The sequence below is a fragment of the Coregonus lavaretus genome (genome assembly GCF_964263955.1).
Source record: "Coregonus lavaretus genome assembly, chromosome: 3".
NCBI lineage: Eukaryota > Metazoa > Chordata > Actinopteri > Salmoniformes > Salmonidae > Coregonus > Coregonus lavaretus.
Genome location: NC_139990.1, coordinates 34,203,016 through 34,275,104, shown reverse-complemented (window position 1 = coordinate 34,275,104; position 72,089 = coordinate 34,203,016). Strand labels below are relative to the sequence as shown.

The 72,089-nt window shown below is 44.1% G+C and overlaps 2 protein-coding genes and 1 long non-coding RNA gene across 3 annotated transcripts; 1 reads left to right on the top strand and 2 right to left on the bottom strand.

Annotated features, from left to right (window-relative positions):
• Positions 1-23,169: 23,169 nt before the first annotated feature.
• On the bottom strand, positions 23,170-29,253 carry LOC311115667 (NADH dehydrogenase [ubiquinone] flavoprotein 1, mitochondrial-like). The gene is made up of 11 exons (XM_084157328.1): positions 29,189-29,253; positions 28,314-28,432; positions 28,116-28,198; positions 27,732-27,902; positions 27,307-27,490; positions 26,899-27,088; positions 26,437-26,649; positions 25,927-26,093; positions 25,593-25,674; positions 25,306-25,451; positions 23,170-23,409 (listed from the first exon to the last, which is right to left on the bottom strand). The coding sequence occupies exons 2-11, from the start codon at positions 28,422-28,424 to the stop codon at positions 23,332-23,334; spliced, it is 1,425 nt and encodes a 474-aa protein (XP_084013454.1). The 5' UTR covers positions 28,425-28,432; positions 29,189-29,253; the 3' UTR covers positions 23,170-23,331.
• A 16,244-nt stretch (positions 29,254-45,497) lies between these two features.
• LOC311107121 (potassium/sodium hyperpolarization-activated cyclic nucleotide-gated channel 2-like) lies at positions 45,498-47,123 on the bottom strand (the record flags this gene model as incomplete). The annotated part of the gene is made up of 3 exons (XM_084149606.1): positions 45,498-46,106; positions 46,446-46,686; positions 46,947-47,123. 3 exons carry the CDS (start codon positions 47,121-47,123, stop codon positions 45,913-45,915), a joined length of 612 nt encoding a protein of 203 aa, XP_084005732.1. The 3' UTR covers positions 45,498-45,912.
• Positions 47,124-48,438: 1,315 nt separating this feature from the next.
• On the top strand, positions 48,439-62,690 carry LOC311126912. The gene is made up of 3 exons (XR_014613070.1): positions 48,439-48,792; positions 50,300-50,484; positions 62,559-62,690. It is a non-coding gene; the product is annotated as an uncharacterized lncRNA (long non-coding RNA).
• Positions 62,691-72,089: the final 9,399 nt, after the last annotated feature.

Here is a 72,089-nt window from a genome sequence, read left to right as displayed (position 1 = left end):
CCACGGAAGCAATCAATCAATCAGATTCCAAACTCTCCACCATGGCCAAGACCAAAGAGCTCTCCAAGGATGTCAGGGACAAGATTGTAGACCTACACAAGGCTGGAATGGGCTACAAGACCATCGCCAAGCATCTTGGTGAGAAGGTGACAACAGTTGGTGTGATTATTCGCAAATGGAAGAAACACAAAATAACTGTAAATCTCCCTCGGCCTGGGGCTCCATGCAAGATCTCACCTCGTGGAGTTGCAATGATCATGAGAACGGTGAGGAATCAGCCCAGAACAACACAGGAGGATCTTGTCAATGATCTCAAGGCAGCTGGGACCATAGTCACCAAGAAAACAATTGGTAACACACTACGCCGTGAAGGACTGAAATCCTGCAGCGCCCGCAAGGTCCCCCTGCTCAAGAAAGCACATATACAGGCCCGTCTGAAGTTTGCCAATGAACATCTGAATGATTCAGAGGAGAACTGGGTGAAAGTGTTGTGGTCAGATGAGACCAAAATCGAGCTCTTTGGCATCAACTCAACTCGCCGTGTTTGGAGGAGGAGGAATGCTGCCTATAACCCCAAGAACACCATCCCCACCGTCAAACATGGAGGTGGAAACATTATGCTTTGGGGGTGTTTTTCTGCTAAGGGGACAGGACAACTTTACCGCATCAAAGGGACGATGGACGGTGCCATGTACCGTCAAATCTTGGGTGAGAACCTCCTTCCCTCAGCCAGGGCATTGAAAATGGGTCGTGGATGGGTATTCCAGCATGACAATGACCCAAAACACACGGCCAAGGCAACAAAGGAGTGGCTCAAGAAGATGCACATTAAGGTCCTGGAGTGGCCTAGCCAGTCTCCAGACCTTAATCCCATAGAAAATCTGTGGAGGGAGCTGAAGGTTCGAGTTGCCAAATGTCAGCCTCGAAACCTTAATGACTTGGAGAAAATCTGCAAAGAGGAGTGGGACAAAATCCCTCCTGAGATGTGTGCAAACCTGGTGGCCAACTACAAGAAACGTCTGACCTCTGTGATTGCCAACAAGGGTTTTGCCACCAAGTACAAAGTCATGTTTTGCAGAGGGGTCATATACTTATTTCCCTCATTAAAATACAAATCAATTTATAACATTTTTGACATGCGTTTTTCTGTTTTTCTTTGTTGTTGTTATTCTGTCTCTCTCTGTTCAAATAAACCTACCATTAAAATTATAGACTGATCATGTCTTTGTCAGTGGGCAAACGTACAAAATCAGCAGGGGATCAAATACTTTTTTCCCTCACTGTACATACATAAGTCTGCAAATGCGAGGATGCATGGAATGCTTTATAATAAAGGTGCATTTTTATGGTGAAAATTAGCTTCCCCAAACTTAAAACTGCCTATGTTAAAATAACTGCCCACATTTACTTTTCCTCAGCTAACAAGATGAGCAACGAACAGCAAAATCACTAGCCTATGTCAATCTACTATCCCCCATAGTAGAAAAGTTGACCTATTCTATTGGTCAGCTTGTCGTTCTGTGCGAGAAAGAAATAGCCTATTCCAAACAGACTCTTGGACCGTTGAAGGACGATAGATCCCAAATTCATACAACCAGTAGGCCTAGGCTACATCCAAAAAACGTTAAAAAGCAATGAGGCTCATGCAACAGATCAGAACGTTTAGCATAAAATGCTGATAAACTATTATTTCTTCACATTATAAGCGCAGCAATGCACACAAGGCAGTAGGCTACACGCAAATGTTCATTCCAGAATGCACATAGTGGGAAAACACCATTGTGAGTGGTTTCATGCGACAGAGATTAAAATATCTGTTAGAAAGAGGGAAGATCTAAATATGCAACAACTAGCATTGGTAGCTAATATGACTTGGATTGTGCCTTTGGCTACTGGACAATGAAAGAAAGTTGATTTGAAAACCAATAGAACATGAGAGAAAAAGGCTACTGGTTTCAATGGCATATGGATGACTATAAAATAATTGCCTGCACGTTTTGCTACTTTGAAGCAAGGTAAGACATGCATCATAATATGTAGTAAAACGTTCAGGTTTCACACAATTAAGTATATATTTTCAAAATGCATACTGCCTCCAGCACATTGCAAAGTGGTGTGTGGCAAGCTGAAGCCTGCCTAGTTGTCTATGCACTTGAATGGTGAATGGGAAGCGTGCTTCAATTACCAGTTGAGAAATAAAAATAGTAGCTCTTTTTAATCGTGGCCATCGTTCTTTTACAGGCGATTGCCTTTAGAATTGCACAATGATTGGGCATATTAAAGCATGTTTCAATCCAGCAGCAACAAAGTTGTTTGAGCGCTCACACTACATCGACTGGTATTTCAATCAATGAATAGGCTCAAATGCATAATTTAGCAATAGATTATAATTTTTTTCCCGGACAATTGGCCGGCAATTTTACTTATCGGCTTTTCATATCAAGAAATTGGCCTCACAGGTCCTCAACTGGCAGCTTCATTAAATAGTACCGGCAAAACACCAGTCTCAACGTCAACAGTGAAGAGGCGACTCCGGGATGCTGACCTTCTAGGCAGCCTTGTTCTGAGCCAATTGCAATTTGTCCCTTTTTTTGTGGCACCTGACCACACGATTGAACAGTAGTCCAGGTGCGACAAACCTAGGGCCTGTAGGACCTGCCTTGTTGATTGCACCTACACTGCTCGTGCACGTCAACGAGCATCTGCGTAGCCAGGCGCTAAAATAGAATGTGTTCTATTTGTGACGCTTGACGCACTACAAGTCCCGCCTCTCCCATCTCCTCATTGGTTTTTAGGAGCATATACCCACGTGATTGATTGCGTGTCCTGATCGCGTCTGGTGTTGGTGGACAAAATCAACATGTGCGCGAGCGGTGTGGTCAGCTTGTTACTGAATCTGATTTGCTGAACCTCTCTTGCGCTCATAATTCCGCGATGGCAAAGCGTGCCAGCCTTCCCAGCTAGCATGTTAAATCATCATTCATTAAGTTCCTGAATCATTTGATCCACAGCGCATTTTTGTTAACTTGGTTGTAGCTGGCTAGTTATTGAAACACATACAAAGGTTGACATTTTCTAGCTATTAGTTGCTAATTAACATGGGCATTGTTTTGCCAATTAACATTAAGGGCGTGTTCGTAAATTACCTCTGGCTATCTACTCCCATTTCAGAGCACTCTCGTCTGTGTGTGCCAAAACGCAGAATAATTTATGAATTTATGAACGCTCGTTGAATATGGCCGGTGTCGGCAAAAAAAGCGTAATTAAATTATTGCCAGCAGCACAGTCATCAACGCTCTTGTTAACATGAAAACAGCCTAACCAGCTCTGCTAGAGCGAATAAAATGGGGTGTGGTTAGCATGTTACATGCTGACTAGACAGGGTGCGCATGTTGATTTTGTCCACCCACACCAGACTCGATCAGGACACGCAGGTTAAAATATCAAAACGAACTCTGAACCAGCTATATTAATTTGGGGACAGGTCGAAAAGCATTAACATTTGTCAATTTAGCTTGCTGTTGCTAGCTAATTTGTCCTGGGATATAAACATTGGGTTGTTATTTTACCTGAAATACACAAGGTCCTCTACTCCGACAATTAATCCACAGATAAAAGGGTAAACAGAGTTTGTTTCTAGTAATCTCTACGCCTTCAGGCTTCTTCTTCTTTGGACTTAAATGGCGGTTGGCAACCAACTTTAAGGTGCATTACCACCACCGACTGCAGTGTGGACCTCAGTTCATCTTTCAATTACCCAGGTGGGTATATGCTCCTAAAAACCAATGAGGAGATGGGAGAAGCGGGACTTGCAGCACATCAAACATCACAACTAGAACCAAGTTCTGTTTTAGATGCTCATTGATGTATGTGTACATTTATTTAGTTTGTAAATTCAATCTGGAGTGCCAGAGTGCGCTCTGGGCGTTCATAAAGTATTCTGTGCTCTGGCACACTCAGACGAGAGTGCTCTGAAATCGGAGTAGATAGCCAGAGTTAATTTACGAACGCACCCTTAATGTTAATTGGCAACTAATAGCTAGCAAACGTGAACCTTTGTGTATGTGTTTTAATAACCAGCCAGCTACAACCAGGCAAGTTAACAAACACTCGCTATATGTTTTACAGAACAGTAAAGAAAAAGGCAATGACAACAAACCAGAAACACGGCAAATATAAGCAAAGTAGCTAAAACTTTAGCCAGGCAATGCAGACAAAACAAACGGGAGTGGGGAAAAATAAGGTAGCAGACATTTTCCGAGACCATGCTAAAATAGTATTATAATGTTGTATTAGGTGTTTTTTAAATAATTTGGGATTGAACATGAAAAGCCAAGGTAAAAATGTATATGTAGCTAACTGGCTACAGCCGTTGCTTTCCTTTGAAAGCGTTATGATGCGCTGTTGTAAAGTACTTCCGGGTCACGGATTTTTGGAATCCTTCAGAATAAAGTATTTCTATCAGATATTATGTCATTTATGTTTATTTTTCATATTGGACATACATATTGTGTATGGTGCAATATATTATAGGAGTACACACAAAATAAATATTGTTGACCATTTAGCTGATTGGCCTTTAAGGGCCGCAGAATGAGCAGTGACACTCCTTGGGTTGTACACTGTGTATTTGGAAACTAGAGGTGCTCCTGAGTAAAATGGACACCCCTTTTACTGCGACACAATGTACAGGAAATTGTGTACTACAGTGCAGTATGTCCAATATGGAAACGTATTGAACATCGTGCAATATGAATTGGCTAATTAACAATGGGATTTAAGTGTTTTCTAAAGTTGATTATTATAATATTAGTATTAATATTATTACTATTATTATTAATAGTAGCATTAAATAATGCTTTGTTATTTGTATTTCTGTTGTTACCATGATAGCTATCTAGGAAACATTAATTTTAATGCTGTTAACAATCATGTTAATGCTATAATATTATTTGTGTAATAAATGCGAATTACTTTATTGCTTTTTTCATATTGTTAAACAAAATTCAAAGTCTGTTAACATTTCCTCTTAAAATGTTACGAACTTCGAACATTTGTATTATTTTTCACAATTTTCATTGCGGGACTTTTATTTTGAAGGAACATCGCCGAGGTCAATGGCTTATGCCGCGTTCAAAACAACTGGGAACTCGGAAAAAATACGAGGTCATATCATGACCGTCACTGATCTTCAGCTCTAGAAAGAGGCCGGTGTTCCCGAGTTTGAATTTTTAGTTGGATGACCGTTCAAATCGATTTCTCCTAGTCGGAGCTTGTTTTTTTCCGAGTTCCCTGTTGATTTGAACGCGTCTCATTGTTGGACATAAAAGACTGTAAGAAACACCAGGAAATCAGCTCTCAAGTTATTTTAATTCAATAAATCTGTTCCCAAGTATTCCCACGCATAATAGACACGACATGATCGTACACAAATGTAAGCAAGGTTTGAAATGATTATGTTTAGTCAAACATATCTGTTTGGGATTCTTGCGGTGAATTTGTAGTCTCCGACCTTCCGCTCAAGGAAAAGATCGGCCCGCGGTGAATCTAGTTGATGATCCCTGCCATAGACACTGACCCAGCTCTTTGAAATTGGGCACCCCCGCTCATCTGCCCTGACGGTCCGGAAGAACGGCCTGCAGATGGAGTACAAAGAGGACTACGTCTTCACCTCCGCAAACAGATCCTTGTGTCCAGACCTCCAGTTCTGTTACCAGTAAGTTCATCTTTTTTAAGATCGGTGCCTTTGGAAACTGGGTGATATATTTAGAATTCAGGACAGTCTTGTGTTATGATTATGATCATATCCTGTGTTACAACATTAGTAGTGAATAGGTGTAGGAAATAGTGGACACATCGTTCTGCTACTTTTACATTTTGCACAGATTGTACCACAAAGTGTTCGGGCAGGAGTATGTGGAACAGAATGGGCCTGAGATGCTCACAGCCCTAGAGAGGCAGGTTGAGAAGTATGATTTTAGGTGCAGTGAGCTCTGCGCCAAGATTATTACATCTTCTGGAGGAACCCCTCTCGTAGCTCTGCTTCATTGATTCCTCTGAGAACATGGACAGAGAACTGCAGAGTTTTTCTTCTCCTGACCCACACATGTGCTGGCGGTCTCCCTCTAACATGCTGACCACACCGCTCACGTTACGTGCGCGAGCGTTGCAAAATAAATGTACACATACATGTTATTCAATCATTGCATCCACACTGCTCGTGCGCGTCAACGAGCGTCTGCGTAGCCATACACTAAAATAGAACGTGACCGCGCTCCAAGTTCAGCCTCTCCCATCTCCTCATTGGTTTTTAGGAGCATATACCCACGTGTGTGATTGAAAGCTGAACTGAGGTCCACACTCCAGTCCAGTTGGGTGTGGTAATGCACCTTAAAATTGGTTGCCAACTGCCATATAAAGTCCAAAGAAGAAGAAGAAGCCAGAAGGAGGAGAGATTACTAGAAACCAACTTGGTTTACCCTTTTATCTGTGGATTAATTGTCGGAGTAGAGGACCTTGTGCATTTCAGGTAAAATAACAACCCAATGTTTATATCCCAGGACAAATTAGCTAGCAACAGCAAGCTAGCTAGCTAAATTGCCATAAATGTTTAATCCTTTTCGACCTGTCCCCAAATTAATATAGTTGGTTCAGAGTTCGTTTTGATATTTCAACATGCGTGTCCTGATCGAGTCTGATGTGGATTGACAAAATCAACATGAGCATGATGGCGCACGCCTGGTCTATTCAGCATATTCGGGTTATCCAGAACCACAATCCTTGAGGGTCTTCAACTGTTCAAATCAAATGTTATTGGTCACATACACATTTGTAACAGATGTTATTGCAGGTGTAGCGAAATGCTTGTGTTCCTAGCTCCAACAGTGCAGTAGTATCTAACAATTCACAACAATACACACAAATCTAAAAGTAAAAGAATGGAATTAAGAAATATATAAATATTAGGATGAGCAATGTCGGAGTGGCATTGACTTAAATACAGTAGAATAGAATACAGTAAATACATATGAGATGAGTAAAGCAGTATGTAAACATTATTAAAGTGACTAGTGTTCCATTATTAAAGTGGCTAGTGATTCCATGTCTATGTACAGTGGGGAGAACAAGTATTTGATACACTGCCGATTTTGCAGGTTTTCCTACTTACAAAGCATGTTGAGGTCTGTAATTTTTATCATAGGTACACTTCAACTGGGGCTGTCGCTGGGCAATACGGACTTTCAGCTCCCTCCAAAGATTTTCTATTGGGTTTACGTCTGGAGACTGGATAGGCCACTCCAGGACCTTGAGATGCTTCTTACGGAGCCACTCCTTAGTTGCCCTGGCTGTGTGTTTCGGGTCGTTGTCATGCTGGAAGACCCAGCCACGACCCATCTTCAATGGTCTTACTGAGGGAAGGAGGTTGTTTGCCAAGATTTCGCGATACATGGCCCCATCCATCCTCCCCTCAATACGGTGCAATTGTCCTGTCCCCTTTGCAGAAAAGCATCCCCAAAGAATGATGTTTCCACCTCCATGCTTCACGGTTGGGATGGTGTTCTTGGGGTTGTACTCATCCTTCTTCTTCCTCCAAACACGGCGAGTGGAGTTTAGACCAAAAAGCTCTATTTTTGTCTCATCAGACCACATGACCTTCTCCCATTCCTCCTCTGGATCATCCAGATGGTCATTGGCAAACTTCAGACGGGCCTGGACATGCGCTGGCTTGAGCAGGGGGACCTTGCGTGCGCTGCAGGATTTTAATCCATGACGGCGTAGTGTGTTACTAATGGTTTTCTTTGAGACTGTGGTCCCAGCTCTCTTCAGGTCATTGACCAGGTCCTGTCGTGTAGTTCTAGGCTGATCCCTCACCTTCCTCATGATCATTGATGCCCCACGAGGTGAGATCTTGCATGGAGCCCCAGACCGAGGGTGTTTGACCGTCATCTTGAACTTCTTCCATTTTCTAATAATTGTGCAAACAGTTGTTGCCTTCTCACCAAGCTGCTTGCCTATTGTCATGTAGCCCATCCCAGCCTTGTGCAGGTCTACAATTGTATCCCTGATGTCATTACACAGCTCTCTGGTCTTGGCCATTGTGGAGAGGTTGGAGTCTGTTTGATTGAGTGTGTGGACAGGTGTCTTTTATACAGGTAACGAGTTTAAACAGGTGCAGTTAATACAGGTAATGAGTGGAGAACAGGAGGGCTTCTTAAAGAAAAACGAACAGGTCTGTGAGAGCCGGAATTCTTACTGGTTGGTAGGTGATCAAATACTTATGTCATGCAATAAAATGCAAATTAATTACATAAAAATCATACGATGTGATTTTCTGGATTTTTGTTTTAGATTCCGTCTCTCACAGTTGAAGTGTACCTATGATAAAAATTACAGACCTCTACATGCTTTGTAAGTAGGAAAACCTGCAAAATCGGCAGTGTATCAAATACTTGTTCTCCCCACTGTATATAGGGCAGCAGCCTCTAAGGTGCAGGGTTGAGTAACCGGGTGGTAGCCAGCTAGTGAAGGCTATTTGACAGTGATGTTCTTGGGATAGAAGCTGTTTTTCAGTCTTTCGGTCCCAACTTTGATGCACCTGTAGTGACCTCACCTTCTGGATGATAGCGGGGTGAACAGATTGTGGCTCAGGTGGTTGATGTCCTTGATGATCTTTTTGGCCTTCCTGTGACATCGGATGCTGTAGGTGTCCTGGAGGGCAGGCAGTGTGCCCCCGGTGATGAGTTGGGCAGACCGCACCACCGTCTGGAGAGCCCTGCGGTTGCGGGCGGTGCAGTTGCCGTACCGGGCGGTGCAGTTGCCGTACCAGGCGGTGATACAGCCTGACAGGATGCTCTCAATTCTGCATCTGTAAAAGTTTGTGAGGGGGCCAAGCCAAATTTCTTCAGCCTCCTGAGGTTGAAGAGGCGATGTTGCGCCTTCTTCATCACACTGTCTTTGTGGGTGGACCATTTCAGATTGTCAGTGATGTGTATGCTGAGGAATTTGAAGCTTTTTACCTTCTCCACTGCGGTCCCGTCGATGTGGATAGGGGCGTGCTCCCTCTGCTGTTTCCTAAAGTCCACGATCAGCTCCTTCGTTCTGTTGACGTTGAGGGAGAGGTTATTTTCCTGGCAACTGCCACGACTTCCGCCGAGGCTGCCTCTCCTCCTTGTTCGGGCAGGTTTCGGCGTTCGTCGTCACCGGCTTACTAGCTGCTGCCGATCCATTTATCATCACTCCACTTGTCTTGTCTAATTAATCACACACACCTGGTTCTTATCCCCAATTAGTCATTGTATAAGTGTTCCCTCTGCTTCCTTGTCTGTGTGGGTGATTGTTTGTAGTGAGCTGTGTGTATCTCGGTTGAGCTACCCTTACCTTGTTGTTGCCAGGGTAGATATTTCCCCTGTGCCTGTGTTTTGTTGTCGCATGCTTGCGCAACTGTTTATCGACGAATAAACGCTTTGGATGCGTATTACTCTCCTGCGCCTGACTCCTTCTATCACACGCATCACAGCAACACTCCGCCAGGGCCCTCACCTCCTCCCTGTAGGCTGTCTCGTCATTGTTGGTAATCAGACCTACTAATGTTGTGTCATCTGCAAACTTGATGATTGAGTTGGAGGCGTGCATGGCCACGCAGTCATGGGTGAACAGGGAGTACAGGAGGGGGCTGAGCATGCACCCTTGTTGGGCCCCTGTGTTGAGGATCAGCGAAGTGGAGGTGTTGTTTCCTACCTTCACCACCTGGGGGCGGCCCGTCAGGAAGTCCAGGACCCAGTGGCACAGGGCGTGGTTCAGGCCCAGGACCCCGAGCTTAATGATGCACTAGGAGGGTACTATGGTGTTGAAGGCTGAGCTATAGTCAATGAACAGCATTCTTACGTAGGTATTCCTCTTGTCCAGATGGGATAGGGCAGTGTTCAGTGCGATGGCGATTGCATCGTCTGTGGATCTATTGGGGCGGTAAGCAATTTGAAGTGGGTCTAGGGTGTCCGGTAAGGTAGAGGTGATATGATCCTTAACTAGCCTCTCAAAGCACTTCATGATGACGGAAGTGAGTGCTACAGGGCGATAGTCATTTAGTTCAGTTACCTTTGCTTTCTTGGGTACAGGAACAATGGTGGACATCTTGAAGCAAGTGGGGACAGCAGACTGGGATAGGGAGAGATTGAATATGTTCATAAACACTCTGGTCTGCGCATGCTCTGAGGATGCGGCTAGGGATGCCGTCTGGACCGGCAGTCTTGCGAGGGTTAATACGCTTAAATGTCTTACTCACGTTGGCCACAGAGAGTTTTTCTTGAAGGACATGCTGAGGGAGGACGCCTTTGCAGGGAGAGGTCAGGCTGGTCCTCGCCTCATCATTATAGATTACTGCAAGGCAGAGAGGGGAGGGAGGGTATTTCCAGGGGGCAAACTGAGCCTCTGCACCTTCCACCTACTCCAGGCAGTGTGGAGGTGGCTGTGGAGCAAGGAAAGTGGAGTAGACCTGAGAGACAGCCAGATCCTCTTCACTGTCGTCAAAGACATCATGGATGCCAGGGAAGAGATGGTTGAGCCCCTCTATCAGCAGGCCGAATATAATTTCAGCAAAAGCAAGTTGGTTATTCACTGTGTCTGGGGGTGTTTTATATATTTTGTACAGCGAGCGAGCTGTGGTGGCTGCATTGCATCGTGCTATCTGTGCTGTTTCACTGTCAGATAATCCATCCGTGACTGGTGCTACCTGCTGGAGTTCTTGTCGATGATTGTTCACAACACAACGCCCTAGGCGAGACAAACTGCTGCACCCCTCCTATCCCAGCTAAACTATGTACAGCAGGTGGTCGGCAATAGGTTTTTCTCAGCTAAAAGTCGCAGGAACAGAACATAATAACAGCCCAATTAATAGGCCTATGCTACAAATTAAACACACATTTTAACACATCTGGTTAGTAGGCTATATAATCAGTTCAATGTCAATAACATAGCCTAATATTTTCAATGTGATTACATTGATAAAATCACCAATGTCTCTATTAAATACGTTTATTTTTTTAAAAATTTTTTTGTGTTGATTGGGGAAAAACAGCTTGCAATCAAGAGAAAATGTTGCGCTGAAAAAGTCTCAAAAGAAAGGTGGATAATGAAAATATAAGTTTCAGGGAAGAATGGATAGAGAAATGGGCATTCTTACCATATTTCTCTGTCAAACCAGAGCTTCTTGTTTGCAACGCTGTTTGCAAATAATTAAGTCTTAGACATCCTTATGTTTCCATGCATGGCACTTTCAAAAGTTACCTTTCCACCCAGACAGAGGCTCTTCCCGACGCAGAAAAATATAAGCTTCAACTGCTGGCTACTCGTCCGTTGTATAACCCAACAACACAGGTGCTTCCCTAAAAGCTGCCTGGGTTTAAACAAACATCTTCTCTTTTCAGAAAGAGAAAAGCTCAGTTAATAAGGACAGAATAGCAAAGTCAATTTTTTATCTCCTCTAATATTATATAGGCTGCAGCTCAGCTTCAGAAAGTCATAGAGAGGAATCAATAAATCACCATAAGCATCAGAGTCACGTCTTTCTACCATAAGGCATCATTGATATAGAACGCTTTATATAATCTGGATACTTTTTATGTATTTATTTGAAAATATAAAGCAAACAATAGATATCCGTTTTGCCCTTTTCTTTAACAAAGGGTATGGGATACCCTCACTCAATTCAAGCCCTGGTTTAAACCAAACACACCAAGCCCTTCCCGGAGGTATTTAAGGAGTGCATGCAACAGTATTGGAGGATTTGGCTATACTGACATCTATGAATTGCATAATTGTGTCTGTCAAACAGGTAGGTTTACCACTTATTTTTGGGAATAGGAAGAAATAGGTTCCAATTATTATATGTAATTCTATGATTAGGCCCATAAAAAATGATGGTGCGCGCGTGCACATATAGGAGGTCCCTTACCAGGCAGAAGATCATTTTACTTTAACCCCTGCATCTGAGAGTTACAATGTTGCAATCACTATGCAGCCAACTGCCTATAGTAGGAAACCAAGTTTCTTACTAATAATATGCCACCTGTTATCACACATGGCATGACCCCACAGCTATTAATTACAATAAAAATAACACTTTTATTTAACATATTTAACATATAATTTAATATTCCTGTAGAACTGTAAAAAAGAGTGAGATAATTTGAGCTTTGGAAACAAGTGCTTGCATAAATGCATGGCGGGCCTCGTTTCGCTGGAGCAGTGTAAAATAAGCTTTATGTCAATGACCCAGCCTTAACGAATGTGGTTTATTCATATATCGAATTTGATTGTCCAACATCAGTTTCAGCATTTATTTATTTTGTGGCCTGCCAAGAGTGGCCTCTTTCCTCTGCTGTGGTGCTGCATTGCAGTCAGCGATGTTTTCTCTCGGTAACTGTCCAAGGTCCTGAAATCAAATAATCTGAGACATAGAGAGAGAGATGTAGTCTATTTAAATCCCAAAAAATAAATAAAGTAAACAGGTGATAGATAATTGAGTAATCTTCCAAATTACTTGGTGATAGAATTAATGCGAGTACAGTTGTGGTCAAAAGTTTTGAGAATGACACAAATACTAATTTTCACAAAGTCTGCTGCCTCAGTTTTGATGAAGGCAATTTGCATATACTCCAGAATGTCATGAAGAGTGATCAGATGAATTGCAATTAATTGCAAAGTCCCTCTTTGCCATGAAAATGAACTGAATCCCCAAAAAACATTTCCACTGCATTTCAGCCCTGCCACAAAAGGACCAGCTGCCATCATGTCAGTGATTCTCTCATTAACACAGGTGAGAGTGTTGACGAGGACAAGGCTGGAGATCACTCTGTCATGCAGATTGAGTTAGAATAACAGACTGGAAGCTTTAAAAGGAGGGTGGTGCTTGAAATCATTGTTCTTCCTCTGTTAACCATGGTTACCTGCAAGGAAACACGTGCCATCATCATTGCTTTGCACAAAAAGGGCATCACAGGCAAGGATATTGCTGCTAGTAAGATTGCACCTAAATCAACCATTTATCGGATCATCAAGAACTTCAAGGAGAGAGGTTCATTTGTTGTGAAGAAGACGTCAGGGCGCCCAAGAAAGTCCAGCAAGCGCCAGGACCATCTCCTAAAGTTGATTCAGCTGCGGGATCAGGGCACCACCAGTGCAGAGCTTGCTCAGGAATGGCAGCAGGCAGGTGTGAGTGCATCTGCACGCACAGTGAGGCGAAGACTTTTGGAGGATGACCTGGTGTCAAGAAGGGCAGCAAAGAAGCCACTTCTCTCCAGGACAAACATCAGGGACAGACTGATATTCTTCAAAAGGTACAGGGATTGGACTGCTGAGGACTGGGGTAAAGTAATTTTCTCGGATTAATGCCCTTTCCGATTGTTTGGGGCATCCGGAAAACACCTTGTCCGGAGAAGACTAGGTGAGCGCTACCATCAGTCCTGTGTCATGCCAACAGTAAAGCATCCTGAGACCATTCATGTGTGGGGTTGCTTCTCAGCCAAGGGAGTGGGCTCACTCACAATTTTGCCTAAGAACACAGCCATGAATTAAGAATGGTACCAACACATCCTCCGAGAGCAACTTCTCCCAACCATCCAAGAACAGTTTGGTGATGACTAATGCCTTTTCCAGCATGATGGAGCACCTTGCCATAAGGCAAAAGTGATAACTAAGTGTTTTGGGGAACAAAACATCGACATTTTGGGTCCATGGCCAGGAAACTCCCCAGACCTTAATCCTATTGAGAACTTGTGGTCGATCCTCAAGAGGCGGGTGGACAAACAAAACCCACAAATTCTGACAAACTCCAAGCATTGATTAGGCAAGAATGGGCTGCCATCAGTCAGGATGTGGCCCAGAAGTTAATTGACAGCATGCCAGGGCGGATTGCAGAGGTCTTGAAAAAGAAGGGTCAACACTGCAAATATTGACTCTTTGCATAAACTTAATGTAATTGTCAATAAAAGCCTTTGCCACTTATGGAATGCTTGTAATTATACTTCAGTATACCATAGTAACATCTGACAAAAATATCTCATAACACTGAAGCAGCGAACTTTGTGAAGACCAATACTTGTGTCATTCTCAAAACTTTTGACCACGACTGTATGATCAACGCTTACCTTTTATTCAAAGACAAGTTGACTCGCCTGGCCTTCCTGGCTGCAAAAGCATGCACTGCTTGTTGGAGGTTGATTTTGTAAGACAACTCGTGCTCAATTGATATGGTGGTCAGTCCATTGAGTCTCTCTTGATCCATAGTAGAGCACAGGTAGTTTTTTAATGAGTTTGAGCTTGGAGAATGTGTGCTCTCCACTTGCCACTGCCACTCTCAGGACAACAAATGCATTGGGATACAAGGAGGCCATTTGATGTCTGGATATGTACTCCAGTGCGTTGAGCTCATTACACAGCTCTTTTGCGTCGATGTCCCTGGAATCCCCATACGTAAGGGCCCTCTCCAGTGTTGCGCAGTCCCTGGTAAGTGCTGCAGTGTCCATGTCCTTGATGGTGGGGATGTTGTACAGGATGCTGAAAACACTGCTGTGCTCTTCGAGCTGCGTAAAGCGCTCGTTGATGGACTGGATAGCAGAATCAAGAATCTGATTAAAGAAATGTACTTTGAATTTCTGCTGAGGTTCAGTCACAGGCTCATCCTCTCCCTCGTAGCCAAACAGACTCCTCTTCATCCTGGGACGGACCGTGGGCTGTACTGGGAAACAGGGCTCAATACCCATCTCCTCTGCCAACTCTTTTGCGCTTGCTAATTCGCCAGAGAAAGCTGCATCAGAGCGGTAGTCTTGGAGGAATACCCTGGTTGAGTTCAATTGAGCCACTGCTTGTGAAAGGTTAAAACTCACCGCCTGCAAACTCTTACTGGTGATGTTCGCTTCGAACAAGATGTCATACCAAATGACCACTGCACACATGAAGACAAAGTTGTTCATCTTGGCGGCAATGCTGTTTGCCTCTAACCTTGTTTTAGCACCACAGCTGCCAATTAACTTGGTGTCGGTGGCGATCGACAACAGGGCATCATAAATCTCCCTGAGTTGGTAACACACAGGTTTCACAGCTTCCACCCGGCTCTCCCATCTCGTGGTGCTGAGGGGTTTCACTGTGAGTCCATCTTTTACATGCTCTTTCAGCACGTCCCAGCGGTGTGTAGATCCGGATAAAAATGTATAAATCTCTTGGATGGTGTTACAATACTCAGCTGCCTCCAAGCAACACGATGCTGCATCAGAGAGAATATTCGCCCCGTTGTCATACCCCTGCCCTCTGATGTCCATGATGGTGATGCCATGTTTCTGTTGTCTTGAGATGAGCAAATCGGTCATGCCCGCCCCTGTTGCATCAAGCAGTTCACTAAACTCCAGGAAGTGCTCTCTCATGCAAACTGACCCATCATCCTCGGTTGAAACAAAACGCAACACCATGGTCATCTGCTCTGTTTTGCTCTTGTCTGGTGTGCAGTCCAAAATTATAGAAAAATATTTGGCTGCTTTTAGCTCACTGCACACTGTCTGCTGGATCTCTTGTGCCAGCATTTCAATGATTTCATTCTGGATTATTTTACTGAGGTAGTGCACATGTGTTTCTTTGGACTGTACTCTCCTTACATGCTCCTTCATGATTCCATTAAACATGCCCAGAATTTCCACAAACTTCAGAAAGTTCCCATTATTTGGCTCGTTGTCTGGGGCGCCGGCAGTGTAGTAGCTGATCAGGGGCGCCGGAGGGTGGCAGCCAATTGCCAAAATGCCGCCCCAAATTCAAGTTAGGCGGCCGCCTAATCTTGCCTAATGGGAGGGCCGGCCCTGGTTACAGTGGTGCCGTGAAAGTTATTTTTGATCATCCTTCCCTGGATTTCCATTCCAGAAGTTTGCAGTGGTTGCCATTGGAGAATCAGATACGTTTGCTAGTGCAGTCTGGCCTGTACTGCATTTGCCACAGGAGGGCACTAGTGCCTCATTCTTCTCATTACTGAAGTGTTTTGATGGTAATGGTTTACATGCATAAGGGGGGGGGTTTATCTGTGGTAAACCGAGCAGATGAGGTCATGGGTAGGCTTATGGGAAGGACCCGAGATGATGTTAAAGTGGGCATACGCAGCAACCCCTCTGTTGATTTATCTAGAGGCCCAAGTCCTATGTTTGACATACTGAAACAACATTTTAGTGATACTGCTTTCTCAAGCATGCCCGTCGCTGACTTTTTTGCCATGTTACCTTTGATGGGTGAACAGCCATTTGAGTATTGGTTCAGACTGAACAGGGCTATGGAGGTTGCTGAGGACTATTTGAAGAGACAGAATAAGAGTGTTGAAGACCCATCTTGTGTTCATCAGATTTTGCTCTGACGCTGAAGTGTCGCTTATCTTTAAGTGCAAGCCATTACAGCAGATGTTCACGAGAGGCTGGACGAGTACAGGAGGGAGCGGAGGTACTCATCTAAGGTGGCCCCAGCCATCACAACATTGAAGCAAGAGGGTAGTGCTGTCATGCCTCCCACCATGTCTGCTGTTAGACCCGCCACTGTACCACCTAACCCGGTGCCTTTCCCAGCCCAGGCTACTCGGGGCTCCGCTGAGCCGATGGACCGTAACCTTGCAATGCTGGAGCGTGTGCTGGAGCAGAGGTCACAACAGTCTAACAGTCTGTTCCAAAAAAGGAATAGGAACAAAGTGAGGTCTTATGGGCCATGTGAAGTGTGTGGGGAGGCTGGACACTACTCATTTTCACTGCAGGGCCAATCACCTCTGCTTTCTCTGTCATGCTCGCTCTCAGTGCCCCAAGGCCACAGCTCTGAGCCCAGCTGGTGGAGTACCCAAAGTAACCACTACTCAACTCCTGGAAAACTAGTAGGGCCTGCATGTAGGAGGGGCAAGTGTTGGGCCTTCTGTGGAGTCCCCATCGTTGAGAGGTGTTGATTTGGAGTCTGCATATACGAGTGTTGTGATGAAATGGACACGGAGAAGAGTATCACAATGCAGAACACACAGAGACTTTCCCCTTATGATGATTTATTTTCTGCCAATGTGTTAATAGGAGGCGAAATAGAAGTGAGAGCTATGCTTGACAGTGGGTCGATGGCCTGTACCCTGAGCTCTAGTGTCTTACCTGAGCTCTTGCATACAGGAGTGTTGAGAGGCTCTTCATTGAGTCCTACAGAGGTGGTTTTGGTTGGTTGTGGTGGGTCAAAGATGAGTCCTTTGGGAGTATGTGAGCTGGAGATGGAGGTGTACGGCTGTAGAGTTGCCGTGCCTACACTGGTGGTTGAGGGCCAGATTGATGACCTCATCTTAGGCAGTAATCTCCTAAAGCACTTATTTCACCAGCTGAAGACAACTGGAGACTTCTGGAAGAGGGTGTCCACTCCTGAGAGTGACAGTGGTGAAGAAAGCAAGCTAATCAGCATGATGGTTAACGTGGGGAGACAGTGATGTACCTGACAAAGTTGGAACTGTGAGACTAAAGGGGGCTGTGACTCTGGAGCCTATGCAGGAGCACTTATTCTGGGGCAGACTACAAAACACTCAGCTGGCAGTGCTGTCTTTATCGAGTCCGGCAGTTCAAGGTCAACACTAAGAACAGCCCTGGTAGGCAGAACTGTAGCTCTGTTGCGGGGGGATGTTAAAGTGATAAACCCTTCTTGGAAGACAGTGACATTGAGACCCCACTCTAGCCGATGTCTTTCCCTGTATGGCTTTAGAGGACTTTGAATGTTCGCGCGTGACTGATAATTCACCAGCGGCTTTGCAGTAACATGTACAGAGAATGACTGACATACTTCACTGAGCGCCAAGATGACCTGACTATGACTGACGGTTCCAGCCGACATGATGATACTGACGGACCTGACAGTTCAAGCAGTCCGGGTGTTTTACATGAGTTGGCTGATATTGACGTTGAATCCTGTCAAGTGTCTCTTGCTGGTAAGGAGAAGCTTATCCAGTTCATAGCTGAATACCAGTCCATCTTTTCCAGGCATAAATTGGATTGTGGAAAAGCTACTTTGCCATACCGACGCCTTTCACCTAATCCGTATGAGAAGCTCAAGCAAGCATTGAATGAGAACGTGAAATCATAAGGAAGTCCAGTGAGTTTGCCTCACCCCTTGTCCTTGTCTGGAGACCTGAGAGACTGTTCTGACTTTCGTTGGCTCAATGCTCGCACCATCAAAGACGCTCACCCACTCCCTCACTAGGCTGACGCGCTGACTGCTATAGGTGGAAATGCCTTTTTCGTGACGATGGACCTTACCTCTGGCTACTACAATGTGGAGATGCATGAGGATGACCAGAGATTCACAGCCTTTACATTGCAATTTGGATTGTATGAATACAACTGTATGCCACAGGGGTTATGTAACAGTCCTGCAACATTCATGAGGATGATGCTAAACATCTTCGGGGATCAGAACTTTCGTAGTCTGCTGTGTTACCTTGATGATGTCTTAGTCTATGCGCGCACTGAAGATCTGGCTCTGCAGCAACTGGAAATTATCTTTGAACATCTCAAGGCACGCAACCTGAAGCTGGCCCCGAAAAAGTGGCACTTTTTGCAGAGGTCTGTGATGTTCTTGGGGCATATCATCAGTGCGGATGGTCGTAGCTACAGATCCTGAGAAAGGCCATTGCAGGCATGATGGAAGACGGAACTGACATTCCCTCTCAGAAGAAACTGAGGTCATTCCTCGGGATGGTGGTGTATTTCCAACAGTTCATTGAAGGCTGCTCGACCATCGCAAAGCCTCTCATTGGGTTGACAACTGGGCACAAGGCTCTACGCTGCAAGATGAAGAAGCGACGCTCACCTGTCAGGAAGTTGACAGCAGTTGACTGGACAACAGTGTGCAAGCAGGCCTTCCTCCAGCTAAAGCAAGCCTTGCTGGACAAGGTCTTGTTGGCCCACCCCAACTTTGACAAACCCTTCCTACTCTCTGTGGATGCATCCAGCAATGGCCTAGGTGCTGTGCTATCCCAGGTACAAAAAGGGGGAACTACAGTGAGACCAATAGCCTTCGCGAGCAAGTAACTCAGTTATGCGCAGTCAAGGTATCCTGCACACAGGCCTGAGTTCTTTGCCATGAAATGGGCTATCTGCGACCAAGTTCCACCATTTGGCTACAGAGTCAGCAGTTCACCGCATGGACAGGTAACAATCCCTTGACATACATCCTGACAAAAATGAAGCTCAATGCTTGTGATTCGAGATGGGTTGCCAAGCTGGCACCGTAAGAGTTTGACATCAAGTACATCCCTGGTCCCAAAAATGTTGTTGCAGATGCCCTGAGCCGAGAGCCCTTCATACGACCCAGTGCACTCCACCTCCTGATGAGGGTTCCGTACAAGACGCTACTAACCGAAGATAATGCTGTGCGCACAGACCGAGTGCAAGATGTGTTTCGCTGGTCCACCCATCCCTTTGACAAAGCGTCTTAACACCAACGAGGTAGTCATTAACTGCCAGTCTGCTGTTGACACCCCATCTGGTGCTTTATCAAGACAGGAAGTTGCTGCTGTTCTTTACCCACACAGGCACTGTGTGGGGGAGGTGAGTTCCCGTGCACTACTGTTGCCACAGCTTCCACAGGCTGTGATGCCATCAGAGCAGTCCGACTGATGAGTAAGCAGCGCGTTCCAAATGGTTAGGAAAATTATATTGTAATCTATAAAGCACCTGTTTGGCACACATAATATGCACGCAGCGCTTCCACCTTACCTTCTTTTTCTTAATCTCCATTATTTTCCACAACTAGTCACATTTATTCCACACATCTGACTTCCCCTTTACCTCCTGAGCAACCAGTAAACATTCCCCCATTTCGAGTTTATTTGTCACGTCCTCTGCATCCATTTTTCTATCACGTGTTACGGTGTTCAGTGTTTGTTATATCCAATTTATTGATGTGATTATGACATGCTATAGGTCAGGCCCTATAATGCCTTATTTGGACGGGATTCATTTTACTGGGGGAGGTCGGGTAATGTCATTATGTGCACGAGCACAAAACACCACATCTGTCATTTTAGTCCCATCCGAATCTGCCATGGCAGTAATTTGTACATGGCAGGAGAGTAATAATTCCAGCCAGAATAACCTACTGTTTTTTTGGCAAACTCCAAGGTCCTCTGATAATACTAGTCCCGTGCGAATCGACATCCCTGTGTTTTGAGAGAATGTGGCCTACATGTAGCCTATCAACTTTCACAGTGAATGCTTTTGTTTATATGTTTTGTGCGTTTATATTGAATATTGACAAATGCATCAGAAAAAAATATTGAGCCAATTTAATGCAACCCTTGCTGTTAATAGATCGCAGAGCAGCATACAACTGACCTAAAAGATGATAAGTTAACATTCTCATCCATAGCCTTAAAACACATCTCAATTGCACTGTTTAGCTCACATCTGAAGGCTGGGGGTCATTTAGGTCGTACCGGGGATCGCTAAAATATCCTAATGATTATGATCACACTTCCTCAATTGAAATATTATGGCGACACTATACCAAAGATGGTTTGGTATGGTTTAGAAACTTGGTTATCAGTGTGGCCCTACCACCTGGACATGTTGAAATACTGTATCTTCACGACTAGAATAAAAACCTCCAGGCTTCCGTCATAACTGTTAATTTATTGAGCAAAAATATGAATTACAGGGGGCAATTTGGAGAAAAACTAATCCCGTCCGAATCGTCCTGTGAAATAACAGACATTCTGGAGTAATAATTACATAACCAACGTTCTCTAGTAATACTAGTCCCGTGCTAATAGGTCTTTGGTCACGTGAATGCGATGCATACATGTGTCACGTAAAGAGAGCAAGGGTTGAGGAAATAGGGAATGTTTTTCCTAAACAAATGAGGGATTTCTGAAACATAACTTTTCAGTCAGAAATTGCTGTAATTATGTTGCAGCTTCAGCAACACGGACAGCGCGATAAACACTTTTGTGTTCTGTGGAGGTCGCTGCAGCAGGGAGGAGAGCAAGACAACTGGTGCTAGGCACACAGCCACTGGCTTTTCTTTTAACACAGCACAGCAAGTCGGAGCCCAGCCCGGCACAATCAAATCAATTGCTGGTCGGACTCCCTCTAGCCATTTGTGTGTCATAATTATTTAATAAAACAGTGTGCTTAAAGCATCAGACAAGCTCAGTGAATATAGTTGATTTGATTAAAACACATAGGATGTGTCAATATATGGAAAAATACACATTTAGTGCAGATCGAAATGTACAAGTTATATCAATTTGTTTGTAAACATTGCTGGAATATTGTACATGAGATGTGGTTTTCCTTTGTGAATATTTGTGGTGGCTGCATTGCATGACGTGCTATCCATGCTGTTTCTCTATCAGATAATATATCCCTGACTGGTGCTACCTGCTGGAGTCCTTGACGATGATTGTTCACAACACAACGCAAGATGAGTACTGTTACATTAGGATGTGTCAGTTATCCCGTGAGAGCTTTTGTCCCGAACCCATTACGGTATTTTAGGTGTCAAGCTTATGCTCAAGTGGCAGCAGTGTGTAGGAGGGAGATATCTAGATGTGAGAAGTGTGCAGGAGGACATGAGACAAAGGAATGTGTAGTATCGGTGGGAAAAGTTGTCTGTAAACTGTATAGGGGTATCCATGGTGCTGGAGATCAGAGGTGGCTGGTGAGAGAAAGGCAGGTTGAGGTTGCCATGATCAGAGTGGTGCAGAAGGTGTCGTATGCTGAGGCAGTGAAGAGAGTAGTAGAGGAAGATGGGTCCAGGTTGAGGGATCCTAAGAGGATCCCTGTGAGTAGGCTGAGGTCAATAGAGAGTGATCGGAATAACATGTGCTTCAGTAAGGTTTAGTTTTTTGGCGTTCATGTCAATTGTACCGCAGGAATGGAACATAAATCGTAGAGGATAGATGTTGTGGTGGCAGCTGCAGAAAAGTATTTGGGTATATGAGATTTGACTTCAGAAGAGTTACAGGGTGTGTTGAATGGTGGTGTCCCATCCTCCCAGGCCGTTGGCATGGTGCAGGAGCAGATAGGGTCAAAGTAGTGGAATGGGGTAGTGGGTTTTTTAAGTAGCTAATGTGGTTATCATACAGAACTACACATTTCTGTCTCAAGCATCACGTCACTCACCATGGCCATCCATGATGATCTGGATGAGACTGCCGGATCGAGGCAAAGGTAAGAATATCTGGATTAACTAGCTAATGCTAGTTAAATTTAGTAATGAATTAATAAATTGGCTAAAGTTGTTTCAATGGACAATTCTGTGAACTGTCTTGGGCACGTTTTAAATTGAAAATGCCTGTTATCTAACTAGCTAGCTCAGCTAGGTTATGTAACCTTATTTAGTCCTACCTGCTATGGGGGTTTTAAATTAATTGGTATTCACACGTTTGTTTTTTGAGGTAGAATTACTGTCATGTTATTGATGCCAAATTGCAAACCTTATTTGCGCCTTATCTGTTCCAGAACCTCTCAACTAGGTAAGCTGTTTCAACCTGAAACACAATTCTCCTGCTTTGGTCTGTTTCAGTCATTGCAGGAAGTCCTGAAGAGCAGGCGTGTGTAAAGGGTTTTGTCCCAGCCCAGCTCTAACAGCTTACTTCAATAATCAACATACCGAATCACAGCGATAGGCTATGATTTGTAATCAGGTATGGGATGGGCAGGGGGGAAAAAAGTTATACACTCCTGCCATTCAGATCTGGAGCTGTCCACCCATTTAAGTCATTCTGTACTATGGGTACAATTTGAGGGGGTATTTCTATATAACGCATGCTCCACTCTCAAGTTGAACTTGTTGACTGATGCCATGGCAGCGGCTACTAAGAAGGGAGTAGTCAGATCACATGCTAGACTGTTCTTGGTCCGTTTCACTCTGACATGGTGGACTGGATTAATCTATATCTGCTGTGAGAAAGTTAAATGACCTCATAAGGCAACTGCCGGATACTGATTCATAGTTCATTTGTATAGCATCATCGACAGCTGCAATTTCGTGTACCATGCGCCACGACAATATTCCTTCTGTTACACGACAGGAGAATCAAACACTGATTCATCAAAATTAAGAAACAAGTAGCAATTCCAAGATTCAATTTTGTAAGTCTTAAATGAACAATACATATATACAGTACAACTGTTTAAATTGTTTAACTATTTTAGGTTTCATACAGCTTTATTGGCGACTTCAGACAAAGGCAAAAACAGGAAGGCAATTATTCACAATGAATGAGAAGCAACACATTCTTGTTTAAATAACAATTTGTGAATGAAGGATGGAGGGAGGGGACGAAGGAGTGATTTAAGCCCTGGCCTGGTCCTTCTGCTGGAACTCTGCAATTCGGGTCTCCATGATAGGCCTGAAGTGTCTGATCAATCCCTACAGAGAAAGAAGAGTAGGAGAGAGTGAGTTAAGAAAAGGGCCAGTCAGCCAACTACACTACTACCAAATACAGTCTTTAAATAGTCTCTCTGGACAGATGCAGGACCAGTCCATAGAAACCTGTATTACTAACCAACAACACACACTAATGCATAATTCACTCTATAGGGCTGACCCAAACCATACTGGCTTGGATATTTTCACTGAGGCATAGATGTGTAACCAGGCCAGACCAGTATAGCTCAGCTTGGCACTATAGTGTGAATCAGGCATAAGTTGAGCCTCAGTGAGTGTATATACAGTGTATTCAGAAATTATTCAGATCCCTTGACCTTTTCAACATTTTGTTATATTACAGCCTTATTCTAAAATTGATTAAATTCATTTTTTTCCCTCATCAAATCTACACACACTACCCCATATTGACAAAGTGAAAACAGGTTTAGAAATGTTTGCACATTGATAAAAAACATACCTTATTTACATAAGTATTCAGACCCTTTGCTATGAGACTCGAAATTGAGCTCAGGTGCATCCTGTTTCCATTGATCATCCTTGAGATGTTTCTACAACTTGATTGGAGTCCATCTGTGGTAAATTCAATTGATTGGACATTATTTGGAAAGGCACACACGTCTGTATAAGGTCTCACAGTTGACAGCGCATGTCAGAGCAAAAACCAAGCCATGAGGTTGAAGGAATTGTCCATAGAGCTCCGAGACAGGATTGTGTCGAGGCACAGATCTGTGGAAGGGTACCAAAAAATGTCTGCAGCATTGAAGGTCCCCAAGAACACTATGGCCTCCATCATTCTTAAATGGAAGAAGTTTGGAACCACCAAGACTCTTCCTAGAGCTGGCCGCCTGGCCAAACTGAGCAATCGGGGGAGAAGGGCCTTGGTCAGGGAGGTGACCAAGAACCCGATGGTCACTCTGACAGAGTTCCTCTGTGGAGATGGGAGAACCTTCCAGAAGGACAACCATCTCTGCAGCACTCCACCAATCAGGCCTTTATGGTACAGTGGCCAGACGGAAGCCACTCCTCAGTAAAAGGCACATCACAGCCTGCTTGGAGTTTCCCAAAAGGCACCTAAAGGACTCAAACCATGAGAAACAAGATTCTCTGGTCTGATGAAACCAAGATTGAACTCTTTGGCCTGTATGCCAAGCGTCACATCTGGAGGAAACGTGACACCATCCCTACGGTGAAGCATGGTGGTGGCAGCATCATGCTGTGGGGATGTTTTTCAGCGGCAGGGACTGGGAGACTAGTCAAGATCGAGGAAAAGATGAACGGAGCATGGTACAGAGAGATCCTTGATGAAAACCTGCTCAGGACCTCAGACTGGGGCAAAGCTTCACCTTCCAACAGGACAACGAGCCTAAGCACATAGCCGAGACAACGCAGGAGTGGCTTCGGGACAAGTCTTTGAATGTCCTTGAGTGGCCAAGCCAGAGCCCGGACTTGAACCCGATCGAACATCTCTGGAGAGACCTGAAAATAGCTGTGCAGTGATGCTCCCCATCCAACATGACAGAGCTTGAGATGATATGCAGAGAAGAATGGGAAAAACTCCCCAAATACATGTGTGCTAAGCTTGTAGTGTCATACCCAAGAAGACTCAAGGCTGTAGTCGCTGCCAAAGGTGCTTCAACAAAGTACTGAGTAAAGGGTCTGAATACTGATGTAAATGTGAGTTGTTTTTTGCAAAAAAATTCTAAACCTGTTATTGCTTTGTCATTATGGGGTATTGTGTGTAGATTGAGGGGGGAAAAAAACTATTTAATCAATTTTAGAATAAGGCTGTAAAATAAAATGTGGAAAAAGTTAAGTGGTCTGAATACTTTCCGAATGCACTGTATGTATGTATGTATATTCCTCTCTCGTATTTACCTGTACGGGCCACGCGGCTCCATCACCCAGGGCACAGATGGTGTGCCCCTCAATCTGCTTGCTGATTTCCCAGATCATGTCGATCTCAGCCGCCCGCGCGTCGCCCTTCACAAAGCGCCACATCATCTTGTTCATCCAGTCCACTCCTTCACACAGGCCAGAGAGAGAGAGAGAATAAGTAAGATACAGATGGGAATATGGTAAAAAGAGAGAGACAAACAGACTTGTAGAAGTCTTTAAAGGCACAACGTTTGGATCAAAATAGTTAAGTAAGTAGTCTTCCTTACCCTCCCTGCAGGGGGTGCACTGGCCACAGCTCTCGTGTTTGTAGAACTCAATCAAGCGGGCGATGGCTCTGATGACGTCCGTCTGCAATGACAGAGTACATCTCTCAATGTGTCAGATCTAATTTCGGTTATCCTAGATATAAGAATCACTTTCTCTTCAGTGTTATGCTGTTACTTGTACATACAGGGCCGGTTTCCCAGACACAGATTAAGCCTAGTCCTGGACTAAATAGCCTTTTCAACTGAGATTTTCCATTGAAAGTGCTTCTTATTCCAGGACTAGGCTTGATCAGTGTCTGGGAAACCAGCCCATACTGTGTGGATGAGAGCTTACAGATTTGTCCATAACGATGAGAGCGGCGGTGCCGAGGCCAGTCTGAGCCTGGACCAGGCCGTCAAAGTCCATCAGCACGGTGTCACACACTGAACGGGGGATGAGGGGTGTGGAAGAGCCTCCAGGGATCACACACAACAGATTGTCCCAGCCACCGCGCACGCCACCTGGGAGAGAGAGAGATTCACTTTGGTCAGTTGAATTGAGGCTGCGCGTGTGTCAATGAGCAAGTACGAGATATATACTGTGTTTTACTACTGAAAAAGGTCTGTAGTGGCATTAGTGTTTACTAGGCAACCTGATTCAGGGCTTTGATACAAAACCACCTGATAATCTTAATCCTCTGGATTGCTTTTTTACTCATTTAAGACAACATACAGTACATATTGGATATCTTGGAACTGACATGTTTGCTAACTGTTGTAACAATGGTGAGGTGGTTTGTCTACATTGGGACGAGAGATGCAACTCAGTTTTAAATACTCACGGTGGTGTACTGTAAGGACGTACCTGCGTGTCGCTCAATGAGGTCCTTGAGAGGAATAGACATCTCCTCCTCCACTGTGCAGGGGGTGTTGACATGGCCTGAGATGTTGAAAAGCTTTGTGCCTGAATTCCTCTCTCTGCCAAAGCCTAGGAACCACGTGCCACCACGGCGACAAATAGTGGGTGCCACGGCTACCGTTTCCACGTTGGCGACAGTTGTTGGGCAACCAAACACACCTTAGAGGGAACAAAATGGTCAACAAGTTTAGAATTAAACTTTTAGAAGAAAAGTCAAAGGATATTTGGATGTTATTGGTATTGCTGTAGAAGGTGTTCTGTTGAACCTCTAAATTGACCTATTATCATCAATAACATGCCATGTAAGAGCGTCTGCTAAATGACTAAAAATGTAAATGTCATGATTCATTCCATATTGTGGTATGACTACATCATGAGGAGGACTCCATCTACACCTCAGTAACTCACCCACGTCAGCAGGGAATGGGGGCTTCAGGCGGGGCTTCCCCTGCTTGCCCTCAAGGGACTCTATGAGTGCCGTCTCCTCTCCACAGATGTAGGCACCGGCCCCACGCATCACAAACACGTCAAAGTCGTAGCCAGAGCCGCAGGAGTTCTTCCCAATCAGACCAGCTGCATAGGCCTCGTTGATGGCCACCTGAGGTTAAAACCAGGATCAAGGAAGACGTGAATGAATGTCATTCAAAATCAATTACCTTAAAAGGAACCATACATGTGTTGAATTTACTAAGAACATTGGAAAAAGGTGAAAAAGTGTGCCACATCTAAGAAGAATATCAGCCTGTCCAGAGATCAACTTCTAAACCTTTGTAGTTATGAACTTGTTTTCCCTTTTCATGCAGTCCCTGCTCTCACCTGCAGGTTGGAGGACTCATTGTAGAACTCTCCCCTGATGTAAATGTAGGCAGCACGGGCTCCCATGGCCCTCCCGGCCACCAGGCAGCCCTCCACCAGCTTGTGGGGGTCATTACGCATGATCTCCCTGTCCTTACAGGTGCCAGGCTCTCCTTCATCAGCATTCACCACCAGGTACTTTGGTCTAAGGAGCAGATGAAGGGGGGAAAGGAGTTTTAGATTCCTTTCTCAGGTCAAAGTTGGCACAGAGTCAAATGGGGGTGTAGGGTAAAGTTGCCCCTGGATTCTGATCTTGGGTAAGTTTAGCATTCTCCCTACTAATGGTTAAGGTTAGGATTGGGGGAGGGGAAGCCGATCCTAGATCAGTACCTAGGGGAAACGTCACCACGGAGCTTCAAATGAGCAACATAGGCAGTACCACTGACCTGCCATCACTGGGCTTGTTCATGAAGCCCCACTTCATGCCGGTGGGGAACCCGGCTCCACCTCTCCCCCGCAGCCCTGAGACTTTGATCTCGTTGAGGATCCAGTCCACTCCCTTCAGCAGGATCTCCTTGGTCTTGTACCAGTCACCACGACTCTGAGCTCCCTTCAGCCTGGGACGACATACGGAGAGAGTGATAATATGACACCTAATTCCGAAGAATACTATCACATTAGCATATTACTATATGATTAAGTAATATGCATGCAATGTTATATTCTTGAACAGATGAAGAATGCTGGCCCAAGCTCTCATACCCCAAAGGCCAGCATTTCTGACATTGTGTAGAGTGTTATTGTGTATAGAGAACAGCTTGTGATGGTACCTCCAGTCATGTCGGCCATACAGGTTGGTGAAAATTCTATCCTGGTCAGCCAGGGGTCCAAATGTTGTCTTCTTTGGTGGTGCCTAAAGAGATTGCAAAACTTTAGGCCTAATCGTCTAAATACAATACAGAATATTTGCTACCAAGTCTGCAACTGTCAAGTTTGCACTTTGTTTCACAGGTTGTGCGGAAGGATACCTCAGCAGTTGTGCTGTTGAATCGTGTGATGGCAGTCACTCTGCCTTGACAGACAGCAACTTGGGCCCGAGCCGCTGCACACACCAAAGCCCACCGGGACAAGGACAGCATCCTGATGACTGGTTGAGGGACAGGATATACAGAATGCAGTCAAGAACACAAGTCGATAGTTCAAAAATAATTTCAAATGTAGCCACAATACAATTAAATCCGTTGGTCAACATCCAAGACAGGCTTCACTTCCATCCCCATTACAAAAGCTCGAGCAACAACATTACAAAACCCAATGGCAATGTCACACGACCCAATTACAACACAAAAACATTAGGCGCTGTTACATGAATGGCATCCATGTCCATCATAAAATCCATGACATGGAAGCGTACCTATTGCTTATGTACCAGGCAACGTGCCTAACGTCTCAAACAAGCAATTTTTCGCAGCCACTGAAGAAAGAATACTGTTGTTATTGTCAACTCAATACATAGCTAGCTAACGTTAGCTAATCAGAGGGGTTGGCTTGATAAGAATGCATAGCACTGAATAAATTGTAACTTTTCACGGGCCTAATGTTCAAAGGTGTATAAGGAGAAATCGTCAAATATATATCTAGCTAAAAGCCGAACACATTCTTCCCCGACACTGCACTAGCAGGACCTGCATATGTCCCACTATGACCTCCACTTTGATTGTGAAAGAGACCTACAGTAGCTAGTTAGCATGCTAAACAGGCTACGACAATCGACTTCTGATCCATAAAACTGCTCCAAATGTCATAAGAATCTTACTGTTTTTGTTACGGTTTGTATGATCTATTAATGTAGCTATGAAAACAACAATCACCAATGTTTTTGTTGCAAAAGAGGTTTTCGTACCTTTGTGTTGTGTCCCGAGCTTGTGTTACAAAATGATGAGCGGAAGCGGAAGCTGCTGCTGCTGCTGCTTCTTCTTCTTCAATAATGAGGTTTAACGGCGGTTGGCATCCAATTTGTTGCATTACCGCCACCTACTAGACTGGAGTACAACTCCCTTTTCTTTTCCTTGAAAAAAAAAATAAAACAAAGCAAATAAATACCCTACCATCTAACACTACACTCACAAATTCAAAACTCTTACTAATAATTAACCCCACCCTTCTCCACTATTTAAATATACTCACTCCTACCTCACGCCCTCAACCTGAAATGATGGGACATCACCACTTAACACTCCCTGTAACTCTTCTGCTGTCAAGTCTCGCACACCCAAATATCTCTGCAGCTGCCACCACAACCTCAATTTTCTTCGACTTACGTTCCATCCCTGCAGTACAATTAATAATCATTGCTATAAACGCTAAAAATCAAATCTTACTGAAACATATATCACTTGCTTGAAAATCCCACTATACTGGGACATATCTCCTACTCTCACCACTCCCCCCGCTTGACCCCTCTTCCTCTACTTTCTTCACTGCCTCCGCATATGACAATTTCTTCTCTACTCTTACCCTGGACACCTCAACCTGCTTTTCTCGCACTGGACATGCCCCATGGCCACCCCTACAATTAGCACATACCACCACTTTCCCCACTGCTTCACACTCCTTTGTCTCATGCCCTTCTGCACACTTCTCAATACAGTGGGGGATACAGTGGGGGAAAAAAGTATTTAGTCAGCCACCAATTGTGCAAGTTCTCTCACTTTAAAAGATGAGAGAGGCCTGTAATTTTCATCATAGGTACACGTCAACTATGACAGACAAAATGAGAATTTATTTTCCAGAAAATCACATTGTAGGATTTTTAATGAATTTATTTGCAAATTATGGTGGAAAATAAGTATTTGGTCAATAGCAAAAGTTTCTCAATACTTTGTTATATACCCTTTGTTGGCAATGACACAGGTCAAACGTTTTCTGTAAGTCTTCACAAGGTTTTCACACACTGTTGCTGGTATTTTGGCCCATTCCTCCATGCAGATCTCCTCTAGAGCAGTGATGTTTTGGGGCTGTCGCTGGGCAACACAGACTTTCAACTCCCTCCAAAGATTTTCTATGGGGTTGAGATCTGGAGACTGGCTAGGCCACTCCAGGACCTTGAAATGCTTCTTACGAAGCCACTCCTTCATTGCCCGGGCGGTGTGTTTGGGATCATTGTCATGCTGAAAGACCCAGCCACGTTTCATCTTCAATGCCCTTGCTGATGGAAGGAGGTTTTCACTCAAAATCTCACGATACATGGCCCCATTCATTCTTTCCTTTACACGGATCAGTCGTCCTGGTCCCTTTGCAGAAAAACAGCCCCAAAGCATGATGTTTCCACCCCCATGCTTCACAGTAGGTATGGTGTTCTTTGGATGCAACTCAGCATTCTTTGTCCTCCAAACACGACGTGTTGAGTTTTTACCAAAAAGTTCTATTTTGGTTTCATCTGACCATATGACATTCTCCCAATCCTCTTCTGGATCATCCAAATGCACTCTAGCAAACTTCAGATGGGCCTGGACATGTACTGGCTTAAGCAGGGGGACACGTCTGGCACTGCAGGATTTGAGTCCCTGGCGGCGTAGTGTGTTACTGATGGTAGGCTTTGTTACTTTGGTCCCAGCTCTCTGCAGGTCATTCACTAGGTCCCCCCGTGTGGTTCTGGGATTTTTGCTCACCGTTCTTGTGATCATTTTGACCCCACGGGGTGAGATCTTGCGTGGAGCCCCAGATCGAGGGAGATTATCAGTGGTCTTGTATGTCTTACATTTCCTAATAATTGCTCCCACAGTTGATTTCTTCAAACCAAGCTGCTTACCTATTGCAGATTCAGTCTTCCCAGCCTGGTACAGGTCTACAATTTTGTTTCTGGTGTCCTTTGACAGCTATTTGGTCTTGGCCATAGTGGAGTTTGGAGTGTGACTGTTTGAGGTTGTGGACAGGTGTCTTTTATACTGATAACAAGTTCAAACAGGTGCCATTAATACAGGTAACGAGTGGAGGACAGAGGAGCCTCTTAAAGAAGAAGTTACAGGTCTGTGAGAGACAGAAATCTTGCTTGTTTGTAGGTGACCAAATACTTATTTTCCACCATAATTTGCAAATAAATTCATTAAAAATCCTACAATGTGATTTTCTGGATTTTTTTTTCTCATTTTGTCTGTCATAGTTGACCTGTACCTATGATGAAAATTACAGGCCTCTCTCATCTTTTTAAGTGGGAGAACTTGCACAATTGGTGGCTGACTAAATAAAAAAAATTCCCACTGTATGCTGAGCTTATAAAAATGTACCTCTTCAATTTACCTCTCTAAATGACTTTGGGACCATCGACTGTCCGAGCCCCGCAGAGGGTATCCCATCCACCAGAACCAGTGAGTTTGGATCAGTCTGATTCTCTGTGCTCTGAGTCGGAGGGGGACCAGCTTGAGGTATGCTATACCTTCCAAAAGTGTTGAAAAGTACATATCTCCCATTTATAACACTGCCCTAATCCATCGCATTTTGTCCCAGTAAAGTTGAACATGTGTGTTTGCTTGTTTACGTCTCTGTCTCCTATCCTTTTCCCTTTAACTCTGCTCCTGTTCTCCAGGACCTAAGGGTTCTGCCCAACACCCAGACATGGATCCACCTGATGTCCTCCATTACCAACCACCCTTCATCTTTTCATTACATCATCTACAGCTACTGTTATAGTCATTTTGTCATTATCTGATAAGAACGTTTTCTTGCTCTATCATACTGGGCACATAATATGTGAGATACACAGATTAACTAAAAACACTAGCACTGCAAACACTCAGAACAAAGAGAGCAGCAGTGCCTCCCTCTTCAAGTCCCCCTTCCGAGACTGGCTGCCTGTTGAGAACCAGTGACAGGCAGAACCTCCCACCTACACAGCAACCACCTCCTCAATATTCCACACACCAGAATTCAGTATTTTTGTCTATGATTGTCATGTGAGTGTACAAAAAATCTGTTAAATATATTAAGTTTATCTATTGCCAGGTTGGTTTTCACAGCTGTTTCACAAGGTGTTCATTATTGTAAGTTGTAAGGTATCCTTTGATGGTATTTATTTGTTCCACATGATTCATTGTTGTATCCTACGATCTACAATAGATACATATATATTCAACCACAAGGGTGTACTAATGTGAGATATAAAAAAATGAATCAATAGAGGACTACTGAAATTATATTATTTCAGTGTAGGAAGGGCAGGTTAAAATAAAAACATGACAGCCAGACAAGCCAGTGTATGATTCAAATGGATTTGCATATGAATGGAGTGGAAATTAGCTGACTTCGTGATCTGTAAGGTAGTAACTTTAACGTGTAAAGCAGATTACACGTTTTCTTTGCCATTTCCGAAACGTAGCAACGTTTAAGACATGGATTTAATGTTGTAACGTTAACAAGGTACCCAAAGGTAGTTTGAAGTAATGTTTTCATTTTATTAGTTAAACAAAACTTATTTAAACAGCGAAATAGTCGCGAAATCCAGCCTTGTTTGCGTAGCGATGATGAAAATAACGTCATTTAGGCTGTAATGATGTCCAAAATTCTAATCATTAGGTCATCACACCGTTGATATAGCAACGGACGCTAATAGTTTATCGAATCCCATTGTGACACAGAGGGGGACACTATTTGGCTGTGTAGTGCTAGGGCAAAAACCAAAATGTGCACCCAGGGGGGACCCAAGGACCGAATTTGGGAAACCCTGTTTTAAGGGAGTATGCGAGCACACTAGTTCGGATTCCGAATTCAGCTAGACACCAGCCGAACTGAAGCATGCTGACGCCTTTAGGCTTTGTCCAACGAACCATGGCGGAGTTGGTGCCTACAAAAGCCATTACTATTGCCCTCTATAGTAATTGGTTGTCACTAGTTACCACAGCCGCAAAGTTAAAATTGACTAAATAGTAAAAGTTAATGAAAACAAAAATCAGCTTTTGGTCTTAATTTAAGGTTAGGGTTAGGCATAAGGTTAACAGCATAGCCGCGGGAAGTAGGGGTGCTAAATAAAAACTATTTTAAAAAGTGTATATATATATATATATATATACACCTTTTTTTTTGAGCAGTGTATATATATATATATATATATATATATATATATATATATATACACTGCTCAAAAAAAAAGGGAACACTTCAACAACACAATGTAACTCCAAGTCAATCACACTTCTGTGAAATCCCCAATAAAGGACTGGTTTTGCAGGTGGTGACCACAGACCACTTCTCAGTTCCTATGCTTCCTGGCTGATGTTTTGGTCACTTTTGAATGCTGGCGGTGCTTTCACTCTAGTGGTAGCATGAGATGGAGTCTGCAACCCACACAAGTGGCTCAGGTAGTGCAGCTCATCCAGGATAGCACATCAATGCGAGCTGTGGCAAGAAGGTTTGCTGTGTCTGTCAGCGTAGTGTCCAGAGCATGGAGGCGCTACCAGGAGACAGGCCAGTACATCAGGAGACGTGGAGGAGGCCGTAGGAGGGCAACAACCCAGCAGCAGGACTGCTACCTCCGCCTTTGTGCAAGGAGGAGCAGGAGGAGCACTGCCAGAGCCCTGCAAAATGACCTCCAGCAGGCCACAAATGTGCATGTGTATGCTCAAACGGTCAGAAACAGACTCCATGAGGGTGGTATGAGGGCCCGACGTCCACAGGTGGGGGTTGTGCTTACAGCCCAACACCGTGCAGGACGTTTGGCATTTGCCAGAGAACACCAAGATTGGCAAATTCGCCACTGGCGCCCTGTGCTCTTCACAGATGAAAGCAGGTTCACACTGAGCACATGTGACAGACGTGACAGAGTCTGGAGACGCCGTGGAGAACGTTCTGCTGCCTGCAACATCCTCCAGCATGACCGGTTTGGCAGTGGGTCAGTCATGGTGTGGGGTGGCATTTCTTTGGGGGGCCGCACAGCCCTCCATGTGCTCGCCAGAGGTAGCCTGACTGCCATTAGGTACCGAGATGAGATCCTCAGACCCCTTGTGAGACCATATGCTGGTGCGGTTGGCCCTGGGTTCCTCCTAATGCAAGACAATGCTAGACCTCATGTGGCTGGAGTGTGTCAGCAGTTCCTGCAAGACGAAGGCATTGATGCTATGGACTGGCCCGCCCGTTCCCCAGACCTGAATCCAATTGAGCACATCTGGGACATCATGTCTCGCTCCATCCACCAACGCCACGTTGCACCACAGACTGTCCAGGAGTTGGCGGATGCTTTAGTCCAGGTCTGGGAGGAGATCCCTCAGGAGACCATCCGCCACCTCATCAGGAGCATGCCCAGGCATTGTAGGGAGGTCATACAGGCACGTTGAGGCTACACACACGACTGAGCCTCATTTTGACTTGTTTTAAGGACATTACATCAAAGTTGGATCAGCCTGTAGTGTGGTTTTCCACTTTAATTTTGAGGGTGACTCCAAATCCAGACCTCCATGGGTTGATACATTTGATTTCCATTGATATTTTTTGTGTGATTTTGTTGTCAGCACATTCAACTATGTAAAGAAAAAAGTATTTAATAAGATTATTTCATTCATTCAGATCTAGGATGTGTTATTTTAGTGTTCCCTTTATTTTTTTGAGCAGTGTATATATATATATTGTGGCAGACCAGGGGGTTTGATCTAAACATTTACACAGATCAGACACAAGTGTGATACCTCAGTTTCAAGGGTGTTTATTTAAAACAATAAAGAAAAAGAAAAGAAACTGGTCTCCTCCAGGAGACCTCTTCCGGGTTACCACCTTCTGGGCTCCGGGGAATGCTGTCTCCTCTGGGATAGAACACCGAGCCCCTCGGTTCTAACAGAACGGGAGGACATCTATCTGGTAGCAACCTCTCACTACCTCCAACCTCTCCCCTGTGCTGCCCTCCTGGTAGCATTATGGGCCCCGTATGGCTGGTGAGCAATCAGCCCCTTGATTATTAACCAGCCTCAATCAGACCCAATTAGTCCTGGCACGTCCAGCAGAGGGAGCCACCGCCAAGTGATGTAGACTCCGTCTGTCGCCAGGCCTCGACGAGTCTCCCCCTGGTGGCTTGTCTACCAAGGTATCACGGCTCAGGCTAAGACCCAGATGCAGATACAGGAGGCGGATAGTACGAGTCTCAGAGTTTATTATAGTACAAGGGGCAGGCAAAATGTAAGTCAAGGCAGACAAAGAGTCGTAATCCAAAGAGTCAGGCAGGTACAGGACGGCAGGCAGGATCAGGGTCAGGACAGGCATAAAGGTCAGAACTGGGAAAACTAGGAAAAACTAAAACTAGAGCACAGGAAACACGGGAACATGCTGGTAGGACTTGACGGAACAAGACGAACTGGCAACAGACAAACAGAAAACGTAAGTATAAATACACAGAAGATAATGGGGACAAATGGGAGACACCTTTTGGGGGGTGGAGACAAGCACAAGACAGGTGAAACAGATCAGGGTGTGACTGTACCCCCCCCTTCTAGGGGCGCCACCTGGCATCCTACCCGGGAACATACTTGGTTGACCGGGGTACCGGCGGCGGAACTCAGCGATGAGGGCTGGGTCCAGGATGTTCCTAGCGTTGGGCCTGGAAATAGGAGACAAAGGGCTGTGAGACAGGGGTTTAATTCTAGATAAATGGAAAGTGGGATGTATACGGAGAGTGCGGGTCAAAAGAAGGCGATCAGCAGAGGGACTAAGGACCTTAGAGATGGGGAAAGGGGCAATAAAACGTGGGGAGAAAGTTTGCGGGACTCCACCCGGAGGGGCAGATCCCGAGTGGAAAGCCATACCATCTGCCCAAGACGGTAGAGGGGAGCAGGGGTCCGGTGGTGGTCCGCCTGTCGTTGATACCTGGAGGTGGTCTTGAGAAGAGAGGCCCAGGCTCTCTTCCAGGTACGGCGACAGCGACAGACGAACATCTGGGCAGAAGGTGTGCTGACCTCTTCCTCTTGCTCCAGGAAGAATGGGGGCTGATATCCCAGGGAACACTCAAAAGGCAAGAAATCCGTAGCAGAACAGGGATGGATGTTGCGGGCATATTCCACCCACCCGAGTTGCTGGCTCCAGGTGGTGGGATTGGTGGAGACAAGGCAACGAAGAGTCGTCTCCAGATCCTGATTGGCTCGCTCCGACTGGCCGTTAGACTGAGGATGAAAACCAGAGGACAGGCTGGCCGACGACCCAATGAGGGCGCAGAACGCCTTCCAGAACCGGGATGAGAACTGAGGACCGCGATCAGAGACCATGTCGACCAGAAGTCCATGGATCCGTCTCCTTAGCTGAGGGAAACTTAGGAAGGGGAATAAAATGGGCGGCTTTGAAAAACCTATCCACCACCGTAAGGATGGTGGTGTTGCCATCTGACGGAGGGAGACCCGTGACGAAGTCCAAGGATATATGGGACCAGGGGTGGTGAGGAACAGGGAGTGGTTGAAGGAGGCCAACCGGAGTTTCCGCAGAGTCTTGTTCTGCGCACACACAGTGCAGGCGGCAAGAAACGTGGAGACGTCAAGAACCATAATGGGCCACCAAAAACGATGTTGGACAAAAGCCAAGGTCCGACGGGAGCCAGGATGACAGGTGAGTCTCGAGGAATGAACCGGAGTATTGGCAGAGTCCAGGACAAACAGCCTAGCACCCCCCCCCCTCACATTTCTCCGCCTTCACAAAAAGCTGGTTCTCCAGGAGACGCTGAAGGACATGTCGGACATGGAGGACGTGCTCTTGAGATGACTGGGAATGAATGAGGATGTCGTCGAGGTAGACAAACACAAATTGGTTCAACATATCATGGAGCACATCATTGACCAGGGCCTGGAACACTGCGGGAGCGTTGGTCAGTCTGAACGGCATCACCAGGTACTCGTAGGGCCCACTAGCAGTGTTAAAGGCTGTCTTCCACTCGTCTCCTTCCCGTATCGAACCAGATGGTAGGCGTTCCGAAGGTCCAACTTGGAGAAGTTGTCCGCCCCCTGGAGAGGCTCGAAAGCTAAGAGATGAGTGGAAGCGGGTAACATTTTTTAACCGTAATGTCATTAAGACCCCGGTAGTCGATACACAGACGCAGGGTCTTGTCCTTCTTCTCCGTAAAGAAGAACCCTGTGCCGGCGGGGGAGGAAGATGGACACATAATCCCTGCAGCGAGAGAGTCCTCAATATACAGTGGGGAAAAAAGTATTTAGTCAGCCACCAATTGTGCAAGTTCTCCCACTTAAAAAGATGAGAGAGGCCTGTAATTTTCATCATAGGTACACGTCAACTATGACAGACAAAATGAGAATTTCTTTTCCAGAAAATCACACTGTAGGATTTTTAATGAATTTATTTGCAAATTATGGTGGAAAATACGTATTTGGTCAATAACAAAAGTTTCTCAATACTTTGTTATATACCCTTTGTTGGCAATGACACAGGTCAAACGTTTTCTGTAAGTCTTCACAAGGTTGCTGGTATTTTGGCCCATTCCTCCATGCAGATCTCCTCTAGAGCAGTGATGTTTTGGGGCTGTCGCTGGGCAACACGGACTTTCAACTCCCTCCAAAGATTTTCTATGGGGTTGAGATCTGGAGACTGGCTAGGCCACTCCAGGACCTTGAAATGCTTCTTACGAAGCCACTCCTTCGTTGCCCGGGCGGTGTGTTTGGGATCATTTTCATGCTGAAAGACCCAGCCACGTTTCATCTTCAATGCCCTTGCTGATGGAAGGAAGTTTTCACTCAAAATCTCACGATACATGGCCCCATTCATTCTTTCCTTTACACGGATCAGTCGTCCTGGTCCCTTTGCAGAAAAACAGCCCCAAAGCATGATGTTTCCACCCCCATGCTTCACAGTAGGTATGGTGTTCTTTGGATGCAACTCAGCATTCTTTGTCCTCCAAACACGACGAGTTGAGTTTTTACCAAAAAGTTCTATTTTGGTTTCATCTGACCATATGACATTCTCCCAATCCTCTTCTGGATCATCCAAATGCACTCTAGCAAACTTCAGATGGGCCTGGACATGTACTGGCTTAAGCAGGGGAACACGTCTGGCACTGCAGGATTTGAGTCCCTGGCAGCGTAGTGTGTTACTGATGGTAGGCTTTGTTACTTTGGTCCCAGCTCTCTGCAGGTCATTCACTAGGTCCCCCTGTGTGGTTCTGGGATTTTTGCTCACCGTTCTTGTGATCATTTTGACCCCACGGGGTGAGATCTTGCGTGGAGCCCCAAATCTAGGGAGATTATCAGTGGTCTTGTATGTCTTCCATTTCCTAATAATTGCTCCCACAGTTGATTTCTTCAAACCAAGCTGCTTACCTATTGCAGATTCAGTCTTCCCAGCCTGGTGCAGGTCTACAATTTTGTTTCTGGTGTCCTTTGACAGCTCTTTGGTCTTGGCCATAGTGGAGTTTGGAGTGTGACTGTTTGAGGTTGTGGACAGGTGTCTTTTATACTGATAACAAGTTCAAACAGGTGCCATTAATACAGGTAACGAGTGGAGGACAGAGGAGCCTCTTAAAGAAGAAGTTACAGGTCTGTGAGAGCCAGAAATCTTGCTTGTTTGTAGGTGATCAAATACTTATTTTCCACCATAATTTGCAAATAAATTCATTAAAAATCCTACAATGTGATTTTCTGGATTTTCTTTTCTCAATTTGTCTGTCATAGTTGACGTGTACCTATGATGAAAATTACAGGCCTCTCTCATCTTTTTAAGTGGGAGAACTTGCACAATTTGTGGCTGACTAAATACTTTTTTCCCCCACTGTATGTCTAGGCAGCGAAAAAGGTAAAAGAAAGTGCTAGTGTGTTGGTTACTGTGGAGACACAGAGGTACAAAGATGTAGGTGCCGATTGCAAGGTACAGGATCCAGATATCGTTGTCATGAAGAGGGTGAATTTTTTGCCGTTTACAGCAATGGAAATAAACTGCACTGCTGGAGTAGACAATAATTCAGGAAGGATTGCTGTCATCATATCTGTAACTGAGCGATTCTTGGGACTGACGAATGTCACAGGCAAGGAGCTACATGAACTGCTGGCTGGAGCAGTTCCGTCCTCTCAGGTCCCCTGTGTAGGGCTCTGAAGGAATTGTGAAAGAATGAGAATGACTTCTGCATTTTTTCTATCCAGTAGTTGGCCAAATAAAACTTTTGGCATGTACTCCGCCCTAAAACCCCATCGAAGAAGAAGAAGCGGTATTAGCGGGCTGAATTTAGTACCATGCCGACTCGAAGCGGGAGGGAAGGCTGTTTGTATGGCTGGCTGGAATGCAGCTGCAGGGAACAGCTCAACCTTTTCTCAAAACAGTGCAGGGGTAAAGATGGCTGTAGTCAGAGATCAGCAGTATTTATGTTACATGTATTTGAAATATGTATTTCAATACTTCTGAGTATTTTGTAATTTGTATTACATGATACATTCCAATGTATTTTGTAACAAGATACTTTCGAGAGCTGTAATTTGTATTTTCAAAATATAAAATACTTTTATATACCATTGTCTTTATAGCGGTTCACCATTTTGTGGCCCCCTTTCACCCTGCATTGGTATCAGAAGTCTGATGGCAGTATGGTGTGATCAGAGTGTCTGCTAAATTAACTAAACATAAATGTGCACTACCAGTCAAGTTTGGACACACCTACTCATTCAAGGCTTTTCTTTATTTTTACTATTTTTTACATTGTAGAATAATAGTGAAGACATCAAAACAATGAAATAACACATATGGAATCATGTAGTAACCAAAGAAGTGTTAAACTGCTATAGCCCATCCGTGACAAGGACCGACGAGTTGTGCATTCCGAGATGCCATTCTGCACACCACTGTTGTACTGTGCCGTTATTTGCCTGTTTGTGGCCCGCCTGTTAGCTTGCACAATTCCTGCCATTGTCCTTCGACCTCTCTCATCAACGAGCTGTTTTTGTCCACAGGACTGTCGCTGACTGGATGTTTTTTGTTTGTCACACCATTCTCTGTAAACCCTAGACACTGTTGTGCGTGAAAAGCCCAGGAGGCCGGACATTTCTGAGATACTGGAATCGGCGCGCCTGGCACAGACGATCATATCATTTGTGTTGTGACAAGGTGTGTGGGGGGGGGGGGTATACAAAAGATAGCCCTATTTAGTAAAAGACCAAGTCCATATTATGGCAAGAACAGCTCAAATAAGCAAAGAGAAACGACAGTCCATGATTACTTTAAGACATTAATGTCAGTCAATACTGAACATTTCAAAAACGTTGAAAGTTTCTTCAAGTGCAGTCGCAAAAACCATGAAGCGCTATGATGAAACTTGCTCTCATGAGGACCGCCACAGAAATGGAAGACCCAGAGTTACCTCTGCTGCAGGGGCCTCAGAAATTGCAGCCCAAATAAATGCTTCACAGAGTTCAAGTAACAGACACATCTCAACATCAACTGTTCAGAGGAGCGTGAATCAGGCGTTTATGGTCGAATTGCTGCAAAGAAAGGACACCAATAATAAGAAGAGACTTGCTTGGGCCAAGAAAGACGAGCAATGGACATTAGACCGGTGGAAATGTGTCCTTTTGGTATGGAGTCCGAATTTGAGATTTTTGGTTCCAACCGCCGTGTCTTTGTGAGATGCAGTGTGGGTGAACGGATGATCTCTGCATGTGTATTTCCCACCGTAAAGCATGGAGGAGGAGGTGTTATGGTGTGGGGGTGCTTTGCTGGTTACACTGTCTGTGATTTATTTAGAATTCAAGGCACACTTAACCAGCATGGCTACCACAGCATTCTGCAGCGATACGCCATCCCGTCTGGTTTGGGCTTAGTGGGACTATCATTTGTTTTTCAACAGGACAATGACCCAACACTCCTCCAGGTGTGGCAATTTTACGAAGAATGAGAGTGATGGAGTGCTGCATCAGATGACCTGGCCTCCACAATCCCCTGACCTCAACCCAATTGAGATGGTTTGGGATGAGTCGGACCGCAGAGTGAAGGAAAAGCAGCCAACAAGTGCTCAGCATATGTGGGAACTCCTTCAAGACAGTTGGAAAAGCATTCCAGGTGAAGCTGGTTGAGAGAATGCCAAGAGTGTGCAAAACTGTCATCAAGGTAAAGGGTGGCTATTTGAAGAATCTCAAATATAAAATATATTTTGATTTGTTTGACACTTTTTTGGTTACTATATGATTCCATATGTGTTATTTCATAGTTTTGATTATTCTACAATGTAGTAAATAGTTAAAATAAAGACAAACCCTTGAATGAGTAGGTGTTCTAAAACTTTTGACCGGTAGTGTAAATGCAACATGCAACAATTTCCAAGATTTTACTGAGTTACAGTTCATATGAGGAAATCAGTGAATTGAAATAAATTCATTAGGCCCTAATCTATGGATTTCACATGACTGGGAATACAGATAAGCATCTGTTGGTCACAGATACCTTACAAAAAATGGGCCTCACAATGGGCCTCAGGATTTTGTCATGGTATTTTTGTGCATTCAAATTGCCATCGATAAAATGCAGTTGTGTTCGTTGTCCGTAGCTTATGCCTGCACATACAGTACCATAACCCCACCGCCACCATGGGGCACTCACAACATTGACATCAGAAAACTACTCGCCCACATGATGCCATACACATGTTCTGCGGTTGTGAGGCCGGTTGGACGTAATGCCAAATTCTCTAAAACGACGTTGGAGGCGGCTTATGGTAGAGAAATGAACATTAACTATGGCAATAGCTCTGATGGACATTCCATATTTTGTTTTGTTTTTATTATTGATTTTACTTTTTACCCCTTTTTCTCCCTAATTTCATGATATCCAATTGGTAGTTACAGTCTTGTCCCATCGCTGCAACTCCCGTTCGGACTCGGGAGAGGCGAAGGTCGAGAACCATGCGTCCTCCGAAACATGACCCTGCCAAGCCGCACTGCTTCTTGACACACTGCTCGCTTAACCCGGAAGCCAGCCGCACCAATGTGTCAGCGGAAACACCATACAACTTGGCGACCGTGTCAGCGAGCATGCGCCCGGCCCGCCACAGGAGTCGCTAGGGTGCAATTGGGGACATTCCGGCTGGCCAAACCCTCTCCGGACGAATCTGTGCCAATTGTGCGTCGCCTCATGGGTCTCCCGGTCGCGGCAGGCTGCGACACAGTGGTGTACATTCCTGCAGTCACCATGCCAATTGCACACTCCCTCAAAACTTGAGACATCTGTGGCATTGTGTTGTGTGATAAAACTGCACATTTTAGAGTGGCCTATTATTGTCCCAAGCACAAGGTGCACCTGTGTAATGATCATGCTGTTGAATCAGCTTCTTGATATGCCACACCTGTCAGGGGGATGTATTATTTTAGCAAAGGAGAAATGCTCACTAACAGGGATGTAAACAAATTTGTGCACAACATTTGAGAGAAATAAGCTTTTTATGCATACGGACAATTTCTCGGATCATTTATTTCAGTTCATGAAACACTTTACATGTTGCATTTTTATTTTTGTTAAGTATTGGTAAAGCATAATTTAAGGGTTTACGAAAGGTAGAATATTAAACAGCATTATCGTGAATGTCCTCACTAACCTAATGCAGAAAACTACTAGCCAGTGAAGCCAATGCAAAATAGCTCTGGCATCGTGAGATGAGGTAACATCACATGTGCCTTCAGAAAGTATTCACACCCCTTGACTTTTTCCACATTTTGTTGTGTTACAGTCTGAATTTTAAATGGTTCAATTGCGATTTTGTGTCACTGACCCCATAATGTCAAAGTGGAATTATGTTTTTTGATTTTCTTTCCCAAAAAGCTGAAATGTTTTGAGTCAATAAGTATTCAACCCCTTTGTTATGGCAAGCCTAAATAAGTTCAGGACTAACACTTTGCTTATCAAGTCACATACGTTGCATGACCTCTGTGCAATAATAGTGTTTAACAAAGATACAGGCGTCCTTCCTAACTCAGTTGCTGGAGAGGAAGGAAACCGCTCAGGGATTTCACCATGAGGCCAATGGTGACTTTAAAACAGTTACAGAGTTGAATGGCTATGATAGGAGAAAACTGAGGATGGATCAACAACATTGTAGTTACTCCACAATACTAAGCTAAATGACAGAGTGAAAAGAAAGAAGCCTGTATAGAATACAAATATTCCAAAACATGGATCATGTTTGCAATAAGGCAATAAAGTAAAACTGCAAAAAATGTGGCAAAGAAATTAACTTTATGTCCTGAATACAAAGCGTTATGTTTGGGGCAAATCTAACACAACACATCACTGAGTATCACTCTTCATATTTTCAAGCATGGTGGTGGCTGAATCATGTTATGGGTATGCTAAGCACAGGCAAAATCCTAGAGGAAAACCTGGTTCAGTCTTTCAACAGGACAATTACCTAAAACACAAGGCCAAATATACACTGGAATTGCTTACCAAGACGACATTGAATGTTCTTGAGTGGCCTAGTTACAGTTTAAATTTAAATTGGCTTGAAAATCTATGGCAAGACTTGAAAATGGCTGTCTAGCAACAACCAACTTGACAGAGCTTGAAGAATTTAAAAAATAATAATGTGCAAATATTGTACAATCCATGTGTGGAAAGCTCTTAGAGACTTACCCAGAAAGACTCACAGCTGTAATCGCTGCCAAATATTATTCTAACATGTATTGACTCAGGGGTGTGAATACTTATGTAAATAAGGTATTTCTGTTTTTTATTTTAAATACTTTTGCAAACATTTCTAAAAACCTGTTTTCACTTCTTCATTATGGGGTATTGTGTGTAAATGGATGAGCAAAAAATGATTTAATCCATTTTGAATTCAGGCTGTAACAACAAAATGTGGAATAAGTGAAGGTGTATGCATTCTTTCTGAAGGCACTGTATCAGTACATAGTGCATTCGGAAAGTATTCAGACCCTTTTTCCACATTTTGTTACGTTACAGCCTTATTCTGAAATGGATAAAAAAAGTAAAAAAATCTACACACCAATCTACACACCCTACAATGACAAAGTGAAAACAGGTTTTAATAAATGTTTGCAAATGTATTTAAAATAAAAAACAGAAATACCTTATTTACATAAGTATTCAGAACCTATGCTATGAGACTCAAATTGAGCTCAGGTGCATCCTGTTTCCATTGATCATCCTTGAGATGTTTCTACAACTTGATTGAAGTCCACCGAGACAGGATTGTGTCGAGGCACAGATCTGGGGAAAGGTACAGAAAAATGTCTGCAGCATTGAAGGTCCCCAAGAACACAGTGGCCTTCATCATTCTTAATTGAAAGAAGTTTGGAACCACCAAGACTCTTCCTAGAGCTGGCCTCCCGGCCAAACTGAGCAATCGGGGGAGAAGGGCCTTGATCAGGGAGGTGACCAAGAACCCGATGGTCACTCTGACAGAGCTCCAGAGTTCCTCTGTGGAGATGGTAGAATCTTCCAGAAGGACAACCATCTCTGCAGCACTCCACCAATCAGGCCTTTATGGTAGAGTGGAGACGGAAGCCACTCCTCAGTAAAAGGCACATGACAGCCCGCTTGGAGTTTGCCAAAAGGCACCTAAAGGACTCTCAGACCATGAGAAAAAATATTATCTGGTCTGATGAAACCAATATTGAACTCTTTGGCCTGAATGCCAAGCGTCACATCTGGAGGAAAACTGGCACCATCCCTACGGTGAAGCACGGTGGTGGCAGTATCATGCTGTGGGAATGTTTTTCAGCGGAATGGACTGAGCGACTAGTAAGAATCAAGGGAAAGATGAACGGAGCAAAGTACAGAGAGATCCTTGATGAAAACCTGCTCCAGAGCGCTCAGGACCTCAGACTGGGGCAAAGCTTCACCTTCCGCAACGACCCTAAGAACACAGCCAAGACAACACATGAGTGGCTTTGGGACAAGTCTCTGAATGTCCTTGAGTTGCCCAGCCAGAGCCTGTACTTGAACCCGATCTAACATATCTTGAGAGACCTGAAAATAGCTGTGCAGCGACGCTCCCCGTCCAACCTGACAGAGCTTGAGAGGATCTGCAGAGAAGAATGGTAGAAATTCCACAAATACAGGTGTGCCAAGTTTGTAGCGTCATACCCAAGAAGACTTGAGGCTGTAATCACTGCCAAAGGTGCTTCAACAAAGTACTGAGTAAAGGGTCTGAATACTTAGGTAAATGTGATATTTCAATTTTTAATTTTTAATACATTTGCAAACATTTCACAAAAACAGTTTTTGCTTAGGGTATTGTGTGTAGATTGATGAGGGAAAAAAACAATTTACTCAAAATGTGGAAAAAGTCAAGGGGTCTGAATACTTTCCATATGCACAGTATGTGGAGGACCGGGTGTGAAGAGTGGAGGGGGGGGTACTATTTATTTTTATTTTTAAAAAAAATTCCTGTTGGTTTTGATGTGTCCATTTTGTTTTGGTTTATATTACTGTTATCTTATCTGTTAAAAAGGGAAGCTCATTGATATGTTTGTTCACTTGTTTACATTGTAATATGCTTCTTCATAAACATATTTGAAGTAGAACTTTCTATAAGTAGGTTTCCAAATTAAAAACAACCGCAACATGTCCATTGTCCATTGACTGTCTGATCTTTATCAGTTGAATGCCGTCCATCTTGTCACAGAGGTTTACACTGTGCTCTCCTCTATGTTCCCATAAGTGTCAGTCAGTCATGAGGGGTTCTCGCCCCTGTACCCGGTCCAGGCGGTCCACAGCCACGCTCTCAAAGGCCCTCCTCATCAGCGGGTGCTCCTCCAGGACCTCGTTGAAGCTGTCCACGCTCAGGGAGTAGAGGCGGCAGTACGTATCAGCCCTCACGCTCGCCGTCCGACGTCCACGGGTCAGCAGGCAGATCTCTAAGGGAGGAGAGGAGATTTGACCCAGTTTATCCCATGTACTCAACATACATGTAATGTTTAAGGTGAATAATATTTCCCAACAAAGTTGTCTGTATTAAACAGTTACATTGATTGTTTCGCAGTGTTGGGGTGCTACGGTATTAAACAGAATTGAGTAAAGAGAAGGGAAGAGGAGTAGCGATATAGAGGAAGATCAAAAAGATCAGAAAGAGAAAGGGAAGAGTTTAGGACAAAGGGAGAGAGTTCAGAGAAGAGTAAATCAAAGGGGTGAATGAGAAAAGAGGGTGTAAAACATTGGTGGAGAACACTTTCCAACCACTCTCGCAAACAGCTCACCCCCAAAGTAGGCTCCATCGCTAAGCTGTATCTCCTTTTTTCCGCGGGGGAGCACGGTGACGCAGCCGTGTTGGACAAAGTACATCTTCCGCCCCAGTGTGCCCTCCCGTATGATGAAATCATTAGGTTGAAAGACCTCAAAGCGCAGCTTGGTCAGAATCACTGTTACAAAATGAGGGTCTGTATTGGCAAACAGCGGCATGTTGGCTACCAACCCGCGGCAGTTGAAGCTCACAATTTCCTAATGGAGAAGAGAAGAGAGGAATCATTACAGGAGTACTGTAGGAGTACAGTACAGGAGTATGTAGAGAGTATGTGACAGTGAAATAGAGATAGACCACATCTTGGGCAAATATAAATAGTTTTCTTTTGTCTTTCTATGTTTGCTCCAACTGTTTTGAAAGGAGAGATTGCAAGTATGTAAGGGTATAGACAGAGAGAGAGAGAAAGAGAGAGAGAGAGAGAGACACAGAGAAGAGATTGAGGTGTAATGGAAGAGACCTCCTTGAGCGGGTCGCTGAGTTCTCCCAGAATACTGTCTTCGTCAAACATCTTGCCCTGGAAGCGAATCTCATAGTACTCATGGATCCTCTGCCTCACGTCCGCCGGCAGCTTATGGAACGACATGTACTGCTCCACCTGCTTATACTGAAAACATGGGTTCCAGACAGAGAACATTGTGAGTGGATCTGTTTTATTTGTTTTAACCTTATCCAGTAAGTCCCGTTGAGGTCAGAAGACCTCTTTTACAAGGGAGACCTGGCTAAGAGGGCAGCAGACTGTACATATTTGATGTAAAACTTAGATTTATGTGGTACTGTACTGTGTTGAACAAAGCACAACAATGTTCTAGAGTATATGTTTCTCATCTATTTGTAAAAGTACTCTTTGCTCATGTGAGACAAAGAGCTGGGTACCTTATCCTGATACTGTCGTCGGGAGGCGTCTATGGACTGAACCAGGTTGGCGGCATGGCCCAGAAACATGGCATAGCAGGTGGCACCCACGATCATACTCATGATGGTCAGCCATACGTCCGTCATGCCCTCGGGAGCCTGGGCACCATATCCTATACATAGCATGTGACTCATCGCCATGAACAGGGCATATGAGTACTGTATATGCCATGTGGAATTCTGTGAAAGAGAGAAACAACGGGTGAGGAGGTAAGACTGAGGTAGCAAAGGGGTGTCATATTGAATAGGAATGTATTCGATGAGCAGGATATTTTGATTGCTTTCTTATCTTGCTGATTATCTTGCTGACTATGTAAAGTAACTTTGGGTGTTAAAATAAAATGTATTATGATTATTTATTGTTATAACCCATGTGGGCACTGCCACCTTCCAGTCCTCACTCACCACCATGTTGTTCTTGGTGACCCAGCACTCTGGTGGGAAGTCCTGCAGCATGGGCACCATGAACTGCATGCAGCCGTCCCAGTGGCACAGCAGTAGCATCATACCAATCAGGTTCACTATACGCACAACAGCACTGGCCAGGTCATAGGTCATGTGGAAGATCTGAGAGGGAGAGTTATAGAGAGGAATGTCAACACTGGCAAGGACTTACAATGGCTGTGTCCTAAATGGCACCCTATTCCCTTTACAGTGTGATACTTTTGACCAGGTCCCATAGGGCTCTGGTCAAAAGTAGTGCATTTTAAAGGGAATATGGTGCCATTTGGGACACAATAATAATTATATGGTATACAGTGAGCTCCAAAAGTGTTGGGACAATGACATTTTTTGTGTGTATTTTATGCAATACTTTTTCTCCCCTAAAATGTGGGGACTATGTACAAAAAGTGCTGTAATTTCCAAAAGGTTCACCCGATATGGATGAAAATACCCTTAAGTTAAATCATTTCAAATCCAGGTACTGGAGTACAGGGCGTAATGAACACAAATGTGTCACTGTCCCAATACTTTTGGAGCTCACTGTATTCCATGCCGATAGAGAGGTATGGCTATTGGATCAATTTCTAGACAGTATGAGTATGAGTGAATCTTTGACTGAGTGATTTTACAATGTGAGTGTGTGAGTATACAGCGTTTAAGTATATAGCCTTATCCTATATCAAATATGCTCAGTCCACTATTGTCCACACTAAAACTCCTCCCTTCCCCCTCTCCCTCACCTCCTCCCACTGATGGATGTAGCGGATGAAGCGGGACAGTCTCAGGAGGCGCAGCAGGCTGAGGATCTTGGTGAAGCGGACGATACGGAGGGCGCGGGCCGTGCGGAACACGTCCGAAGCCTCCATCTGGGCCTCCAGGTCCACTATCAGGAAGATGTAGTCCATGGGGATGGAGGAGATGAAGTCCACCACAAACCAAGTCTTCAGGTAGTGCATACGGATCACCTATGATTAAATGATTGATTGATTGACTGATTGATTTGACCTTCATCAAATCATTGAATCAAAATGTATTTATTAAGCATATTTCATACAATAAAATGCATCAGTGCAAAGGGCTTCACCTACCTACAGAATGAATAATAAAAATGTATTATTTCTAGACAAGGTGTAAATAGATATTATTAGTAAAATAACAGTGGACTTGAGAGGCTAATGCAGCAAAGCCTGTCACTAGTGGTAACACTCCCGGCCAGTCAGATATACTCCCCACCGGAGACTTGGGTTCAGCTGCACCATTGAGAGCATCTTGACTGGCAGCATCACCGCTTGGTATGGCAACTGCTCGGCATCTGACCGCAAGGCGCTAAAGAGGGCAGTGCGTGCGGCCCAGTACATCACTGGGGCGAACTCCTTGCCATCCAGGACCTCTATACCAGGCGGTGTCAGAGGAAGGCCCTAAAAATTGTCAAAGAGTCATAGACTGTTCTCTCTGCTACCGCACAGCAAGCGGTACCGGAGCGCCAAGTCTGGGACCAAAAGGCACCTGAACAGCTTCTATCCCCAAGCCTTAAGACTGCTGAACAGTTAATCAAATGGCTACCCAGACAATTTACATTGACCCCCTTCATTATTTATTTCTTTATCTTAATTGTTTTGCACTGACTCCCTTGCACTGGCTCTATGCACACTCACTAAACCAGGGTTTCCCAAACTCGGTCCTAACCTTAACCCTAACTCTAAACCTAACCTTAAAACTAACCCTAACTCCTAACCCAAAACCTAAACCCAATACTAACCCTAACACTAATTCTACCTTAACCCTAATCCCCCTAGAAATAGCATTTGACCTTGTGGGGACTAACAAAATATCCCAGTTGGTCAAATTTTTGTTTGTTTAATATTCTTGTTTGGAATTCTGGTCCCCACAATTATAGTTAAACATGTCCACACACACACGCACACACGCACACGCACACACACACACACACACACACACACACACACACACACACACACACACACACACATGCATATTGACGCCACACACACACTTTCACACTTCACATATGCTGCTGCTTCTCTGTTTATTATATATCCTGATTGCCTAGTCACTTTTACCCCTACTCACATGTACATACTGTATTACCTCAACTACCTTGTACCCCTGCACATTGACTCGGTACTGGTACTCCTTGTATATAGCCTCTTTATTGTTTTTTATTGTGTTACTATTTTCTTTTTTCTTTAACAAATATTTGTCTTACTTTTTAACTCTGCATTGTTGGGAATGGGCTCGTAAGTAAGCATTTCACTGTAAAGTCTACACCTGTTGAATTCTCAGCATGTGACCAATACATTTTTATTTGAAATCCCTGTGTCCACCCTTCCTACTGTTCTACCATTTGTCAATATCCCCCTCTGTTTCCAGCTGTCTTGAAATTGTGTGAAATGTAACCTTGGGATCCAGGATGATCTGGTCGTCTCCCTCTAGGATGCCTGTGCGGAAGTTGAGGACCAGGTCGACCAGGAAGCAGGTGTCAGAGATGACGTTGAAGGAGATCCAGGGCAAAGTTTTCTGGTCTTCGAAGAAGGTGATGCCCCAGGGGAGGATGACCAGGTTGCACATCATCAGGAGTAGCATCACAATGTCCCAATAGAACCTGGATAAGATTCAAGGTGGGATCATAGGTATATTCAATATTCAACTCATGGTTGGTGTCTTGACGAATTTGTCCAAAATCGTGTGACATAAAACATTACTTTTATGTCAATGCATTTATGTCAGTGTAAATTGTCGTTATATCATATATTAAGCATCAATCAGTTAAATTACACATCTAACTTGATCCCTGTAAGAATCCTGGATCTAGCTGTTGGACAGTTTTTTGTATAGAGGTCTCAGAAATGCAGTGTAATTATATAACATTTCCTGACTCCTTATGTTATGGGGTAAAACAGTTTTCATGGATACACAAAGAATCATGCGATTGCAAAATCTAATGCTTCTAACCGAAAGAGTCACCTTATGTTGATACTTAAAACCTAAATCGATACTGTCATTAACGTGGTTCTTCAATATGTATGCATAATACTTGTTGGATGTGCATTTGATGTCAAGCTGTTTAATTATGCCATGTTATTTTCACACATCATCTGATCCACTAAGGAATTTTCTGAATTACAGTAAAATGACGAACAGCTGTTGTCAGACCCGGCGCCAGAACGAATCAGTTGGACAGGCATTTATTTGATTTCCATAGGCGGGCCCGTTTTTTCACGTGACATCCTATGTGTGCACACGCTGGCACGCATTTTTTAAATGGGTGTAATAGTAAAGACCACAGGCAGCTCGTGAGTTTCAAGTTTGGGGAAGCTTACAATTTTTCCTACCATTTCTACGGATCTGCGTGCCAGTTATGAATATTTATATATGCACATTTTCGTGGAACAGTTTCATTTCAATAATAATGTTTTCATTTCTCAAAATCATTGTCACATGCTTAATCACAAAAATCTGAAGTAAAATTATAAAAATCTAAAAGTTAAAATTAAACTATGGCTAGAGCACTAGCCTCTGCCATATGGACACATTGATACACTGATCTATTGGCGGCTAAAGAAATTAGAGCATATAACTCAGAGATAGCCTATAGGCCAATGCAGCTGTAGGCCTATATTTTTCATAATCAACTAAGTAAAATATATAGGACAATAGCCGACAAAATAAAAACAGTAGAAAATATCCTGATGAAAATGTTGGTTCTTTCAATCACATTAATTACATTAATCTCTTCTCCATCTATCTGCATCCCTTTCTATCTGTCTTGACCTGAGCTATTGCAAGTGAAGTTCAACATTGTATCAAATTATCACAGGGTCCGGCCAGAAGCTGTAGTTAATTAACTTGCAACATTATATCAACTAGCCTATTCCATGCGCTCAAAGTTTCTTTCGCCAGTGAGCTCGGGACAGAAAGCAGTTTTTTTAATGACATTTCCACTGGATATATGGGATCATCAGATCGTTATATATTGCTCTTTCACACCGAAGCTTGGTAATTATCGAGGCAGGGAGTGATTTTTCAAATACTGAGGAACTATCATTCGCAATGGATGTAAAAACAAACAAACAGACTTTGTTGACTTGTTTGAGGCGAATAAAAAATGAGCGGTGTATGTGGTGAGTTAAGACAATCAGAAAATAAGACATTGCCAAATGGCCACTTTCCTACATATGCATGCTTTCTGGAGGCGCACCATATCTTCGCCACACTCCCCTCCCCTTCTTTTTGATGGAACATTTTTTATTATACTCAAGACACATTATCTTCAAACATATTTTAGACGCTTTTCACTTACAGCCTCAACTCAATCAGCTAGACCTATTGCCACGTGCACTATCCAAATTTCGGGCTTCCCAAACACACTTGTGTGTTCACAGCAAAAATGTTTAAAGAAGCTAATGGTCCTCTGTGGCTAAGTCATGCTCCCAGGTTAAGTATTTTGAATGATTTTATTTAGACAGGAGTACTTATATAATTTTGACGAAACATCTATTTACTTTAGGGCAATCCAGCATCCAAGCAGTGCACTGTGCACCCGCCAACTTTCCTTTCCTATTCGCAAGAGGCTGAAACCAGAGATCTGTATATAATGACGAGATGCTCATGTCTCCGCCAGAACAATGGGATCTTTGTCCCAAAGGCGGGAATGCAGGCGACAAGCTTAGGTCTGCATATTATTCCCATAGAAACACATTGGGTTTATACTGGACAGATTTAAGCGAGAGTGAGCCCTGTCGCTTCGCCTCTTCCTCTCTGCTGAAACTATATCACCGGAGAAAGCATCCGGGCGAGTGAAACAGCGCCCCTCTATATGTAGCCCATGTATCTGAAGCTGTCTGGCCAGAAATAGTATGACATGACATGGTCTACACATACTGATACAGAGGGGTGCTGTTTCGCTCGCTCGGATGCTTTAACTGAAATTGATGTGTCTTTCTGTCGGCGAGCGTCTCGGTCAACTAAATTATCAATATTTCAATATTTTATTTGGATGGGCAAGGAGGTTCGTATCCCCCAGGGCAATTGAACTTATTCCAGAGGCTGCTCCAAAACACAGCCGGCGGAGAAGAGGTATTCGGAGTGGACTTCTAGTCTGACTCAGGAGGCGTGCACACCATCCACCGCTTCCGAGTATATTACTAGCTAATGTTCAGTCTCTGGACAATAAAGTAGACGAGCTCAGGGCGAGGATCTTCTTCCAGAGAGACATCAGGGATTGTAACATACTCTGTTTCACAGAAAACATGGCTCTCTCGGGATGTACTGTCCCCATCCATACAGCCAGCTGGGTTCTCAGTACATTGCGAAAACAGGAATAAAGAACTCTCCGGGAAGAAGAAAGGTGGGGTTGTGTGTTTCATGATTAACTACTCATGGTGTGATTGTGATAACATACAGAAACTCAAGTCCTTTTGTTCACCCGACCTAGAATACCTCACAATCAAATGCCGACCGTATTACCTCCCAAGAAAATTATCTTCAGTTATAGTCACAGCCATGTATATTCCCCCTCAAGTCAATACCCAATGACAGCCCTCAAAGAACTACACTGGACTTTATGCAAACTGGAAACCACATATCCTGAAGCCGCATTTATTGTAGCTGGGGATTTTAACAAAGCAATTTTGAGGAAAACGCGACCGAAGTTCTACCACCACATTGACTGTAGTACTCGCTCTGGGAAAATATTGGACCACTGCTACTCAACTTTACGAAATGCCTACAAGGCCCTCCCCCACCCTCCCTTCAGCAAATCTGATCACGACTCCATTTTGCTCCTCCCTTCCTATAGTCAGAAACTCAAACAGGAAGTACCTGTGCTAAGGTCTATTCAATGCTGGTCTGACCAATCGGAATCCATGCTTCAAGATTGTTTTGATCACGCGGACTGGGATATGTTCCGGGTAGCCTCTGAGAATAACATAGACGAATACGGTGACTGAGTTCAATACACTGTGACTATCAAAACCTACCCAAACCAGAAACCGAGGATAGATGGCAGCATTCGTGCAAAACTGAAAGCACGAACAACCGCATTTAACCATGGCAAGGTGACTGGGTATATGCCCGAATAAAAAACAGTGTAGTTATTCCCTCCGTAAGGCAATCAAACAGGCAAAATGTTAGTACAGAGACAAAGTGGAGTCACAATTCAACGGCACGGACACGAGACGTATGTGGCAGGGTCTACAGACAATCACGGACTACAATGGGAAAACCAGCCACGTCACGGACACCAACGTCTTGCTTCCGGACAAGCTAAACACCTTCTTTGCCCGCTTTGAGGTTAACCCAGTGCCACCGACGCAGCCTGCTACCAAGGACTGTGGGCTCTCCTTCTCCGTGGCCGACGTGAGTAAGACATTTAAGCGTGTTAACCCTCGCAAGGCTGCCGGCCCAGAAGCATCCCTAGCCGTGTCCTCAGAGCATGCGCAGACCAGCTGGCTGGAGTGTTTACTGACATATTCAATCTCTCCCTATCCCAGTCTGCTGTCCCCATTTGCTTCAAGATGTCCACCATTGTTCCTGTACCCATGAAAGCAAAGGTAACTGAGCTAAATGACTATCGCCCCGTAGCACTCACTTCTGTCATCATGAAGTGCTTTGAAAGGCTAGTTAAGGATCATATAACCTCTACCTCACCTGACACCCTAGACCCACTTCAATTTGCTTACCACCCCAATAGACCCACAGATGATGCAATCACCATAGCAATGCACACCGCCCTATCCCATTTGGACCAGAGGAATACCTTTGTAAGAATGCTGTTCATTGACTATAGCTGAGCATTCAACACCATAGTACCCTCCAAGCTCATCATTAAGCTCGGGGCCCTGGGTCTGTACCCCGCCCTGTGCAACTGGGTCCTGGACTTCCTGATGGGCCGCCCCCAGGTGTTGAAGGTAGGAAACAACACCTCCACTTCGCTGATCCTCAACATGGGGGCCCCACAAGGGTGCATGCTCAGCCCCCACCTGTACTCCCTGTTCACCCATGACTGCGTGGCCACGCACGCCTCCAACTCAATCATCAAGTTTGCAGACGACACGATAGTGGCGGGAAAAAAATGAAACTGGCCAGGAAACATCTCTCACAAAAACGGATAAAAAACGTAATCACGGATAATTACCAACAATGACGAGAAAATAACCTCTCACTCAACGTCAACGAAACAAAGGAGCTGATCGTGTACTTCAGGAAACAGCAGAGGGAGCACGCCCCTATCCACTTCAATGGGACCGCATTGGAGAAGGTGGAAAGCTTCAAGTTCCTCGGTGTACACATCACTGACGACCTGAAATTGTCCACCAACACAGACAGTGTGGTGAAGAAGGTGCTACAGCGCCTCGTCAACCTCAGGAGGCTGAAGAAATTTGTCTTGGCCCCTAAAACCCTCACAAACTTTTACAGATGCACAATTGAGAGCATCCTGTCGGGCTGTATCACCGCCTGGTACAGCAACTGCACTGCCCGCAACCGCAGGGCTCTCCAGAAGGTGTTGCGGTCTGCCCAACGCATCACCGAGGGGAAACTACCTGCCCTCCAGGACACCTAAAGCAGCCGATGTCACAGGAAGGTCAAAAAGACAATCAAGGACATCAACCACCCGAGCCACGGCCTGTTCCAGAAGGTGAGGTCAGTACAGGTGCATCAACGCTGGGACCAAGAGACTGAAAAAAAGCTTCTATCTCAAGGCCATCAGACTGTTAAATAGCCATCACTAGCTGGCTTCCCCCCGGTTACGCAACCCTGCACCTTAGAGGCTGCTGCCCTATATACATAGACTTGGAATCACTGGCCACTTTAATAATGGAACACTAGTCACTTTAAAAATGTTTACATACTGCTTTACTCATCTCATATGTACAGTTGAAGTAATTTTTCCAACAACTGTTTACAGACGTTATTTCACTTATAAATCACTGTATCACGATTCCAGTGGGTCAGAAGTTTACATACACTAAGTTGACTGTGCCTTTAAACAGCTTGGAAAATTCCAGAAAATTATGTCATGGCTTTAGAAGCTTCTGATAGGCTAATTTACATCATTTGAGTAAATTGGAGGTGTACCTGTGGAGGTATTTCAAGGCCTACCTTCAAACTCAGTGCCTCTTTGCTTGACATCATGGGAAAATCAAAAGAAATCAGCCAAGACCTCAGAAAAAATATTGTAGACCTCCACAAGTCTGGTTCATCCTTGGGAGCAATTTGCAAATGCCTGAAGGTACCACGTTCATCTGTACAAACAATAGTACGCAAGTATAAACACCATGGGACCACGCAGCCGCCATACCGCTCAGGAAGGAGACACGTTCTGTCTCCTAGAGATGAACGTACTTTGGTGCAAAAAGGGCAAATCAATCCCAAAACAACAGCAAAGGACCTTGTGAAGATGCTGGAGGAAACAGGTTCAAAAGTATCTATATCCACAGTAAAACGAGTCCTATATCAACATAACCTGAAAGGCCGCTAGCAAGGAAGAAGCCACTACTCCAAAACCGCCATTAAAAAGCCAGACTACGGTTTGCAACTGCACATGGGGACAAAGATCATACTTTTTGGAGAAATGTCCTCTTGTTTGATGAAACAAAAATATAACTGTTTGGCCATAATGACCATTGTTATGTTTGGAGGAAAAAGGGGATAGCTTGCAAGCCGAAGAACACCATCCCAACCGTGATGCACGGGGGTGGCAGCATCATGTTGTGGGGGTGCTTTGCTGCAGGAGGGACTGGTTCACTTCACAAAATAGATGGCATCATGAGGAAGGAAAATTATGTGGATATATTGAAGCAACATCTCAAGACATCAGTCAGGAAGTTAAAGCTTGGTCGCAAATGGTTCTTCCAAATGGACAATGACCCCAAGCATACTTCCAAAGTTGTGGCAAAATGGCTTAAGGACAACAAAGTCAAGGTATTGGAGTGGCCATCACAAAGCTCTGACCTCAATCCTATAGAAAATATGTGGGCAGAACTGAAAAAGCGTGTAAGGAGGCCTAAAAACCTGACTCAGTTACACCAAGCAAGGAGGCCTACACACCTGACTCAGTTACTCCAGCTCTGTCAGGAGGAATGGGCCCAATTTATTGAGGGAAGCTTGTGGAAGGCTACCCGAAACGTTTGACCAAGTTAAATACTTTAAAGGCAATGTTACCAAATACTAATTGAGTGTATACTTCTGACCCACTGGGAATGTGGTGAAAGAAATAAAAGCTGAAATAAATCATTCTCTCTACTATTATTCTGACATTTCACATTCTTAAAATAAAGTGGTGATCCTAACTGACCTAAGACAGGGATTTTTTTACTAGGATTAAATGTCAGGAATTGTGAAAAACTGAGTTTAAATGTATTTGGCTAAGGTGTATGTAAACTTCCAACTTCAACTGTATATACTGAATTCTATTCTACTGTATTTTAGTCAATGCAACTCCGACATTGCTCTATCTAATATTTATATATTTCTTAATTCCATTATTTAACTTTTAGATTTGTGTGCATTGTTGTGACATTGGTAGATACTACTGCACTGTAGGAGCTAGGAACACAAGCATTTCGCTACACCCGCAATAACATTGCTAAATATGTGTATGTGACCAATAAAATTGTATTTTATTTGATGTTGATGTTTTTGTTGCTCGGATTGGACACATAGTCTACTGTGCGCAATTATAATGACAACAAATTACATAGCCTAGTGGGATTCTTCAAAATATGATCTAGTAATGAAATAACATGACAAATACATTTTGGTTTCCATGTTACACCTGCAATTTTAAACAATACAAGGGGCTTGAAGTAGTCTACTTGAACTAGATTTTTTGTGCTCAGAAATTCAAGTACTGGATAGGCCTACCTTGAAAATCATAAATTTCCTCAATTTGGTACTTGAAAAGGCCTTGTAATTATTGTAGCCAATGTATACGTTCTCCTGGTCCATATTAGGCCCTATATGTACAATTATATAAATTATACAATTGTATAATATTGCGGTCCTTGAAAATGACAATTAAGTGTTTGAAAAAGTCTCTGAAAGTCCTTGAATTTCACTTGCCAATGTCTGTATGAACCCTGCTTGAAGGATGTATAGTCCTAGGCCTATGTTGTTGTATAGGTGGAGTTATGGGCCAATTTCCATATATTCCTCGAAATACACACAGTCTGCATTAAAAAAATAAAATAAAATAAATTCAAACCATTTTGTCACACATTGCATGAGCCTAACACAGACAGTCCCTGCTGTAAAAGGAAAGCCATTCATTAAACATTTCCATCTCACCAAGTAGGCCTACAGTCCTCTGCAAAATTCCATGAAGAGAAACAGAGGAGGGTCTGCTACTGTACAATACACATCCAGATTAATTGCTATGTCTGTTTTTCCAAAGCGGTGTCAGTCACTCAGCGGATCTCTTTGCCACTGAATGCCTGCGTCCAATGGCACCCTATTCCCTATAGTGCACTACTTCTGACCAGGGCCCATAGAGCTCGGGTCAAAAGTAGTGCACTATAAAGGGAATAGAGTGCCAGAATAGAGTGCCATTTGGGATGCAAGCAGGGGTGAAAGTAGATTTAATTTCTTCCCAGTACGGGACCTCAAACATTTTTTATGGGCCTAATAGCAGTGTTGGGGAAGCTACTCTGAAAATATAGTTTACCAAGCTACCAATTACTTCACACTGGAAGAAGTTAAGCTACACTAAAGCTACCCTTAAGAAAAACACAAGTTACTTAGTGAAAAATAATCATATGTAAATCAGAAATGTCATAGACTACAAATTGCAATAACAGATCACTTTGGGGTCATATTTTAAAGGTAGACAGCGATATGACGTAGATGCAGAAAGTAAATTGCATAGTGGGTCAATTTCCACAACAACTAAGAGTGTTGAAGCGCGAGGCTCAACTTCTCTGCTGTTTTGATGCCCTGTCTACCACGCTGTGAACAACATGAAGCGAACTCGTGCACATACGCAGATACTGTGTGTGACTGTGTGAGAGCGAAGTCTTGCATCTCGCTCATCTCAATATCTGCAGTGCTGTTCGTGGCAAAGTCATTTAGCTGAGTCTACCTTTAACTGGATGTGTTATTTAGCCCATTAAACACAAAAACGATGTTTCAAGTGAGAATTAGGCAGTTCTGATGTTGAAAAAGAAAGGAAATGATACTTCACCCATATTTTATTTTATTTGTGCAGAAAAAGTAGTATGTAGTTCCAGTAGTTAGTTACACTGCTACAAGGCAAAAAAAGTAAGGAACTACTGACAACTCTACCTAGATTTGACTTTAGTTCAACTACCAACAAGCTACTGCAAAATGTAGTTAAATTACTAGTTGAACTAAATGTAGTTCACTAGTCCCCAACACTGCCTAATAGTAAAGACATGTCATTTAACTGTAAAAATGTATTACCTTTTAATGGTGCAACCTGGCATGATGTTTTCATCTGATTGTCAAACAAAGTAGGCTACATGGGCACTTCCGATCCACTTAAAAATAATTCCAACATCTTAAACAGTGCACTGTGCACCCACCATTTGATAAATGGCAAGAGACTCCTATTGAAATACCAAAAAGTGTGATGACATTTGGCGATTGGCACACTTGTAGCCTGAATTGATTGATGCATCCACTGCTGTTCGCCCGCGTCTCGGCCCTGGCCAGTTATTTCTGCATTTTGGAACATATACCACCAGTTTTCAAGTACATTCGCTAATTTCTCATGTGGCTGACAGGCGGTAATGATAAATGATTGCGTAATAGTCTACAGTTTTCTTGCCATCTTGGTTTTAATTATTGTAATAGGCTAATGTTTTACCGGTACGGTACCCTGTACCGACACTATTTATTTTGCCGTTAATCCGTACCGTACCAGACCTTACCGGCTTAATTTCCCCCGGCCACCCTTCCTCTAAGTTTTTTACCTGCACTCATGTAATGGCAGTTTAAAAGTAGATGTTTGTAGTTGTACTGTAAATCCACAACAAGAGAGTATATTCTCACTTGCCCTTATTACTGACTCTATAAATGTATGTGAGCACGTGTCCATTCAAGTTTCAGAACAGTATTTCCTTTTTAGATTGATAACATTGGTAAAGTAATCAATTGGATGTATAGATGTATGTTTTCAAAACCTACCCCCATTAAAGTGAAGGTTGAACATGAGGTTGAAGAGGGCAGAGGGCAGACCTACAGTAATCTTCCTCTCATCTGTCTCAGTATTTATGACATAATACAGAGCAAGATTGGAATGATGGGGTTTCTTCTTGTTGGCAATAATCCCTTAGCATGGATTTAACCTCACTGTCTGGCATTGGCCTATATAGTGTTGAGCACACGTGGAAAACGTATGATGTTTATATATAGACATTAAAGCCACTGCCACAGCCAAATTGACTGGCTTTACTATATGTTCCATGAAAAGTGTTTGGATACAATTCTAAAAGCTGAACACGCTCCTATTGAAAACGATACATATTCCTGAATTGATTGCAACTTTTGTGGGAGTTTGGATTAGCACATGCATGGGGTTTAAAGATTTTCCTTTAGGGTTAGGTTTACAGACAGGGCGAGACACAAAGGTACGCTGGGTTCTGTTCTAATCCAGATGATCTCATTCAATATACTGTATCACCAATCAAATCCCTTCATCTTCTTATCACCACTGCAGTCTGCCCTTGAAAAATAAATCATAGCAGGTTTATACCCTCTAGCATCCATCTAGTTACTGTACACTTGGAGCCGGTTTCCAGGACAGAAGTCAAGCCTACTCCTGGACTAAAAAGCTTTTTCAATGGAGACTTTCCATTGATCTAGCTTTTTCTAGACTAAAAATCATTTTCTTGCTTTTTACTCGAGGACTAGGCGTAATCTGTGTTCAGGACACTACCCTTGATGTAACTAGTTTGTGGTAGGCCTAATTAATAAAGCATTTTTTAGTTGCTATTATATGTTTAGAAGTTATGGACAAGAAATAGCATGTTATCATGGATGTCTCTATCTAATCTGAACCAACATTTTATCATGGATGGTTGTAATCTGAACCGGATTATTAATCTGAGTCATTTAATAATCTGATTGGCCTCCTCCATTGGTCTTGCCACTCTGTCTAGGCCTCTTTTTATTTATCCAATCCTCTGTGCTCTCTATGTAGCCCTGTTCCACTCCCACTTCTCTGAGTTACCTGAAGTCACTGTAGGGGTGGATGATCCACACTCCAAAGGATTTGACCCTGGCCTGCTCCGCCGCTACGCCCTTGTGACTACCAAACATGCGCAGGGAGAACTTGTTGACCCCTGGCTGCAGCAGCGCCCCAAACTGCCTCTGAAAGTAGGTGGACTGGTCCACATGGTCATTCTCCTCTGTCTCTGAGGCCGGAGGGGCAGTAATGACTTCTGCTCCTTTGGAGAAGGTGGTAGTGGCGGTATTGGTGGTGGTGGTGGTTGTGTCAGGTTCCGCTGACACCCACAGTTGGCCCTTGGGATCTGCTGTGGTGCTGTGATGGTCATTGTATTTGGAGTTGACAATGGAATGAAGTCTCTTACTGACGTTGCTCCCTAGATCTTCCTTTTGGGAGGACTGGGAGGATGAGCGCCATGTGGCAAAGGCGCAGAAGCTGCCCATGGTGCTGCCTCGGTGCCTGGACTCCCCATTGTGGGCAGGGCTCTCCTCCACACCTGTCTGTCCATCAATACTTCTAGTAGGACTAGTATCCATCTTTACACCATGTAGGTTACCTTCATCAGCCCCTGAATGACAGAGGAGGAGCACAGTCTCTTTTATTTTCAATATAAAAAACAGAAATTAGATTTCTATATCTATGTCTTTCAACACTTGCTTCAAGGAACAAAACAATGACAGTAAAAATAGGCCTATGCCTATTCTAGTCAGTCATATGCAGCCTGTCGAAACGCGCGCGTGCGCGCTAAAACCAACATAAATATAGCCAGATGCATACATTTCACATGATTACTGTTCAAAATAAAACTTTGAATCAACAATATGCATTTGATTAACAACCTTAAAATATGACAACCTTTCCATGCGCTTTAGTGTTTTCCGCTGGATAGCCTAAACGTTCACAGAGAATTCCTCTATACATTCCGACATGGATAAAATAGTTAGGCTAGTTCATCAAAGAAAAGTTGCAACGTTGCCCTACAAGTACTCTCTCGTTAGTTATTCTATTACAACTAGTATAAACATAAAAATAAATACCCCTTGTTCAGTGCATGCGACGGTTCTTCTAAGTGCGTCTTGCTCCTAAGCACTGTTCGTATGCACATAAATAGCCTGCACAGATAAGGGTGTCAATGTAATCGGATTGTTCCTGTCACCTCTCTCTCATCCTGCTACTACCGAATGTCCCTCTCCCGACGGAGACGCGCGAGTCTCGAAGGTGCACGTGTCGGATTGCACCGCTTACCTGTTGCTGCAGGAGCAACAAATGACAGGGACAACACCAACATAGCACAAGGAGATGGAGATCTTAGAGGGGAAATCTCCTCCTTAAAAAAATTAAGTACTGCCTGAAGTTACTAACAAACAGTAGGCTAAACTAAACTAACAGTCACTGAATATTTATTGCAACATCTAGACCCCTATTGCTGATTATTCAAGGTGAATTCTGTAACAAACAAAAAATATAGGTGATTTTTTTTTGGTGTGTGTGTGTGTGTGTGTGTAGGCACCTGTTCTGAAAGGCCCCAGAGTCTGCAACACCACTAAGCAACGGGCACCACCAAGCAAGCGGCACCATGAAGACCAAGGAGCTCTCCAAACAGGTCAGGGACAAAGTTGTGGAGAAGTACAGATCAGGGTTGGGTTCTAAAAAAATATCAGAAACTTGGAACATCCCACGGAGCACCATTAAATCCATTATTAAAAAATGGAAAGAATATGGCACCACAACAAACCTCCTCTCCATGACAGACGCAGGAGGGGGGCCGCTAACTTCTATCCACTCCCGTCTGACCAACGCTCTACAACCAGCGCCTCATCCGTTTCCAGTGCCAGTTTTTTATCCAACGAGAGGCTGGGCAGACGTAAGCGCGGAGGTGGCCGCGGTCACGTGTACCGACGAGATGCCGTACACGACGGGGTAAGAAGAAACGACAACCAGAGGCAGAGGGGGCCGTTCACACGGTCCCAGAACCCACGGGACTTTAATTTATCAAGCAAGATATTGAGTCCTGCCCATGTCTCCTTACTTAATAAAGGGTTATCTTTTGTGCCTACAACTCAGTGCAACGATTTCGATGTTAATGTAGACATGTTTAAGTTTTTTAGAAACATCCGTTTAAAGGAATACTTCAGCTCCCCTAATTGTGATATTTCAACTGAACATGTAGGTGGCTCACCTGCACATACTCCGACTCCTTTCAGAAGTAAGAGTTATTTTGTACCTCCAGCCAATCGCAATCACTCTATTGAGACGTATTGCAGACTCATTGAAAAATATGTTGGTAATCTCCTTAAGAACAAACAGGAGTACATATCTTTTCAAAATTTACCCAAGGATGAAAAACAAGCTTTGCTTGATTTACAATCCGATACGTCAGTTCTTACCCACCCTGCTGATAAGGGTGGGTCAGTTGTACTCATGGATAGTACAGTTTATGTAAATGAGTGTCACAGACAACTGCTTGACAACACCTTTTACAAGAAACTCAGAAGTGACCCCACTTCCCAATTTCAGAACACTATCTGTTCTGTCCTAGATGGATATTTAAGTTCTGGTCAAATCACCAAAAAAGAACACGATTTTTTGGCTATTCAACACCCTGAAATTGCTACTTTTTATACTTTGCCGAAATTACACAAGAATGTTACAAAACCTCCAGGGCGCCCTATTGTAGCAGGTATTGATGCAGTAACAGCCCCTTTATCGACCTATGTTGACTTTTTTATTAGACCTCTCGCAGAACAGCTCCCCTCCTTTGTAAAGGACACCAGCAGTATGATCTCTTTGTTGAATCTCTTGATCCTCTCCCTGATAATACCTTGTTAGTTACTTTTGATGTTAAGTCGTTATACACGAATATTCCACACGATGGCGGTATTGAAGCCATGGAACATTTTCTTCTGCAATGTGACCCTAATGAACTACCTTCCAGTGCATGCATTATAACATTGCCTGAAATAGTACTCACACACAACTACTTTATGTTTCTAAATGATTTCTTTATTCAGACGAAGGGTACAGCTATGGGATCCCCTATGGCTCCTAACTATGCTAATTTGTATGTGGGTTACATTGATAAACAGTCCATTTTCAATCCTCTAAAAACATTTTTTATTGACTAACATTATTATTTGGAAACGGTACATTGATGATATTTTTTTTCTATGGAGGGGTGATTCTAAACAGCTCCAGGCATTCCATGCTTTTCTTAACTCTTGTTCTGAGCACCTGAGATTTACTATGCAATCTGACACACGTCAAATCAGTTTCCTTGATCTTCTGATTTTGAGTGAGGATAATGTTCTATACACTGATCTTTACAGGAAACCTACTGATCGTAACAGTTTGAGGGCTGATAGCTGTCACCCACTTCCCTTGAAAAACAGTTTGCCTTACAGCCAATTCTGTCGAATCAAAATAATTTGTAAAAAACAATCATATTTCATATTGCTCCCACAGTTGATTTCTTCAAACCATTAAGATAATAAGATTATTATTTATTTATTTTTGTATCTGTGTTAGTAATCTTCTCTCTAACACAGGGTTCTTCAATTCCGGTCCTGGAGTTCAGATACAAAAAAAAATACTTTTTTCCCTCACTGTATGCCCTTATTAAGCCAAATGTTAAAGCCAGCATCCAGCAATCCTGGCCCAAAATCTGGGTTGTTAAGAATCGTGGTAAGAGCAGAGGTTAGTTTGGACCTTCCCAAAAAACGTTGAACTGACCTCCATGCTTTGAGTGTGTTAAGTGTAATGGGATTATTGCAGTGATCTTTTACAGACTTGAAACTTCTGAAAAACGAAAGATCCTGCAAGGGGTATTTTGAAAAAGAAGTCTCAATGTCTAACCAAATAGAGGAATCATCATTTGTGATCCAGTCAGAAATATAACATAAGTGGGCACACCACTGATAAAAACCTAATATTGGGCAGATCCAAGCCGCCCATAGAATCTTGCAGCTGCAATATTGCCATCTTAAGTCTTGGCTTGCGTTTACTCCATATGAAGGAACTTAACCAGCCATTTAAATATTTTAATACCTTATTGGAAAGTAAGACTGGGATCATTTGGATTGGGTAAAGTAGTCTAGGTAAAATGTTCATTTTCAAGAGGGATATTCTACCCAACCATGATATCAGAAGAGAGTTCCAGCGCTCCAGATCCTGTCTTATTGTATCAAACAAGGGAACAAAATTGGCTTTGTACATTTTCTGGAATTTAGGAGTTACGAATATACCCAGATATGTAAAACCTGAGGGAGACCATTTAAAAGGAAAGGGGGTAGAGGTAGTAGGGACAGAGCTAAGACTACCAAGTGGCATAGCCTTTGATTTAGTTAAATTAATCTTGTAGTCTGAGAATTCACTGAACAATTAAATAATATTAACAAGAGATGTAATTGAAGTCTCGGGGCTAGAGATGAATATCAGAACATCATCAGCATACAAGCGTATTTTATGATGAGCGTAGACCCTGTCTAGCAGGTGTTACTCTGATGGCCTCAGCCAGTGGTTCCATAGTGAGTGCAAATAGGAGAGGGGACAAAGCACAGCCCTTCCTGGAACCTCTGAAGCTATTTGACCATAGCCCATTAGTAAGGACAGCAGCCTGAGGGTCATCATATAAAACCTTAACCCATTTTATAAAGTTGTCCCCTAGACCAAATTTAGTCAGAGCAAAGAATAAGTAGGACCACTCCACATGGTCAAATACTTTCTCAGCATCTAGGGAGAGCACAAGACCATCCATAGCACTTTGTTGATAGGCTTGAATAACATTAAGAAGCCACCTGACATTGTTACATGACTTATGGCCCTTATTGAAGCCAGTTTGGTCCTCTTTCAGAATTAGTGGCAATAAGTACTCTAGTCGTGTGGATAGGATTTTAGAAAGCAATTTTCTATCCACATTCAGAAGGGCAATGGGTCTGTACGAGAAACAAGACTCTGGACATTTTCACTTTTTGAGAATAAATTATATGTTGGCTAACCTCAGCGTTTGAGGGAGGTGGTCATTTGAAAATGTGTGGTTAAACATACAGTGCCTTGCAAAAGTATTAAACCCCCTTGGCATTTTTCCTATTTTGTTGCATTAACCTGTAATTTAAATGGATTTTTATTTGGATTTCATGTAATGGACATACACAAATAGTCTAAATTGGTGAAGTGAAATGAAAAAAATAACTTGTTTCAAAAACATATCTTTTTTTTTATACGGAAAAGTGGTGCATGCATATGTATTCACCCCCTTTGCTATGAAGCCCATAAATAAGATCTGGTGTAAACAATTACCTTCAGAAGTCACATAATTAGATAGATTGCACACAGGTGGACTTTATTTAAGTGTCACATGATCTGTCACATGATCTCAGTATATATACACCTGTTCTGAAAGGCCCCAGAGTCTGCAACACCACTAAGCAAGGGGCACCATGAAGACCAAGGAGCTCTCCAAACAGGTCAGGGACAAAGTTGTGGAAAAGTACAGATCAGGGTGGGTTATAAAAAAATATCCAAAACTTTGAACATCCCACGGAGCACCATTAAATCCATTATTAAAAAATTGAAAGAATATGGCACCACAATAATATAATAATAATATGCCATTTAGCAGACGCTTTTATCCAAAGCGACTTACAATCATGCGTGCATACATTTTTGTGTATGGGTGGTCCCGGGGATCGAACCCACTACCTTGGCGTTACAAGCGCCGTGCTCTACCAGCTGAGCTACAGAGGACCACAACAAACCTACCAAGATAGGCTCGCCCATCAAAACTCACGGACCAGGCAAGGAGGGCAATAATCAGAGAGGCAACAAAGAGACCAAAGATAACCCTGAAGGAGCTGCAAAGCTCCACAGCGGAGATTGGAGTATCTGTCCATAGGACCACTTTAAGCCGTACACTCCACAGAGCTGGGCTTTACGGAAGAGTGGCCAGAAAAAAAAGCCATTGCTTAAAGAAAAAAATAAGCAAACACGTTTGGTGTTCGCCAAAAGGGCATGTGGGAGACTCTCCAAACATATGGAAGATGGTACTCTGGTCAGATGAGACTAAAATTGAGCTTTATGGCCTTCAAGGAAAACGTTATGTCTGGCACAAACCCAAAACCTCTCATCACCCCGAAAAACACCATGTTTTTCATCGGCAGGGACTGGGAAACTGGTCAGAATTGAAGGAATGATGGATGGTGCTAAATACAGGGAAATTCTTGAGGGAAACCTGTTTCAGTCTTCCAGAGATTTGAGACTTGGCTTAGTCAAAGCCCAGAACTCAATCCAATTGAGAATCTGTGGTATGACTTAAAGATTGCTGTACACCAGCGGAACCCATCCAACTTGAAGGAGCTGGAGCAGTTTTGCCTTGAAGAATGGGCAAAAATCCCAGTGGCTAGATGTGCCAAGCTTATAGAGACATACCCCAAGAGACTTGCAGCTGTAATTGCTGCAAAAGGTGGCTCTACAAAGTATTTACTTTGGGGGGTGAATAGTTATGCACCCTCAAGTTCTGTTTTTTTTTGTCTTATTTCTTGTTTGCTTCACAATAAAACATATTTTGCATCTTCAAAGTGGTAGGCATGTTGTGTAAATCAAATGATACAAACCCCCCAAAAATGCATTTTAATTCCAGGTTGTAGGCAACAAAATAGAAAAAATGCCAAGGGGGGTGAATACTTTCGCAAGCCACTGTATCAAGCAATTGCTCAAGGATCAGGCCATGGAACTCCTTATAGAACTCACTACAAAACCTGTCTGGTCCTGGGGCCCTACCATTAAGGAGAGACCTCTGTTCTTCAGAAATAGTAGAGAGCTCAATCTTAGAAAATAAGTCCATTAGTTTGAATGCATCATTTGTCAGTTCTGAGGCATAAAGATTTGTATAACATTTCTTCAATGACTCATTTATCAATTTATTTTCATATAAATGGTTGTCATCAGAATCAGTAATAGTAGCAATTGACTGGGAGTCAGCTCTCTTTTTAGCTAGGTATGCCAAATATTTTCCTGGTTTATCGCCATGTTCATAAAGCTAATTTTCTTTTCAGCGTCCTGTGTTTGGAGAGAGTCCAACGTTGATCTAAGGACTGATCTTTCCTTTAATAGGGCAGGAGTGGGAATTTTAATGTAGTCCTTCTCTTTAGTTCCTAATTCAACCTCTAATGTTTTTTGTTTTTCATGTTTTTTCCGCCTCTTACTGGCTGAGTATGAGTATACAAAATCAGACCCCTGGCATACGCTTTACAGGTTTCCCAAAGGAGTGAGGGGTTATCTGTTAATAGAGGAAAGTGCTTTAAACTCTGTAATAAATTATGACGTAAATGTATGGTCTTTAAGAATGGTTGTATTCAATCTCCAATGTCTTGATGGATTGGGTGCCCTTTTGAGTTTTATGTCCAGCATCACCTCAGCATGATCAGATATGACTATGCTTCCTATATTAGCAGATACGACAGACTGCAAAGACATCATGGGCATAAAAAGTAATCTATTCTAGTCTGACATCCACGAGGTGCAGAGAAAAAGGTGAATTCTCTGTTGGAGGGATGAAAGGTTCTCCAAACCTCAGCATACCCCAGATCATCACATATAGCTTTAAGCGACCTAGATTGAGGAGAGGGTGAAGCTATGCCGCTGGGAAACTTGTCAATAAGGGGGTTCAACAAACAATTAAAATCTCCTCCAACCTCCGCAGTGTCTGAATTTTAATTCAGAGAAGTCTAGAAATGCCTTAGTGAGAAAATCAGGGGAGTGGGCAGGGGGAAAGTAAATATTCATTATGGAAATGTTCTACCCTCGTAAAGTACCTTTAATTATAACAAAACAACCAAATGTATCTTTCACACAATTCAAGACCTTAAGGGGTAGGTTCTTTTTCACAAGAATTGCCACACCTCTACTTCTGGATGTAAATGATGAGAAAAACACTTGTTGCAATTTCAGATGCTCCTTAACATCCAAACGAGTTTCTTGCAACAGCAATTTCAATATTTTCTGTCACGTTCGTTTACAGACGGGTCAGACCAAGGCGCAGCGTGATATGCGTACATGCTTATTTAAACTGAATAAACACACGACAAAACAATAAACAAACGAAACGTGAAGTCCTAACGTTTAACACACAACAAACCTTACCCGGAACAAGATCCCACAACTACACAGTGCCAAAAGGCTGCTTAAGTATGGTCCCCAATCAGAGACAACGAACGACAGCTGCCTCTGATTGGGAACCACACCGGCCAACATAGATATATACATACTAGAACACCAACATAGAAATACACAACATAGAACATACACACCCTGACTCAACATATACGAGTCCCCTGAGTCAGGGCGTGACAGTACCCCCCCCCCCCCCAAAGGTGCGGACTCCGACCGCGCAACATAAACATAACAGGGTAGGGGCCGGGTGGGCATTCCGCCTCGGAGGCGGATCCGGCTCCGGGCGTGATGACCTCTTACTCTCCGCCTCCCTGTTGCGCCCCTGGTCTGGTCTGGACCTCGGCGCGCTGCTTCCCCTCTCCTTCCTCCCACGAAGTACCAAGCCCTGTCTGGACCCTGGTGTGGGAGACCCCGAGCCTGGAGAGGGGCTGACGTCTGGGTCTGCACTGGAACCGCTAACTGGAGCTGGACCCGACGACGGTGGAGCGAACTGCTCTGGCTCCGGAGTGGAGCCGCTGACAGGAGCTGGATCAGGCACCGGTGGAGCGGACTGCTCTGGCTCCGGAGTGGAGCCGCTGACCGGAGCTGGACTGGGCTCCGGTGGAGCGGATTGCTCTGGCTCCGGAGTGGAGCAGCTGACCGGAGCTGAACTGGGCACCGGTGGAGCGGACTGCTCTGGCTCCGGAGTGGATCCGCTGACCGGAGCTGGACTGGACCCTGGTGGAGCGGATTGCTCTGGCTCCGGAGTGAAGCAGCTAACCGGAGCTGGATCAGGCACCGATGGAGCGGACTGCTCTGGCTCCGGAGTGGAGCAGCTGACCGGTGCCGGACCAGGCACCGGTGGAATAGGCACGGGCCGTGCCGGACTGGACACACGCACCACTGGTCTGGTGCGAGGAGCAGGCACGGGCCGGGCCGGGCTGGCTACACGCACCACTGGCTTGGTGCGAGGTGCAGGAACAGGCCGGGCCGGGCTGGCGACGCGCACCACTGGCTTGGTGCGAGGAGCAGGAACGGGCCGGACCAGACTGGCGACGCGCACCACAGGCTTGGTGCGAGTACAGGAACGGGCCGGGCCGTACTGGGAACACGCACCACTTGCTTGGTGCGGGGAGCAGGAACGGGCCGGGCCGGGCTGGCGACGCGCACCACTGTCTTGGTGCGGGGAGCAGGTACAGGCCGGGCCGGGCTGGCGACGCGCACCACTGGCTTGGTGCGAGGAGCAGGAACGGGCCGGGCCGGACTGGGAACACGCAGCACTGGCTTGGTGCGGGGAGCAGGAACGGGCGGGCCGGACTGGCGACACGCACCATTGGCTTGGTGCGAGGGGCAGGAACAGGCCGGACCGGACTGGCGACGCGCACCACTGGCTTGGTGCGAGGGGCAGGAACAGGCCGGGCCGGACTGGCGACGCGCACCACTGGCTTGGTGCGAGGAGCAGGAACGGGTCGGGCCGTACTGGGAACACGCACCACTAGCTTAGTGCGGGGAGCAGGAACGGGCCGGACCGGACTGGCGACACGCACCACTTGCTTGGTGCGAGGTGCGGGACTGGGTTCCTTTATTAACCCCCGCTCCTTCTGCTGCCTAACCAGCTCCTCTTGCCGTGCCTCTACACTTTCCTTCTCCCTTTTAGCCTCCTGTAGTGCCTCCCTCTGACCGAATAACTTCTGCTCCCTCTGAACCAATAGCCCCCGTAACATGGTGGCCTCCTTTCCTAACCTGCAGATTTGCCCTTCCACGGCCTCCTGCTGCTTCGTCATCCACCCCGGAACCACACCGGCCAACATAGATATATACATACTAGAACACCAACATAGAAATACACAACATAGAACATACACACCCTGACTCAACATATACGAGTCCCCTGAGTCAGGGTGTGACATTTTCTTTTTTCAAAAAAGATAGTACCCTTTTCCTTTTAATGGAGTTATGACTCCCTCTAATGTTCCATGTACATAAACGCTTTCTGTTACCTGCCATTGCACTTTGACCAACCAATATGCAGACTGAATCCTACTGTAATGATTGTGTGTTAGCTTTTCCCATGTGTTAAATTCTCCCCATTCTCACCGAGCGTAAACGAACTATATGAACCCTGAACCCGAACTATACTACATCCGAAAAATAGACATGTAAAGATCCAAAGGGGTTTTTCCCGCTAGCCTCATCCTTTATATATATGAAAATGAAAATCAATAAAAGAAGTTTGAGGCTCTTCCACCTAAACCCAAGCCTGGGCACCAATATAGATTCACACAGATCTCAGTCTGAGCTATGGTGGCAGTTACTTTAGCAAGAATAATTATACAAATATTACTGAACAAGAGCACTTGAGAACTCACATCACTGCTTTATGATCAGATTTGAATAAAAAAGTTATCCAATGCTGCAATAGCGCAGCGTGAAGTTATTTACCCAAGAGAGTCAATAAACGCAGAAGCCTCTTCAGGTGTGTAGAGCTTTTTAGGCGAACCGTTGACCATAATCTTCAATTTCTCCAGGTACAGCAGTGCGTAGTCAAACCTTCACCTTATCAAAGGCCTTGCGTCTTCGTACAACCGCCATGGAGTAATTATTGAAGAATGAGACCCTTGGACCTTGACGTTGAATACGTCTGGCCGCATCCTTGACGCGCTGCTTGTCGGTGAAGTTGTGGAACTTTATAACCACTGGCCGTGGGCGCTGGTTGGGACCGGGTATCGGTGCTTGAGAGCGATGGGCTCTATCCAGCTTCACACGTCCAGCCTTAGTATCCGTTTGTAGGTAGCCAGGAATCCATTCCTCAAAGAATTTAACTGAACGTGTCCCTTCAGTATTTTCCGGGAGTCCCACCACATGGAAATTGCATCTGTGTCTTTGATTATC

Coding starts and splice junctions, on each gene's coding strand:
- LOC311115667 (XM_084157328.1), bottom strand. CDS start 28,424: ATGCTGTCCTTGTCCCGGTGGGCTTTGGTGTGTGCAGCGGCTCGGGCC. Junction 27,089..27,306: donor ATGAGTCCTCCAACCTGCAG/GTGAGAGCAGGG, acceptor TTTTAACCTCAG/GTGGCCATCAACGAGGCCTA. Junction 26,650..26,898: donor CCCATTCCCTGCTGACGTGG/GTGAGTTACTGA, acceptor GTTCCCTCTAAG/GTGTGTTTGGTTGCCCAACA.